The sequence below is a fragment of the Lipotes vexillifer genome, unplaced genomic scaffold, assembly GCF_000442215.2.
Source record: "Lipotes vexillifer unplaced genomic scaffold, Lipotes_vexillifer_v1.1 scaffold454, whole genome shotgun sequence".
Classification (NCBI taxonomy): domain Eukaryota; kingdom Metazoa; phylum Chordata; class Mammalia; order Artiodactyla; family Lipotidae; genus Lipotes; species Lipotes vexillifer.
The window spans coordinates 2,095,976-2,168,064 of record NW_006779481.1 but is presented as its reverse complement, the minus strand read 5'-3'; the positions used below and the strand labels follow the sequence as shown (position 1 = coordinate 2,168,064).

Sequence of the window (72,089 nt, the reverse complement as noted above, 5' to 3'; positions counted from 1 at the left end):
CATATAATCACCAAAGCCCATCATCCCCAAAAGTTGCTTCATATCCCTTTTATAGTCAAGCCCTCCCAAAGCCAGTCCCTGGCATCCACTGATCTGCATTCACTTCTGATAGTTTTGCCTTTTCAGAGTGTCATATACATGAAATTATACAATATGTAGCTTTTTGAGTTTGGCTTCTTTTACTTTTTTTAAAAGTTTTTATTTTATATTGGAGCATAGTTGATTAACAATGTTGTTTTAGTTTCAGGTGTACAGCAACGTGATTCATTTATACATATACATGTTATCCTTTTCCAAATTCTTTTCCCATTTAGGTTGTTACAGAGTATTGAGCAGAGTTCCTGTGCTATATAATAGGTATTTGTTGGTTTTCTGTTTTAAATATAGCAGTGTGTATATGTCAATCCTAAACTCCCAATCTATCCCTCCCTACCTCTCCCCCCCAGCACCGCCCCCCCGCCCCGCCCCATAACCATAAATTCATTCTCTAAGTCTGTGAGTCTGTTTCTGTTTTGTAAATATGTTCATTTGTATCATTTTGGCTTCTTTCACTGAATGTAATGCTTTTGAAATTCACCCACATTGTTGCATTTATCAGTAATTAATTTTCTTAACTGATGAGTAGTATTCTATGGTATGTATGGATGTACCACAAATTGTCCATTCAGGGATTTCCCTGGTGGTCCAGTGGCTAAGACTCTGCACTCCCAATGCAGGGGGCCCAGGTTCAATCCCTGGTCAGGGAACTAAATCCCACGTGCTGCAGCTAAGACCCAACACAGCCAAATAAATATTTTTGAAAATTTATCCCTTCACCAGTCGGTGAATATTTGGATTCATTTTTTTCCTTTTTTTTTTTTTTTTTTTTTTTTTTTTACTGTGTGTTTCTTTGGAGTTAAAATGGCTATGACAGCCTCATCAAAATCAGTCTTCAATCCCTTCTGGGTTAAAGCTAAACATTCCACAGAGCAGCACGCACCTATCTCTTTTGCTGAACCCGTGTCCCCTGCATTGGCAGGCGGACTCTCAACCACTGCGCCACCAGGGAAGCCCCCTTTTTTCCAATTTTGAATTAAGCTGTTATAAACATCTATATACAGGTGTCTATGTGAACATGTGTCTTCATTTCTCTGAGGTAAATACCCACAAGTGAAATTCTGAGTCATGATAAGTGTATGTTTAACTTTATAAGAAACTGCCAAACTATTTTCCAAGGAAGTCATTTTGCATTCCTATAAGCAATGTGTGAGAATTCCAGGTGCTCTTGTGTTTTCTCCAGCACTTGGTATTGTGAGTTTTCTCTTTTCCCTCCTATTTTATTTTAGCCACTGTAACAGATGGTGATAGTTGTTGCTAAACTTTTCAAAGATTTATCTTTGGTTTCCTCGAGTAAATTATTAACTGTCTAGTGGAAGGAGTTACACATTTATGTAGCTCCCAGTTACCATCAGAAAAGTGTCTATTACATAGAACCATTGGCAAATTTTACTATTCCATCAAATAAATTTTAAGTGAACAGGTCTCCTGTTGATGTGGGGAAAGTATTTGCTTGTTAAGTCTTGTGGTATCCATTTAAATTACTCTTTAATCCTCTTTATCAATGTCCTGTACAAATCAATCTTGCTCCTATACTTTTTTAAAGAGTCAGCAATAGAAAAGCAGCTTTCTTCTACATCTCAAGTTCTTGTCACCACTATGGAGAGTTCAACGTCTGTGCAGATAATATACCGGACATTGATCTTCTCCCTCTACTCCCCTGCAGCCACCCATTCTCATGGACTCACCCTCAGCTTTGTCATTTCTTAGAACTGATTCACATACTAATGTATTTTGTACCCACATTTTAGTGACTAACTTTTTTTAAACATTCAAATTATTTTAAGTAAATTTAAAGAAATGTGCAAACATCACCAAAATCCAGTTTTAGAACATTTTCATCATCTTAAAAAAGATCCCTCGGGCTTCCCTCATGGCTCAGTGGTTAAGAATCCACCTGCCAATGCAGGAGATACGGGTCAGAGTCCTAGTCCAGGAAGATCCCACATGCAGTGGAGGAACGAAGCCCGTGTGCCACAACTACTGAGCCTGTGCTCTAGAGCCCACAAGCCACAACTACTGAGCCCACTTGCCTAGAGCCTGTGCTCTACAACAAGAAAAGCCACCGCAATGAGAAGCACACACACCGCAACGAAGAGTAGCCCTTGCTCGCCACAACTAAAGAAAGCCTGTGCGCAGCAGCAAAGACCCAATGCAGCCAAAAATAAAATAAAATAAAAATAAAAAAGATCCCTCATGCTCTTTCCAGTCAATCACTGTTCCTGCCTCCAGCCCCATGTGCTATATACAAATATTAAACCTCAATATTCCCTTATTTGAACTCAACCTCTATTATTCTAGATCTCTTACTCTTTTTCTTCCATTAAAACTATTATTGGGCTTCTCTGGTGGCGCAGTGGTTGAGAGTCCGCCTGCCAATGCAGGGGACACAGGTTCGTGCCCCAGTCCGGGAAGACCCACATGCCATGGAGCGGCTGGGCCTGTGAGCCATGGCCACTGAGCCTGCACGTCCGGAGCCTGTGCTCTGCAATGGGAGAGGCCACAGCAGTGAGAGGCCCGCGTACTGCAAAAAAAACAAACAAAACAAAAACAAACAAAAACTATTATTAACTTGATTAAGTCCTTACCCCTATATTACTGTCTCCCTCAATTTCATCCCCTTCCTTGTCCCTTTTTTCTCCATCTAGCCACGTACTCCCTGGTCCATCACCACAAACATTGTCCTGCCACTTCCACCCACACTCACCCCTCATGCTTCTGTTGTCAAAACTACTGTCCTGAATCTGTTCAACTTTAAGGCCTCCCTTGCCCCTGCCTCAATATTTCACGAGAAAAAATATATAACTTTGCAGAATGATGCATTAGAGCTATTGCCTTTGAAGAAATTTCTTCAACCTGATAAAAGAGCATCTGTGAAAAACCCACAGCTAACACCATGCTTAATAGTGAAAGACTGAAAGTTTTCCCTCTAAGATCAAGAAAGCCTACTTTCACCACTGTTATTAATATTGTATTAGAGGTTCCACCCAGAGTAATTAGACAAGAGGGGAAAAAAATCAAGATTGAAAATAAAGAAGTAAAACTATTTCTATTTGCAGATGACAGGGCATTATATATAGAAAATACTAAGAAATACACATACACACAATTAGAGCTAATGAGTTCAGAAAAGTTGCAGGACCAATAACAAAAATCAATTGTATTTCTATACACTAGCAACAAATGATCTGAAAATAAAATTCAGAAAACAATTCAATTTACAATAGCATCAAAAAGAATAAAGTACTTAGTAATGAATTTAACAAAAAAGTGCAAGACATACACTTAAAACTATAAAATATGGTCAAAAGAAATTAAAGAAAGTCTTAAAGATTGAAAGGCATCCCATGTTTATAGATTGGAAGATTTAATAGTATTAAGATGGTAATACTCCCAAATTGATCTACAGATTCATTGCAACTCCTATCAGTGTCCCAGCTGTTTTATTTTGGGGGTGTTTTTGGCAGAAATTTACCAATTTGTCTTAATATTCATATGGAAATGCAAGCGACCCAGAGAGTTGAGACAATCTTGAAAAGGAAGAACAAAGTTGAAGGACTAATACTTCCCATTTCAAAACTCACTACAAAGCTATAGTAATAAAGACAATGTGGTATTGACATAAGGAGACACATATAGATCATAAAATAGAAGTGGGAGTCTAGAAATAAACTCATACATCTATGTTCAATTGATTTCTACAAGGATGCCAAGACCACTCAATGGGAGACAACATAGTCTTTTCAATAAGCTGTGTTTAGTTAACTGGATATCCACATACAAAAGAATAAATGTGTATCTCTACATCATACTATATTAAAAAATCTACTCAAGATCAAAGACCTAAACGAAAGAGCTAGAACTATAAAACTCTTAGAACACATAGGTGTAAATTTTCATACCTTGAATTGGGCAACAGTTTCTTAGAAATAACACTTAAAAATAGATTCGATATCATCAAAATTTTAAACTTTTCCATGTTAAGGGAAAGGGAAAACACAACCCACAGAGTGTGAGAAAATATTTGCAAACCATCTATCAGATAAGGATCTAGTATCCAGAATATGCAAAGAACTCTTACAACTCAACAATAAAAACACTAATAATACAATTTTTAAATGGGCAAAGGATTTGGATAGTCATTTATTTGAAAAAGATACACAAATTGCCAAGAAGGATATGAAAAAAAGCTCAATATCACCAGTCATCAGGAAAATGCAAATACCACTTCACACCTGCTAAGATGGCTATAATTTAACAAATAGAAAACATGTGTTGTTGACAATACAGAAAAAATTGGAATCCTCACACATTGCTCGTAGGAAGGTAATGCAGTGCAGCCACTGTGGAAAAGTTCGGTGTTCCTCAAAAAGTTAAACATAAAATTAACATATGACCCAGCAATTCCACTCCCAGATATATAGTTTAGAGAACTGAAGACATATTCATGCCAAAACTTGTGCATTAATGTTCATAGCAGTGTTATTCATAATAGCCAAAAAGTCAAAACAACCTAAATGTCTATCAACTGATGAATGGATACACAAAAGTGGTATATCTATACAATGAAATATTATGCAGACATAAAAAGGAGCAAAATTCTGATACATGCTACAACATAGATGGACCTTGAAGACATGCTAAATGATGAAGCCAGAAACAAAAGGATGCATATGACTTCATTTGCATGAAATGTTTGGAACAGGCAAATTCATAGAAACAGAAAGCAGATTAGTGATTGCCAGGTGCTAGGGGAAGAGGAGGAATAGGGCATATTACTAATGGGTGTGGTGCTTCTTTCTGGAATGATGAAAATGTTCTAGAATTAGTGCTGTTGGTAATACAACCTTGTAAATCTACTTAAAAATCACTGAATTTTATACTTTCAAGTGACAAATTTTATCTCAATTAAAAATACACATATATGGCCTATAATATTTCTGCTTCCAGGAAGAGAGAGTAGATGTACTTTTCTTTATTCACCCCTGAGTACAACTGAAAACCCTGGATATTATATATAAAACAAACATGAAAAAACTCTGACAGGGGAGAGAAAAAGGCAGACTGGCTAGGGCCCTAAGATCAAAGGAAGAACACAGTGGGTAAGTTCCCTGAGTTTTCTTTTGGTCTCATATAGTCCAGATTTGGAGCTGAAGAATCCAGCAATTCATAAACACCAATAGATGCAGACAAAAAGGGAAAGGGGCAGTCTATCAAGAAGGAAAACTTTCAGACAATAATCACTCTATTCCAGCCAAACACCACAGAAAACACTGTGGTCCCAGCCACATCCACACTAGTAAAGGCCAAGTGGGGAGGCTAGACTTCCACCTCACTCAGGCTGTGCCAAGGTCCCCATCCCCTGCTCCTCCCAACCCCATTTTTAGTGGAGACCACATAGGGAGACTACACTTCCATCCCCATTTGACAATAATAAGGAATATAACATGGGATATCACTATAGCTCATGAAGGATAATAAGGAAATATTAACAGACAACTTTACAAACATAGATTTCACAATTTAGATAAAATGAACCAATTCCTTGAAAAATAGAAATTACTACAACCTAATACGAAATAGATAATTTGAATAACGCTATAGCTAATAAGGAAATTAAATCCATAAGTTAACACTCCCTCATTTCCAGGCCCAGATAGTTTCACTTGAGAATTTTACCAAACAGTTAAAGAAGAATTAACACTAATTCTATGCAATCTCTTCCAGAAAAAGTAATAGAAGGGAACATATTCCATTCACTTTATGAAGCTAGTATTACCCTACTACTGAAACCAAACAAAGCCAGTACAAAAAATGAAAATTACAAATAGTAATCATAAATATAGATGCAAATATCTTTAATAAAATATTAGCAAATAGAATTCAACAATGTATAAAAAGAATTTTACATCCTGACCAAGTAGGATTTCATCCAGGAATGCAAGTCTGGTTCAATACTTGAAAATCAATCAATGTAATCCACCATATTAAAGGCTAAAGATGAAAAAAAATCACATGATCATATCAATTGATGTAGAAAAAGCCTTTCATAAAATTTAATACCTATTCATGATCAAAACTCTCAGAAAACAAGGAATAGAGGAGAACTTCCTCAGCTTGATGATATACATCTACAAAAAACCTACAGCTAATGCTATACTTAGTGGTGAAAGAATGAATGCTCTCCCCCCAAACTGGAAGTAAGGCAAAGATGTCCACTCTCACCACTCATATACAACATAACACTAGAAGTGCTAGTCAGTGCAGTAAGGCAAGCAAAGGAAATATAAGGCATGTAGATGAGAAAGGAAGAAATGAATTTGTCCCTAGTTAGAGATGACATGATTTTCTACATAGAAAATTACAAGGAACCTACCAAAAGCAAAACAAAACAAAACAAAAAGTTCCCAGAACAAGTGAGTATAGTAAGATTGCAGGATACAAGATAAACACAAAAATCTATTATATTGGGTCGGCCAAAAATTTCCTTTGGTTTTTAAGTAAAAATAAAACCCACGTTTTTCATTGTCACCAAGAACTTATTGAACAATGTTTTCACCGTTTTGTTCCACTACCTTCTGCCATTTTTCAGGCAACTTCATAACTCCATCTTCCCAAAACTTTTTATCTCTTTGAGCAAAGAACTGTTCCAGGTGCCTTTTACAATCTTCCAGGGAACTGAAATTTTTTCCGTTAAGAGAACTTTGTAAAGACCAAAATAAATGGAAATCCGAAGGTGCAATGTCTGGTGAAAACGGCGGATAGTGTTGTATGAAAGGAGAGAAGGTTAGCACTCCCCTTGACAAGGATGGAAGAGGCCTTCGGGCCTAACAACACGCATACAGTTAAGGCATTGCCATTTACTTCGTGGCATCTAACCACTGTTTTTACCCATTTATGATAAAAACTCTCCAGAAAGTGGGCATAGAGGGAACCTACCTCAACATAATAAAGGCCATATACGACAAACCCACAGCAAACATCATTCTCAATGGTGAAAAACTGAAAGCATTTCCTCTAAGATAAGGAACAAGACAAGGATGTCCACTCTTACCACTATCATTCAACATAGTTTTGGAAGTCCTAGCCACAGCAATCAGAGAAGAAAAAGAAATAAAAGGGGGCTTCCCTGGTGGCGCAGTGGTTGAGAATCTGCCTGCTGATGCAGGGGACACGGGTTTGTGCCCCAGTCCAGGAGGATCCCACATGCCACGGAGCAGCTAGGCCTGTGAGCCGTGGCCGCTGAGCCTGTGCGTCCGGAGCCTGTGCTCCGCAACGGGAGAGGCCACAACAGTGAGAGGCCCACGTACAGCAAAAAAAAAAAAAAAAAAGAAATAAAAGGAATACAAATTGGAAAAGAAGAAGTAAAACTGTCACTGTTTGCAGATGACATGATACTATACATAGAGAATCCTAAAAATGCCACCAGAAAACTACTAGAGCTAATCAATGAATTTGGTAAAGTTGCAGGATACAAAATTAATGCACAGAAATCTCTTGCATTCCTATATACTAATGATGAAAAATCTGAAAGAGAAATTATGGAAACACTCTCATTTACCATTGCAACAAAAAGAATAAAATACCTAGGAATAAACCTACCTAGGGAGACAAAAGACCTGTATGCAGAAAACTATAAGACACTGATGAAAGAAATTAAAGATGATACCAACAGATGGAGAGATATACCATGTTCTTGGATTGGAAGAATCAATATTGTGAAAATGACTATACTACCCAAAGCAATCTACAGATTCAATGCAATCCCTATCAAATTACCACTGGCATTTTTTACGGAACTAGAACAAATTATCTTAAAATTTGTATGGAAACACAAAGACCCCAAATAGCCAAAGCAGTCTTGAGAAAAAACAGAGCTGGAGGAATCAGACTCCCTGACTTCAGACTATACTACAAAGCTACAGTCATTAAGACAATATGGTACTGGCATAAAAACAGAAACATAGATCAATGGAACAAGATAGAAAGCCCAGAGATAAACCCATGCACCTATGGTCAACTACTCTATGACAAAAGACGCAAAGATATACAATGGAGAAAAGACAGTCTCTTCAATAAGTGGTGCTGGGAAAACTGGACAGCTACATGTAGAAGAATGAAATTAGAACACTCCCTAACACCATACACAAAAATAAACTCAAAATGGATTTGAGGCCTAAATGTAAGACCGGTCACTATAAAACTCTTAGAGGAAAACATAGGAAGAACACTCTTTGACATAAATAACAGCAAGATCTTTTTTTTTTTTTTTTTGCGATGCCTGGAAATAAAAACAAAAATAAACAAATGGGACCCAATGAAACTTCAAAGCTTTTGCACAGCAAAGGAAACCATAAACAAGACAAAAAGACAACCCTCAGAATGGGAGAAAATATTTGCAAATGAATCAACGGACAAAGGATTAATCTCCAAAATATATAAACAGCTCATGCAGCTCAATATTGAAAAAACAAACAACCCAATCCAAAAATGGGCAGAAGACCTAAACAGACATTTCTCCAAAGAAGACATACAGATGGCCAAGAAGCACATGAAAAGCTGCTCAACGTCACTAATTATTAGAGAAATGCAAATCAAAGTTACAATGAGGTATCACCTCACACCAGTTAGAATGGGCATCATCAGAAAATCTACAAACAACAAATGCTGGAGAGAGTGTGGAGAAAAGGGAACCCTCTTGCACTGTTGGTGGGAATGTAAATTGATACAGCCATGGAGAACAGCATGGAGGTTCCTTAAAAAACTAAAAATAGAATTACAATATGATCCAGCAATCCCACTACTGGGCATATACCCAGAGAAAACCATAATTCAAAAAGACACATGCACCCCAATGTTCATTGCAGCACTATTTACAATTGCCAGGTCATGGAAGCAACCTAAATGCCCATCAACAGACGAATGGATAAAGAAGTTGTGGTACATATATACAATGGAATATTACTCAGCCATAAAAAGGAACACAATTGAGTCATTTGTTGAGACATGGCTGGATCTAGAGACTGTCATACAGAGTGAAGTAAGTCAGAAAGAGAAAAACAAATATCGTATATTAACACATGTATGTGGAACCTAGAAAAATGGTACAGATGAACCGGTTTGCAGGGCAGAAGTTGAGACACAGATGTAGAGAACAAGCGTATGGACACCAAGGGGGGATAACCGTGGTGGGGTGGGGATGGTGGTGTGCTGAATTGGGCGATTGGGATTGACATGTATACACTGATGTGTATAAAATGGATGACTAATAAGAACCTGCAGTATAAAACAAAAACAAACAAACAAACAAAAGACAACTAATACTAAACTTTCTTTGGGTTATTTGTATGGAAATATGTTCATATAAATGTTTCAGACATTACATGAAATTTCTAAAGATCTTATATGTTCTGGTATAATGTTATAAGTCATAATTCTAGTTATTACTTTAAAATGTATATCTCAGAAATTTTTTAAAAAAAAAGAAAAAAGAAGGAAAAAAAGGAAAAAAAAGAAAAAGAAAAAGAAATAAAGAAAAAAAAAGAAAGAAAAAAAAAGAAAACGGCGGATGAATGAGAACTTCCCAGCCAAGCTGTAATAGTTTTTGCCTGGTCATCAAACAAACATGCGGTCTTGCATTATCCTGATGGAAGATTATGTGTTTTCTGTAATTCTGGATGTTTTTCGTCTAGTGCTGTTTCCAGTTGGTCTAACTGGGAGCAGTACTTGTTGGAATTAATCGTTTGGTTTTCCAGAAGGAGATCATAATAGAGGACTCCCTTCCAATCCCACCATATATACAACTTCACCTTCTTTGGATGAAGACCAGGCTTTGGTGTGGTTGCTGGTGGATTATTTTCCTTGCCCCATGATCTCTTCTGTTCCACATTATTGTACAGTATCTACTTTTCATCACCCGTCACAATTTGTTTTAAAAACGTAACATTTTCGTTACGTTTAAGTAGAGACTCGCATACGAAAATACGTAGGTTTTTTTGCTTAACTTATGTGGAAACCAAACATCAAAGCGATTAACATAACCAAGCTAGTGCAAATGATTCTCAACTCTTGATTTGGATATTTTGAGTATGTCGGCTATCTCCCGTGTGGTGTAACATTGATTGTTCTCAATTAATGTCTCGATTTGATCGCTATCAACTTCAACTAGTCCGACCATGTAGCATCATCCAGTGAGAAATCTCCAGCATGAAACTCGGCAAACCACTTTTGACACATTCAATCAGTCACAGCACCTTCTCCATACACTGCACAAATCTTTCTTTGTGTTTTAGTTGCGTTTTTACCTCTCTTGAATTAATAAAGCATAATATGCCGGAAATGTTGCTTTTTTTCTTCCATCTTCAACATTAAAATGGTTACACAAAAATTCACCAATTTTGATAAGTTTTTTAAAAAATGCATGATGATATGACAGCTGTCACAGTGCAATCTAACAAAATTCAAAAACAAAACTTTGAATGAAGTTAAAGACAACTAAGAGATACTAGAGCCATCTTATAGAAAAAACCGAACTCTTTGGCCAGCCCAATATTTCTATATATCAGCAATGAACACATGGACAACAAAATTTTAGATGCAATACCACTTATACTTGTGCAAAATAAAAATTAAATACTTAGGTGTAGGTCTAACAAAATATGTAGAACACATATGCAGAAAACTACAAAACACTGATGAAATAAATCAAAGGCTTATATAAATGAAGAGACTGTGTTCATGGACTGGAAGATTCAGTGTTGTTAACAAATCAGTCCTTCACAAACTGAAATGTAGATTTAACCTAATTCCTATTAAAATACCAAGAACATTTTCTGTAATATAGACACTACTACTCTAAAATCTATATGGAGGGACTTCCCTGGTGGCGCAGAGATTGGGATTCCACGGTCCCAGTGCAGGGGGTCTGGGTTCAATCCCTGGTCGGGGAACTAGATCCCACATGCATGCCACAACCGGAAGTTCACATGCCAGAGCTAAGGAGATGGCGTGCGCAACTAAGGAGCCCTGGAGCTGCAACTAAGGAGCCAGCAAGCTGGAACTAAGGAGCCCGTGAGCCACAACTAAGACCCGGAACAAACAATTAATTAATTAATTAACTATTAAAAAATAAAATAAAATCTATATGGAAAGGCAAAGGAATTAGAATAGCTAAAATAATTTATAAAAAGAAAAATAAGGACTTCTCTGGAAGTCCAGTGGTTGATACTTCGCCTTTCAATGCAGGGGGTGTGGGTTTGATCCCTGGTTAGCAAGCTAAAATCCCACATGCCTCACAGCCAAAAAAACAAAACATAAAACAGAAGCAATATTGTAACAAATTCAATAAAGACTTTTAAAAAATGGTCCACATCAAAAAAATCATTAAACATTTTTTTAAAAAAGAAGAAAGTGGGAAGAATCAGCCTACCCAATTTCAAGATGTATTATATAGCTTCAGTAATCAAGACTGTGTGGTATTCGAGGATGTACGAATACACAGAACAATGGAACAGACTAGAAAACCCGGAAATTGACCCCAAAAAATACACTGAAATGAATTTTCACAAAGGTGCAAAAACAATAATGGAGAAAGTATAGCCCTTTAAACAAATGGTGCTGAAGCAAATGGACATTCATAGGGAAGGGAACAAAATCCTCTACCTAAACATGACACTTTATACAAAAAAATACCTCAAAATGGATTAAATAAAAAATGGAAAACTATAAAACTTTTACCAAGAAAAAAAAACATAGGTGTAAATCTTTTTTAGTTCTAAGATTAGACCAAGAGTTCTTAGGCTTGACATCAAAAGCAGTATATGTGAGGGACTTCCCTGGTGGTGCAGTGGTTAAGAATCCACCTGACAATGCAGGGGACATGGATTTGATCCCTGGTCCAGAAAGATCCCACATGCTGCGGAGCAATTAAGCCCACAACTACTGAGCCTGCGCTCTAGAGCCTGTGAACCACAACTTCTGAGGCCCACGTGCCTAGAACCCATGCTCCGCAACAAGAGAAGCCACTGCAATGAGAAGCCCGCGCACCGCAATGAAGAGTAGCCCTTGCTCACTGCAACTAGAGAAAGCCCGCACGCAGCAACGAAGACCCAACGCAGCCAAAAATTAGTTAATTAATTTTCTAAAAAATCACTATACATGAAAAGAAAACTTGATAAATTGGACCTCACCAAAAGTTAAAACTTTTGTTTTCCAAAAGATTCTAAGAAGTTAAAAGACAAGCTGCAAACTGAGAGAAATACTTGGAAACCACATATCTGACAAAGGTCTAGTATCTAGAATATATAAAGAAATCCCAAAACATAACATTAAAAAACAAAACAAAACAAAAACACACCAAACAATTCAACTAGAAAATGAGCAAAAGAAATGAACAGACATTTCACCAAAATGGATATACAGATGGCAAAGTACATGAAAAAAATGTTCAACATTATTAGCCATTAAGGAAGTGGAAATTAAAACCACAATGAGATATCACCACATGTCTATCTGAATAGCTAAAATTAAAAATAGTAGTAACACCAAATGCTGGCTAGGATGCAGAGAAACTGGATCATTCATATATTACTGGTGGGAATGTAAAATGTTATAGCCACTCTGGAAAACAGTTTGACAGTTTCTTAAAAAACTAAACATGCAATTACCAAAGGGCAGGTGCACTGAGCAATTGCACTCCTAGGCATTTATCCCAGAGAAATGAAAACTTATGTTCACACAAAAATTCTACAGAAGTTTCCATAGCAACTTTATTTGTAATAGACAAAAAGCTGAGGCAACCCAGATATTCTTCAATGGGTGAAAATTTAAACAAACTGGTACATCCATACCATAGTAGTAAAAAGGAACAAACTATTGAAACACACAACTTGGATCTCCAGAAAATTATGTTGAGTAAAAAAAAAGCCAGTCCCAAAAGTTTATATACTGTATACTTCCATTTATATAAAATTCTTGAAATGACAAGATCCTAAAAATGGAGAACAGATTAGTAGTTGCTAGGAGTTAAACAGGGAGTGGGGGGGCTGGAGTGAAGTGGGTGTGGCTACAAAAGTGCAACATGAATGATCTTCAAGGTGATGGAAATGTTGTCTTGACTGTATTTGTCAATATACTGGTTGTGATACTGTACTACAGTTCTGCAAAATGTTATTGTTAGGGGAAATGGGGTAAAAGATACACAGGATCTCTGTGCTGTTTTTTACGATTATGTATAAATCTACAATTACCTCAAAAAAAAAAAAAGCCTTTGCCTCGGGTCAACTGTCCTTCCATATACTCGGCTAGTCTGGATCATCCATTTAGCTCAAACTGCTCACTCTAGCTCCTTCCTCTCAAAAGATACCACCACCACCAAACATTTACTGGGCATTTGTTATGTGACAAAGAACTTTATGTACTAACTTTATGCGCTAAGAACTTTACATGTACTAACTCATTTAATCCTCATAACAAATAACTTTGAATTCTGTTTTTCATAGGACGTAGCAGCCTCAGACACCACTCTACTTCATCCTCATCCATCCACTCCTTTTTTTCCCCTTCCTTTGATAATGAAAAGAAGGGTCCATTCCCCAAATTAAGGGCAATCCTTTCACTTAAGCACTGGATCATTCCTTCTCAGGGTCCTAACTCCATCCAATATCCTCTTTCTTGCGTTTTGAACCCCTGCCTTTCAACTACCTCTATTCTGTCTGAATTTAGGTATGTTCACAAATCCTTCTATCAGTTAAAAGATAAATAAATAAAAAACGTCCCCCAACCTTACTAAGCATCAGCCATTCTCACTCCTCTTAGCCACTTTTCTTAAGAATTGTTCCCATTTACTCTTTCTAATTCCTTAACTTCTATTTAGTTAACTTCCATTTAGTTCTCCAACCGCGACAACTCAGCTTCTGCTCCTACTCTATGAAAGCCTCTAACTTCTTTCCAGCATTTGACACCACTTCCCATTCCTTAATCTAAACTCTCTCTTGCTTGGGCTTCTCGGACATCACCACGCTGTAAGAGCTGAGGTAAGTGACACAGTTGACCTAAAAAGAGGGAAACAAAGTAGGGCATGCGAATGGCAAAGAAAGCAAAGGTGAGTGGAGGTTGCTACTCTTTGAGAGGGAGCTTGGGGGACAAGAGGCAGAAAGGACCACAGTGGGCATTAAAACAAATCGACCGTGACTTTCACCCTCACCTTCACCCTCTTTCTCCCCACTTCCTTCAAGGACCTGACGGTACTCAAGGAAAAACTAGACAGTAGTGGCCACGCGACAGGTGGCGGGAGCCGGCCCCTGCGGGGCGAGAAAAGCGGGCTTTCCTGCGGGTGCCGACCGCACCGCTGTGGAGGTGAAAGAAGCGCTCGGCGGCCATCGGAACCCGTTCGCGGGGCCGCGGTTGCAGCTCGGCGTGGGGCCGCTAGACGGCGGACGCGTGTGCGCGTGCGTGACGGCGCTTCCGGTCCCGAGCGAGGCGAGAGTATCCTGTGGAAGGGCGGAGACGCGGCATGAAGAGCCCTCGGCGACTCCAGTCCAGTATCAGCGCGGGGTACCCTGGAGGCGGACCGAAGGCTGGTCGAGGACTCTGCCCACCGCTGACGCGGGGAGGAGAGCGAGAACCGCCTGAGCCGGGTGTACCTTTCGCGCCCTGCGTTCCCAGCCTGGCTCTCAGCCCGCGGCCCTGAAAAGGAGGCGGGGGATCGGAGTTGGCGGGGAGATCCAGGTGAAGTAGGTTTCTCTGCAGATCCAGCGCCGTTAAACCCTGCGAACGCACACTTTTTAAAACATGAAGAAATTAAGGCTTAAGGAACTAGAGAGTCGCCTGCAACAAGTGGATGGATTCGAAAAGCCCAAGCTCCTTCTAGAACAGTATCCAACCAGGCCGCACATTGCAGGTAGGGCGGCAGCTGACCATGCCCATGTCTCGCAGGTTAGTCCTGTCTACTCACTCCATTGTGAAAATAGAAGTTATTTGGATACAGAGAAAGTCTAGAGGAATTCTGCTCTAAGATTTCATGTTGCGTTAGAGAGGACTTCCTTGACATTGCACCTGAAAACATCCCAAGCATGAGACACTCTATCGTTTTACTGTTTGTTTTTCTGCATACCCCTCAACACTGTCAGACACTTTTTAATGTGTTTGTTAATCTTATTACACTATTAACTCCTTGAGGGCAAAAATGTGCTGGTCTTGTTCACACAATTCCCAGAGCCTAGAAGAGTACCTGGTACCACTCAGGAGCTCAGTAAATACTTGCTAAATAAGGATGCATTTCCCGGTGTAACGAATTGCCAGTACGAGGATTCCTACGCTCTATACTCTGCCCTAGAAATGAATACTAGAGTTGGTAGTGGAAGGACTGAGTTTTAACAAATCCATAATAGGTGCTATATTAAATATGAGGATGCATTTCAATTTTAACAAATGATCAGAGAATCAGCAGTGTTGCTTGATGTGAGAGATTGATACTGGAAGTAAAAGAACACAGGAAAAACCATTTATATTTAATAAACATATTACCAAAGTCATTGAGGGAGTCTTAGGAAAATTAATTTTGTTGGGAACATCTGCAAGGAGGAGTCCCCCTAACTTCAACATAGTTCTGTTTCTAAGCTGCCAAAGTCAAGGAAAAAGTATACCTGCACTTACATATTGTCATAATTCTAACCAAAAATTGCACAAAATTGTGTCTGAAGTAAGACCAGTTATCTCAATTTAGATAATGATTTCTTTAATGTCTTCTTTAATGTCTTCTGGCTGCAGGGTTTCTTAGTGGAATCCTTTTTTTTTTTCCCAAATAACAATCAGTTGTTTCAAAGCTAGTGTGTATATGCTAATTCTTTGAGATACTAGCTTCAAAGTCACCAACACCTGCAGCAATAATCAGAACAGCACAGTCAGCCTGACACATCCCTGTAATTGTGTTTTTGATAAAACCTCTGGATCCTGGGGCATCAGTGATGGCCAGCAGCCCTTGGTGGGTTCAGATATCCACAGGGAGATATCAGTGAAGTTACTCATACTTAACCTTCAGTATAGCCCCAACCTTCGTGTATTTGAAAGATCCCTTTCTCATCTCAGCAGCTTCTGTTCTGCTCCTCAATAGTTCTCTTATCAGGTCTCATGAGTAGATACATGTGTCTGTAGATCATGAATATATGTGTGTGAATATATGCGTCTAAAGGCTATATTGTGGATGTAGGTCTTTTCCTTTCCCATTCTAGCTTGAACTTACAGTACCTGTGTTATGGTGACAAACTTGCTGCAAAAAAAGTTCTGTTTTAATGTTAATGCTTGTTCAGTATTAGTGGTTCCCAGACTTACAGATTTCAAAGATCAGTAAAATTTCACAACAATTTTGGAAACTGACATAGGGTTCCCAGATCTATATTTTGACAAGGAAAGATTTTCTTTTTTTTTTTTGCGGTACACAGGCCTCTCACTACTGTGGCCTCTCCCGTTGCGGAGCGCTCCGGATGCGCAGGCTCAGCAGCTGTGGCTCACGGGCCCAGCCGCTCCGTTGCATGTGGGATCTTCCTGGGCTGGGGCACGAACCCATGTCCCCTGCATCGGCAGGCGGACTCTCAACCACTGTGCCACCAGTCCAAGGAAGTCCAAGGAAAGATATTTTTTAAACCTATTTACTCTTACCATCCTTTCATAAAAGTGAAATTTCAACATCAAAGAAAAACTGATATATGTATATGTGTATGGCAATGTTTTGAACAGGTTGAGGAAAAATAAAACATTTTGACCTTATTTTTCTCATTTTACCACAAAGTTTTGTCATTCTTGGCATTGTCAGCAGAGACTAGTTTGGGGGAACCACTGGTATGTGTTATTATCCTTACTACATACCAAGTTATTATACCTTACTATTTTTTTAATAATCTGGAACACGATTTAGGGGAGGTCTAAATAATGAAAGATAAGAAATTGTTTTTCAAAGAGTCATTTGCACAAATTGGATTTTGTTCATCAACTTGCCTACTTATTCCTTAATATGTTTTTTTTGATCATTCAGCATGTATGCTCTATACAATTCATAACACATATGATGACATTGAAAATAAAGTGGTTGCAGATCTAGGATGTGGCTGTGGAGTGCTTAGCATCGGAACTGCAATGCTGGGAGCAGGGTATGTGATCCAGTACATACTATTTGGGTATGGGATGGTTTTAATAAGAAGAGTAAATAAAATCAACTGACTTATATTTATGGGACTCTATAGTGTGAGATGAGAGGAGCAAGAATCTAATACTGAGTACATTTAGAATGGGCAGAACATCAAAACAAACTAAAAAAAAAACAAAAAACAGTAACAGCAGAAGTCATATGCCCCTCTTTTATAATGAACCTAAGTTTCCAACCCCTGACAGTTTGGGAAATCATGCTGTTAAAAGACAACACTCACTGTCACTTGGTCAGTTGGGTTAAAAAGGTACATGGTTTTGGTTTTGTTGTTGTTTTGACTGGGGAGCTTTAAGTAGTAATCACTTTGTGTTTTATATTTATAGGTTGTGTGTTGGATTTGACATAGATGAAGATGCATTGGAAATATTTAATAGGAATGTAGAAGAGTTTGAGTTAACAAATGTTGACATGGTTCAGTGTGATGTGTGCTCATTATCTAACAGAATGTCCAAGTCATTTGATACAGTAATTATGAATCCTCCCTTTGGGACCAAAAATAATAAAGGTTAGTAATAAGAATCATGTGTACTGGTGTCTTTGTAGAAAAGCAAGTTTTAAAAACCATTTTCTCATTGATTGTTTGTGTTAAGTGATTTTATCACTGTTCATTAAATAAACCAATCTCTTACCTGTATAGTTATTACAGTTTGAATTTCAGTTTGTTTAATGCATGGCTAGGGAATTGAATTTTTCAATCTTTGTTTTCATAAGTTTGTGCTAAGTGAACAAATTTATCCTTATTACTTTTTCTTCATCTGCTTTCTAGAATGATTTACCTAACCCTTATGAATATGAATCCTATAAAGGCTTTTATATTTTTAGAACCTCTTTTTAATGTCTCAACATTTGAAGGTTTCAACATGTGTCCATCAGTAACAGTGATTCACTGTGGCTATTTATTTTATGTATTTTGGGGGCAAGGAGGGTAAGAAGTCAGTAAGAAGAGGAAAAGACATGCATAGTTTAAAAAGTCCTCCCTCCACCTGCCCCCACCATTCTGATTACTACTTTACTTGTTCGCTTCTGCCCTCTTTGAAAGTTGTTAATTTGGAATATAATATTAAAATTTTTACTTTAGCCTTATTTAAATGGGATAGTATAATTCTGGTTTTATTCCATCAACCTTAAAAAATATTTAGATATCTTGGTTATTTGTACTCTGTCTTGTTACAGAAAGAATTTGAAATGGCTATTTTGGAGTTTGGAAAAAATTTCTAAATACCTAGTATTCCTTTAATCTTCTATTTTGATAACAGGTATATAATGCAAATAGGGGCTTTTTCTACTCTTAACAGGGACAGATATGGCCTTTCTGAAGACTGCTTTGGAAATGGCAAGAACAGCAGTATATTCTTTACACAAATCCTCAACTAGAGAAGTAAGTTCAAATCATCATAATATTCTGTGTCATTTATTTTTAAATTCATGACAGTATTTTAAGGATTTACTGTGAATACTAAATACCAGGGTATCTAATTCTCCAGAACTTTTAAAACATCTGGCACTTAGAAAATAAATTTTCCCTTTAACTAGCTAGCATTTGTGATTAGCTTTGTCAAAGGTTTGTTCAGGCAGGAGCTGTTAACAGGAGAGTGATTATATAATTCAGGAATAGAGGAGTAGGTGTAACGGTGGTTCCAGTATGTCCTGGTTTGCCTGCGTAAGCCCTGGTTGGTGCGTCCCAGTGTCCTGGTGTGGCCTGGTGTGCATAAGGGAGGCAAGGGCGGCCTGGTTTTTCAGAACACTGAGCCTGGGAGGCTAAACTGATCTGAGTTCAGAACCCACTTCTTCCATTGTTCTTCACTGTCAGCACATAACACATAAGACTGTGTAGGATGTATTCCAGAAAATTGGGGGTGGGGCGGTACCTTTTTTTAGTGTCAGTTTAACATAGTGATCAAGAACACAGACTACAGAGCCAGCCTACCTAGATTCAAATCTGAATTCTGCTGCTTCCCAGCTGTCTTATCTTGGTCAAGGTACTTGAGTTCATTTTCATCACCTACCCTGTACTCACCTATACTCTTACAGCATAAGGAACTAAGAGCACCTTATACTTTGCAGGGTTGGTGTGAGGATTAAATGAGTTAATATTTATAAAGCACTTAAATAGTGTCTGGCAATTGTCATGTTAGCTTTTATTTTAAATCAGACACATATTAAGAGATTTTAAAGTAGTTTGTAGGAAAAATATTTTATTTGTATAAATGTAGTGTACTGGAATTCAGTTGGAAACAAATTATGAATATATGGTAATCTAATAACCTTTAAAAATATATAAAAATTACATAGCTAAAAATATATACAGGCATACCTTGTTTTATTGTCATTTGCTTTATTGCATTGTGTAGATAATGCATTTTTTACAAATTGAAGGTTTGTGGCAACCCTGCATCAAGTAAGTCTGTCAGCATCATCTTTCCAATAGCATTTGCTTACTTTGTGTCTGTGTGTCATGTTTTGGTAATTCTTGCAGTATTCCCAACTTTTTTATTATATTTGTTATGGTGATCTGTAATCTTTGATATTACTATTATAATTGTTTTGGCATTGTTTAGCAATAAAGTATTGCACACTTAATAGACTACAGTATAGTGTAAACAGAACGTTTATATGCACTGGGAAACAAAAAAATTCAGGTGACTCACTCTTGTGATATTCACTTTATTGCGGTGGTCTGGAACCAAACCTGTAATATCTCCGAGGTATGCCTGTATACTGTTAAACAGTTAGTAGTGGTACCTGCAGGTAAGCAGCAGAACACAACATGACTTTACTGGTAAATAAATCCCCATTCAGTAAGTGAAAACAAACACCAGGAATTATTGGTATCTAAAAAGCCTGTGCTGTCCCCAAGATCATCTTCAGGTTTGATGATTCACAAGGAAGTCTCATAGGACTGAGCATATCGTCATACTCTTGACTGGGATTTATTATAGCTAAAGGATACAGAGCAAAATTAGCAAAGGGAAAGGTGCATTGGTCACAGTCCAGAAGAAACCAGGTGCAAGCTTCCAGAGTTCTCTCCCAGTGAAGTCATACAGGATGCACTTAATTCTTCCAGCAAAGAAGTTTTGTGACAAGGCATGTGAAATGTTGTCACCCAGGGAAGGTCATTGGAATCTTGGTGCCAAGGGTTTTTATTGGGTACTCATCACATAGGCACCCGCTGCCTGGCACATACCCAAATTCCAGACTCCCAGTAACAAAACAGGTACTCACCATAAACATTTTAAGCACAGTGAGCCACTATTATTAAGGGATGGGGAGTGGAAACTCTCCCAAAATCTAAGTTCCCATACTCTAGCCAAAGGTCAAACTTAACATGTAGACCTTTCTAAGGATAAGCAGTCAGGCCTGCTATGAACTCTTCTGCAGTTTGGCATAACGTAAATTTTATATTACTGATATACAGTTCATGCAAACCAAGTAAAATATGCCAATAAAAAGTGCAGTTAAGCAGCAAAGTCTAATTAATTGAATGAATTCCTGTAGTCAAGGAACTCCCATCTTCGCTGTTTGGTATTGCCATGTTCCACCACCAGGAGGCAGCAGTATCAGCATTGTCTTGATCCACTTAATAGAATTTGAAGCAAATATTTACGTAAGTCCATTTTTATTTTGGCAATGTAGAAGTATTTCCATTAGCACAGCAACTAAATAATTTGAGGAATTAATCTGGTGTGTACTGTGCATACTGTGAAGGAGGTATGATAATGAACTTCTAATACTAAGACAGTCCTTAGTTTATGCTGTAGATATATCTGCTCTAAGCTTTGTGATAATTTTGCTTGTTTTAAGTATTCTATATAACTAGTAACATTGTTATTGAAGCTGACCTCAGACCCCTTAACTGTAGACCGTTGTCTTTTAAAAGTGCGTGGCCCTCTATTCATAATAGAGGTGCATTTCATAGAATTTTTTGATAGAAATACTTAGGTAAAATATAAATGTATCTTGGCAGATATGTTAATAATCTGGATGACTCTTACAGCTGTTGCCATATCTTCTTTCATTAGGCATCGTGAGAATTTAGTTCTTGGCTTATAGTTAAAGCAAAGTAGGTAGGCCAGGCACTGTTCTTTCAGTGTTTATCCCAAGCTTATCCCATTTATTCTTTGACATCTCTGCCAGAACCAACCACATTCCATTGTATAATCTAACATCTAAAACCTCTTTCACTAATCTTAGGGCTCAGATAGCAAAGAAATGTCATCATACTTTATTTCTCAAAAATTTACCAAGGATCCTAGGATTCCATTAAATTATAATATTATTTGTATTAAAGTCTATATCCTTATACAGAAGTTTTAGATCTCAAAGTAGGGGGAAAAATATGCCCAGAACTGGGATTATTTATTAAATTCAAGAACAGACTACAAGCACAAACATATTATCAGTATTGTTTATAATGGAAATATTTGAACCTCAAACATAGGGATAATTGAGTATTTTATCAATCAGGTTGAGTACTGTGAACACTACCAACATGAACAAAATGCTTATACCAAATATTGCTATCTCTACTACGGTAGTTCTAGAAAATTATGCATAAAATTTACTTAGGGGATTATGGGCAACCTTTTTTTCCATTTTTATTAATGTTGGAGTGTTATATATATATTTTAATTCATAAAGCAATTTTTATAACAAATTAGTAATCAAAAATTTTATGAAGTGGTTCAAAATTCTTAAGACCTATAAATAGCTAACATTTAGTACTTGCTCTGTATGCCATCACAGTTCAAAGCACTTTTCACATTCTGCAACAATCTGATGAGATATCATTATCATCCTCATTTAACGGATGAGGGAACTGAGGCACACAAAAAATGCGTAATCTGCTCGGGGTTACATAGCTAATAGAGCTTCAGTTCAAATGCAGGCTGTCTGGTTCCAGAAACCATGTCCTTAACCTCTGTACCATACTGCCACTGAATTGCTCATGGACATAGATCTCTGCTGAATGGTTTCTAGGATACCTGTATATATTGATGAAATAACGCTGCAGAAACCATGAGTATATTATTTACTTTGATGTACTTCTGAAATAATAGCTTTATTACTTGAATTTAATTATGTAATTTGGCTCAGATCATTAAATGGCTTGGTTTCATATTTTCAAAATATTATTCATCCAGTTGAAAAAATTTTAAGGGTCTAAATTCTAATGAAATTTTAAAAGCTTGAAAATCAAGTATTAGTAAAAAGCAATTTTTAAAAAACTTTAAAGATCAGCTCACATTAACATGTTATTTTATGTTCAGCATATTCAAAAGAAAGCTGCAGAATGGAAAATCAAGATAGATATTATTGCAGGTAAGACAATTATGTTTCTTGTAAACAAATCTCAACCCTAATTACCTAAGAAGGCCAACAGGCATTAGCCTAACCAGAATTTTTACATGTGCTGAGGAAAGATATTGTAGAACATATATTTTAGTGTAGAACATATATTTTAGTGTGGCAAAATGTGTGTGGTTTGTAGTGGGTTGGAAATGGAGTAAAGGCAGGGTATCAGTGTTTGCCCAAGAGTGTCCCAATTTATGCATTTTACTGAAAACTTTTAATGGCACCCAAGTATTTGTTCTTTCCAGGCTGACAGAACCTTATAATCATCACAGTGACTTAAGAGCTTGGGCTTAGAGTTTGTCAGGCCTTAGTTTGAAATTAATTCCTGGAAAATACCACCAGATTATGCCTGGATTACCCTTCTATTTCAACTTTCTAATTGTCCCTGGAGTCAAATAACATAAAGCTTTTAATTTTTTTAGTGGGGAACAGAATATCATCATCCACATGATATAAATGTTTGATACATTTTTATTAGTAAACTGGATAATATTCACAAACATCAAAATGGGAAAAGCATGTAACTAGAAGCTAACTATAATCCAAGTAATTCTGAAAAGCCTGAAATAAGAGTACAATAAGGGGGAAATTATTTTACACAATAATCAACTGACTGGATTAGTACTAATAGTGTTAACCACATAACTAGATCTATTGCCTTCGTAATAATTAGTAATGTAATGTGTAAAAGTCTGTCTTCCTAGTATATTCAGTATTGTCACTCCTTACCTAGTTTAAGGTATTATAATATGTAACATGCAGACCTTACAACAGTTCCAGTAGTAGCACACCAGGCCAGAGCCTTGCTACTCCAAGTGTGGTCCTCAAATGTGGACCATCAGCATTGACATCCCTTGGGAGCTTGTCAGACTTGAAGAATTTCAGGCTGCACCCAGACCTACTGAATTATAATCTGCATTTGAACAGGATTTGATTTGATTTGAAGGTGATTTGATTGCACATTATAAGTTGAAAGCTGTGATTTAGAGAGAATTTGTTGCAAAATATGAAGCATAGGTAGGTAGACTTACTGCCATCCCTCTAAAGTTGATCAGTGCTAAGTTTTGAGAACCTACATTATCCTTTAGAAGAAAAGAATATGCAAAGTGGTTTTTCATTTGAGAGCTCAGTAGGAAAATAATTAGCTACTTACTACCATTATTAAAATCCAAACCGGAAATTTTAAAAATAAGCATGGTTGTGCAATTGGTAGCTATAGATTATTTAGGAAATTAAAAATAGGAAGATACTATCATATTTTCATGGGATACACTTTGACCACTTGTTAACCTTCTATACTCTTCCCAATAATCTCAAATTTTGATATAAATGACCAAAACAAATGCCAGGCTGTTTGCCATGGCTTATTGTGGGGATATATCAAATCAGTCCTAGATAAATTAAGTGACACCTCTGAAATGTTTGGCTTATCAGCATTTAGTACTTCCTTAATTTTTTTCTTTTTTTTTTTTAAGTCAAGGGCGGTAAATGTTTGGAAGTATAATTTTTACCCTTAGGTGGCTTTTGTTTTGTAGAGCTACGATATGACCTGCCGGCATCATACAAGTTTCATAAAAGAAAATCAGTAAGTCTCTTGATTCTAGTTTATCTACATTCACTACTGAAAAACTTCACAGTAAGTAATTATTTCTAATGTTATCAAGTTGTTTGAGTGAATACAGAAAGCCAGCCTAGAAGATAAACACTTAACTCTGGAATGGGCCTATAACCACAACAGCCAATATACTGGTTTAAGATAAATTCTCAAATACTTTGGGCACAAAAATAAAAAATAAACCGATTTTATTTCTATGCAGTATACATTTTATTACTTTGTACTAATACATTCTCATATTACAAAGGCAATTTAGTGGAAGAATGTTTCTTTTGATACTTGAACAATTTGAAAGAACACAAACAGAATTATACATAAAAAAATACTCATTTTGATAACAATAACAAAAAAAGACAAGTTAAACAACAAAAAAATTTTCCTTTCTTACAGATGGACATTGAAGTGGACCTAATTCGGTTTTCTTTTTAAAAGCCTCCAGAGACAAAAGCAGCTTAAAATCTAATTAAAATGAATAAAAAATGTTTACTAAATTACTGGTCTCCGGCACCATTTTCTGTTTTCTGTTGTTTTGATGCAGGTTCTTCTATGTCTGTTTCTTCTCTTGCTCTTTTTACTGGTCCTATACAATGACAATTAATTTTCATTAAGTTCACTGTAAGCGTTACTCTATTTTAATACTAAGCATAACTACAAAAAATAATTGTTTAAACAGATTAGCAACAACTTTCCTACACCAATAAGAAAACGCTTTTCCTTTAGTACGGACCTGGCTCTCTAAACTTAGCTTCCCAACATCTTTGTTTTCCACATGTAAAATAGCATAACCAGGGTCAATTACAATCTGAGAACATCACTTACACAGAAGTTGTAAAACCACATTGCTGTTCTCTCCCACAAATAATTTCTCATCAAAGTACCAAGGGACTTGAAAAAACTTACTGGATGCACCATTTTCATCATGTTCATCATCACTGTCAAATTTAGTTTTCTTGCCCTGAAACTGTACTTTTCCTTTAGCAGACCCAATCTGGGCAGCTTTATTTCCCTTTCCTTTTCCTTTAAATCTGCGACCTGTAGAGACAAAATTGAGAAATCCATAATGTTTTAAACCTCTCATCAATGTCTTTTACCACCAATTAAAATTTTTACCCAAGCAAATGAGTTAAATACTCAAAGAAAACCAGAATTAATGACCTTTCGACTTCCATTTGTTTAGAGATTCTTGTTGATCTTCTATTATTTTTTTCAACGCTTCTTTTTCCACATCTCCTTCTAGTACTTCCCAGGTGACCTCTTTGTTCCTTAATTGTAGGTTACCATTATTTGCGTCTTTTGCTTTATCCAGTGCTTCCTTAGCTTTTTCTTTAAACAGAATTATTACCTACACCAAAGACAGAAAACAAAGGCCAGGGAATTTTACTGAACATCAGGAAGTTCTTAAAAAACTTGAAGTCACTAATTCCAACAGTTATTTATAGCACAATTCAGAAAATATCAGACATCACATCCAGTTACAGCAATAATAAAAGTAAATGACCAAGTAGAAACTATTTTCATAAACATACTAACAAAAAATTGCTTTCTTCTACTAATGTCATCTTCTAAAAGATAAGTTTCTATGAATTTTTAAACTGAGTGGTTAAAAGCATATGAATATTTTCAAACCTCTTTGGCTCCTCTGACAAAGTCTATCCATTTTATTTCACCATGATTTGAGAAAAGGATATGCAAATCTTCTCTACACGTCTGATCATCTAAGTCCCCCGAGAATCTCAGCAAGCAGCCAATCTTTTCTTCTAGAGATTTCTATAAAAATATATAAGGTGATAAAAGTTTCTTAAAAGCAACCACAAACCAGAAATGGCATATACCTCTCTCTCTCTCCTCTCTCTCTCTATATATATACATACAAGGAATAAGCTAGAAACTAAAATGCTATTTTCAAGTAGTATAAGTTTAAATAGTTTAAGTAGTTGGTGCATTTTCCTTTATCATCCTTTGTTCTACAATGGCTTCTGATTTTAACTTCTCCAGCAAATAACAGTTATTATATAAATCTTACTGTGCTGAATAAGTAATAATTTTAGGCAATATTTGGCTAGTAATTCAGTGCTATGACAACTGTAGACTTGCTTACATATGTTCTTTAAAAAGTCCCCAGGTTTTTTATTCTAAATTTGAATTACAGATTTCTTAGTAATATATACGTACCATTTCAGCATTTTCTGCTAACTTTTGTTTTTCTTCTTGCTCTCTACAAGTAAAAATATCATTAGAACGTTTCCATTTACTTCATGTATGAGAAAATTAAACCCTGATAAAGTTAACCTTAAGCATGATGACTAAACTACTTAATAACCAAAGCCAGTCCTTAGGCTTTCTGACTGATGCTAGAGTGCAACACAATGTGGCCCCAAGATTATCAAGGCAGCTTAAGACCTCAATGTTTCATTAGCAAAAGAAAGGCCTACTGTACTCATTTCAGAGCTCATCATCAGCCTCACTTCCCAGAACCAATAACTTTACCTGTCAAAGCTTTAAGGAACTAAAATGTTATGATTAGCTCAACATACTTACTGTTTAGCTCGTAATTTAGCTTCGATTTTATTTTGCTTTCTTTCTTCATTTTTTTTTGCAAAGTAATCTTCCCTGAAGGACACAAAATATAAAGGCAAAGTTCATGAGAACAAAGAGGACTGCAAATTATATTGAATGATTTAAGACATCGCACAAGAATTAATGTTACATTCTCTATCAACAAAATTACCTATAAATTCAAAATACATTAAGGAAGTCACTCATTTTTTAAAATAACAGCTTTACTAAGAAAGAATTCACATGCCATAAAATTCATTCTTTTAAAGCATATAATTCAATGACTTTTAGTATATTAAGAATTGTACAACAATCATCACTACTAATGAATTTCAGAACATTTTCATCACCACAAAAAAGAAACCCTATATTCGCTAAGAATCTCATGCTGATTTTCATTTTTCATGTATAGAAAACAGAAAGTATACCAAAAGTTATGCAACTACTTTGCTTCATAGTTTTTTAGTGTTAATTTCACAAAAGCAAAAATTCTGAAATCCCTGAGACCAAGAATAAGAGCAATTATGAAAATCACAAGTTAAAAAAATCTTTCTGAGAGTTTAACACTGACAGTTTGATTTATCACTGTGCATCTCTAAGTCCATCAGACTTAGTATACAGCATTTAGGAGACTGTGCAATGCAAAAGTAGGGGATTATGGCCCTACAACCATATCATGAAAATGTCCTGGTTTGTCCTAATTTTTAGACACACACACAGGTGCGCACACACACACACACCAAGAATGTGATTCAAATCTCTATTAAATAATCCTTTGTACTGTATAAAAATACAGGCATATATAGATTATGAGAATAGATAAAAAAATTGTACAGTGATTTATTCTCTAACCACACCAAAAGTTCAGATTTTAGCATCAAGCCTAACTATAAGTTTCACATGCAAAGTAAGTACTAAAGCTTAACTTCCCTTATTACGTGCTTGAAAAGGTCCTAACACTTCCTTACAGTCTCAAAGGACTAGTAGTTCCAGAGCAAACTTCAAGCATTTCTCAAAGGATGCCTAAGGATACTAAAAATACTGGTCTTACTGTAGGGAATGTTATGCTATACTCCTTACCCCAGTGTGTCAATTCCAGACAACTAAGTGGCCAAAAAAAAAAAAAAACATCAAGTTGACTTACTTGAAAAGTATTAGCAGGTCTGTGTCTTTGTACTTCTGGCCAGTGGTCTCAACAAACTTCTTAGCAGATTCAATGGTATCAAATACAGCAAATATTGATCCCTATTAGAAGTGGAAGAAAAGTTGGGTTTTTTTTTTTTTGTTACATCCCAAGTATTTTTCTACTAGAAAAAGTCTTTTACATCATACAACCATACCTTAAATGCTTTGTGCAATGTTCTTCTCATCTGAATATTTAGTACCTGACCTTTATCTTCCAACCATTCTTTTATGTCATCAAGGGTTGCATCAATTGGGAAGCCTTTCTGTGAAGAGTAGGAAGAAATGTACAAATGACAACTCAAGTAAACGATTTGTCAGAAATTCTGATTTATTGTGTCTTGAAATGAAGCGAGGATATATATATCTCTCTTTCTCTGTCTCTTAAATGTTTAATAGCTCTGGTTAAGAGCTACTGTTGACCAGTGCAAGAGAAGTGACTCGTTTATCTGGGATTCACTTCAAAATAATCCAGATAGGCCAAAGATAAAACAAGATTAATCACGTTAGTAACTGCTGAAGTTGGATAATAGTACATTATATATTCAATCTACTTCTGTATGTCTGAATTTTTGCAGAATAAAATAATCTACTTAAAAATTAATGTGCTAAAGAAAACAGCTAACAAGTTTAGCTGTTGATAAGTAAGAACAGTTGATGTGCACTGGGTACTTACAATATGTATGTCAAAGATTTTGCCCAATGTTATATGGGTTTTTTCATTTAATTCTCACAATAGTTCTATAAGGTAAAAAATATTATCCCCATTTATGAAGATAAAGCTTACAGAGGCTAAGAATATTGCCCAAGGATATACAGTAAGTGGTGAAGCTATGATTCCTGAGCCCTTATTCTTATCCACCCTATGTGCTTTCTAAATAAATTTAAGATATAATTAAATGCATTAAAGGCCCACTTACAATATAAACAGATCTGTTTTTTACATCATTTTTATACTCATCAGTCACTTCAGGGAGGGGTTTGCTTGGAGATCTTCTAATTTTAGTTTTATCTTCACTTATTTCCATAAGTTCCGCCTTTGATTTGCTCAATGCTTCTACTATTACATTAAAGTCTGTTGTTAGCCGGTTTAACCTGCAAAAATATATATATAAAAGCATTGTAAAACTTAGTAGTAGCACCTGCTGTTAGCAGAAAATCTTATAATTTAAAAAAGGTTTTTACCTATTAAATTTTATCATTATCTCCAAAGGTACCCAGCCTTCATCCAGTTTGATCTGTTCCTTTAAAAATTTGTCACGTGGCAAATTGAAGTCACCAAAATAATACTGCAAGATAATTACAGTATATTGCAGAGCACTGTATAATATTAAGTATAAAAAATTACCATTACATCACCAAGTTCTAGTCTTTAAAAATACATGTCAAAACTTAACTGGTGGGACTTCCCTGGTGGTCAGTGGGTAAGACTCCACGTTCCCCATGCAGGGGGCCCAGGTTCAATCCCTGGTCGGGGAACTAGATCCCACAGGCATGCCACAACTAAGAAGTCCCCATGCCACAACTAAGACCTGGGACAGCCAAAATAAATAAATATTAAAAAAAAAAAACAAAACTTAACTGGCAATAAACATTTTCTCTTAAATACACTGTAATATTTATAATACATATTAACAGAAAGATAAAACTAAAAATAATTATTGAAACAATATATTTAGCAGATGTGACAATAGATAAGAAAGCCTTAAAACAAAAACATATTTAAGGATTTGGTATATGAAAAGCCTCTTATTTCAAGTCAGTGAGGAAAGAACAGATTGTTAAATTTAAGAAACTAGAATAATCTGATTAATCACTCTAATTTTTAAAAAAATAGAAAAATTTAAAAGTTAAAAAATTAGGTAAGCTGGGACGAATTGAGAGTGGCATGGACATATATACACTACCAAACGTAAAATAGCTAGCTAGTGGGAAGCAGCTGCATAGCACAGGGAGATCAGCTCTGTGCTTTGTGACCACCTAGAGGGGTGGGATAGGGAGGGTGGGAGGGAGCTGCAAAAGGGAGGGGATATGGGGATATATGTATATGTATAGCTGATTCACTTTGTTATACAGTAGAAACTAACACACCATTGTAAAGCAATTATACTCCAATAAAGATGTTAAAAAAAAATTAGGTGAGTATTTACCTAATTTAAGCACAGAGGCACTCTTCCTTAGTATAAAAACAAAGAAAAAAGTATACATGAAAAGACCCAGGTGTGTGACTACTTGGAATGCCAAAAGTAGCATAAAAAGTAAAAGACAAACACAAAAGCTTATGAATACTTCTTATATATCAACGAAGCAGAAAAAAAAATCTGAAAACCCTAATAGAAAAATGAGTAAAGGACACTTTTGTTTTGGCCGCACCACACTGCATGCAGGATCTTAGTTCCCCAACCAGGGATGGAACCCGCGCCCCCTGCATTGGAAGCATGGAGTCTTAACCACTTGTCTTCCAGGGAAGTCCCAGTAAAGGACATTTTTTTTTAATTACTAAAAATAAAAATGTACTATAAACATTAAAAAGTTCAAGCTCACTATTAACCAAATAAATGCAATTTAAAGCAACGAAAAGCATTTAGCCAAAACTCTAAAGACAAGAATACCCAGTATTGGCCTGAACACAGAGAAATGGTCATGCAGGTAGATATGTTAATTGGCAGTAAGTATCAAAAATCAAAAGTTCTGGGGGCTTCCTTCCAGTGGTTGAGAGTCCACCTGCCCATGCAGGGGACAGGTTCATGCCCTGGTCTGGGAAGATCCCACCTGCCACGGAGCAGCTGGGTCCATGAGCCATGGCCGCTGAGCCTGTGCTCCGCAACAGGAGAGGCCACAACAGTGAGAGGCCCGCGTACCGCAAAAAAATAAAAAGTTCTAAAAAAACATGTATAACCCTTGAGGCAGTACATGTCCCTCTAGGAATTTTATCTTAGAGAAATCAATAAACATGTTTAGTAACATTTATATATAAAGATATTCATCGTAGAACTATTACAGCTAAAAAATTGGATATGTCCTACATTATCAAATAGGGGATGGTGTAAATTACTGATGATACAAAACTACTCCCCCATAATGCATCCTATGTTTGGTGGGGGGAAAAGGGAAAAAATTATATTTTTATATTTTATATTATTTTATATTATTATATATACTGACCAATTTGTGAAAAGGTATTTATCAGGCTTTTAACCTTGATTACCTCAAGAGGGTGAGATTTGAGAGGTGGCAGGTTGTGGGACATTATTAACTTTTTCTATATACAGTTTTCTTCACAATTATAAAGAAATTAATAAAAAAAAAAGCTGTAACACAGGAAATTTAAAATAACAGAGAAGTGCAACTTTGAAAAAGTTCTGAGAGTTGCAAAAAAACACCAAACAATATGATCTAAAGTTCCTCATTAAGAATATAAAACATAAATTAAGAGATAATTTCCCATGTAGCCATTACTGATACTGTAAAGCACCAACTTAAACACAATACCTAAATTCAAAAAAAACGTTAAGAGAAAACAGATACTCTTAAAAGTTACAATGGCTGAGACTTCCCTGGTAGTCCAGTGGTTAAGACTTCGTCTTTCAATGTAGGGGCTGCAGGTTCCAGCTAAGATCCCACATGCCTCACGACCATAAAACAGAATATTGTAACAAATTCAATAAAGACTTTAAAAATGGTCACATCAAAAAAAAAAAAAAAGCACCACCAAAAAAAGAAAAACCCAAAAAACAAACCAACCAAAAAACACCTTTAAAAAGTTACAATGGCTGAGAACACCTAATTGGGCAGGAAAAACTACTAGGACCTGCAAGAATAAAGTGCTATTTAACAGGGAAGGTATTTTACAAAGGATTTTAAAAGTTATTTTACTTTGTGCTAGGCACTACTCCAAATGTTTTACATTTTGTGAACTAATGTAATCCTCACAACCACCTTATGAGGAGGGTACACTATTTTCCTCGCTTTACAGACTAGCAGAAAAAAGTTAACTAATACTATAGTGTTACTCTTTGAAATGTCTTTGTTCTTGAGTTTCAGAAACAGGCTCCACCAATATAAAACTGTATACTACTGTATGTTTATCTAACTCCAAGAATCAAAGACAAACCAAAAGTTCAATAGGTCAATATACTGAAATTAAATGATCTATCTGTATTTTTTTTGAGGCCCTAAATTTCCTCTCAAAGAGCCTGGTTTTGCAGTGTAATACCACAGGAATCATACCTCGATTTGATGACAGATTTTGGCCTCCAGAGCAGCCATTTTTTCATTATCACCATTTTCTGCCATTCTGGCTATCTGTAAAATTTCCCAAATTGGCATAAAAAAGTTATTTACTTTTTACGTAAAACTCAAGACAATTAAAAGAATGTTCTAAAATTATCAATATCCCACTGTTTTCCTAAAAATCAGTAATTTTTAATTTCATGGGTTCAATTTCTCTACTCAATTCTCAAATTTCAACAAAACTTTGAAATTAGTGATGAAAAACTATGGATAATCCACACCCCTTCCAGTAAATCACTGTTCCATCTTCTATAACAAAGTGAGTGGTTATCTTCATTTAGCTGATCTAGAAAGCTTTGAGGGAAAAAACTCCATTCAACCACTTACCAATCATTACCAGGTTTAAGTAGATCATCATCTGTCGGTATATTACTGTGGATCTCAGTCTTTTTTGGTGTGGGCCGAATTTCGTTGAAAACTAGTCATAGCTGACTTACCAAAAATTTGTTATCAACAAGATTATGTATCAAAACATTAAGGTAAAAAAAATTCAAACACTTACATACAGTCAGGGATAGATTAAATAAATGCTAATGATAAGGAACATAGGAAAATGATAATTTGAGAAACTGAGGACACTAAAATAACATTAAACTGGGCGTATGCCTACTAATTTACTAATACATTGGTTAACCTTACAGCCAGTTTCTTCCTGTTTCACATCCCTGACAATAGCATTGTAGGAAAAAATGAAGCTGTGAAGTTGGTTTGCTAGGGATAACAAAGTCTCCTGACTTCAAATTACTTGCTTCTAGTGCTCCATTAAAACCATCCAAACACCGTGTAGAACAGTATATTTAAAAGAATTCATCAAGGATATCTGCCATTAATTAACTCTAGCGATGAACTATGACTGGTACACTTCTTGGAGGCATGGCTTTACAATTTGTAATTGCTATGCAATACAACCTGGATGCACACTGGAAGCTCTCCTATGGTGCAACATCTCACTACAAAATTTGGCCAATCTTACGCTTTGGCTGTCGATCATAATTCCTAAGTTATTACTGTAATCTAGGGCCCCCTATAAAACAAAAGGGTGAGATGATAAAAGACCTATTTAGTCTTTGTAAGACTTCTTTGGCCTACCCAATTTTGGAACTTCATGAGATACTTTCTCAGAATGTACATACAACTAGAAGTGAAATATTACCCTCACTTTCCAATTTCGCTCAGAAGCCTTGATGTGAGTGAATGAGGACCATTAAAACCCAAGAGAGTGACGCCAGGGGAACACCTGCGGCCCCGATTCCCCGGCCTCCAATCTGTCCCACACGATCCAAGGAACCCTTCAGCGTTTAACCCACGTCGACCTCTCCAGAAACTTACACAGTCGGACAGAAACATCCGCTTTCGGCGACACTGGAAAGCGGTGGACGTACGAAACCTTAAAGACGCAGTGGGGATGCGGGCAGCCTGGGTCCAAAGAACCCACCACAGCCCGTCCCAAAGCAACCCCTCGGTCGCCTGTGCCCCAACCACGTGCGGGGGAACCCTAGCTCCTGTGAGGAACGCAGAGGTCGGCTCCCCACTTCGCAGCTGCCCGCGCCCCTCACTCCCCAGCCCAGCGCGCCGCCTCCGGCTGCGGCCCACGAGGCGCTCGCCCCGAACGCGAGGAAGGCGAGAAGCGCACACAATCAGCGTGAGGCAGCAAGGAAAGGGAACGCGCCGTCGCGCACCACGCAAAGCAGACCCTTTTGTACCTTCTTTTTAGCCACCTGGAGTTGCTCACCTTTAAGTTCCCGGTCCCACAGAGACGCGCCACAGGGTCACTAACAGCGACAGCTACGACTCCTATCCCTAGCGCCGCCGGCTTGCCCAACGCGCCTAAAGAAGATGGGGGCTGTCCCGGCAGCCCTTGCGGCCAGGGTGGGCGGGGCTTCGGGCGAGCCCGAGCCGGCTCCGCGCTCTGAGCATGCGCCGCGGACGCGGGCTCCCAAGGCCGGAGAAGTCCCGCCCTCAGTTCGAGGAGTTTGGGTTAAAATGGCCAGCGGGACCTTGGAGGATGTTAGGTTAAATATTTAATTTTAAGTATTTCTGGACAGAACTTGTATTTCCAGCCCTTCCTTAGGCTGTCCATTCACATGAAGTGGTTGACTTTTTTTTCAGATTATACTTTAAAAAAAATTGTTTTAATTATCCGTAATAGTTCCCCCTCAAAAAAATGACCAGTAAAATTTTTAAAGAGTGAAAAATTCATGGAATCTTAGAGTTGAGAAAACAATACAGTAGATCGTTTAAGAGCTGGAACTCTGAGGACTTCCCTGGCGGCCCAGTGGTTAAGACCCTGCGCTCCCACTGCAGGGGGCACGCGGTTGGATCCCTGGTCCAGGTAAGATCCCGCACGATCGGCAGCCCCGCCAAAAAAAAAAAGCTGGAATTCTGAAAACAGAAATAACGGCTCTCCAGTTTACAGGCTGTGTGATCTTGGGCAAGTTACTCAACTTCTCTATCCCTCACATATAAAATTGGGCCAATGCTAAATATCTTATACCTCGTACCGTTGTCGTGAGCATTAAATGTGATACAATATATGTACCTTGCCTGGGAACTGTGCGTGGCATATAGGAAGAGGAGCAGCATATATTAATTTAAAACAAACAAAAAACGTCATTTTAAAAAACTGAAAGGCCATCTAGTGCAGAAGCCTGTCTGCTAGATGTTTGTTTTTTTTTTTTTTAATCTTAGTTCCCCCACCAGCGATTGAATCCCGGGCCAACGGCAGTGAAAGCGCGGAGTCCTAACCACTAGACCGCCAGGGAATTCCCAAGAGCCCTTTTCTATTAGTATACTTTTTGCACAATAGTTTTAGTCACTTAAAGGAGTTTTTTCTTGTGGTGAGGCAATCTTTTATTTTCCCCTGAGTTTTCTTGAAAATTTAAAATGGTATTGGTGAAATAGCCTATTAAGTGATTTCAGAGTTTTTTGGCAGTCCCAAAACAGATCAAATGAATTTGGAAAAAAATTCAGTTATAGGTTCAATCCAGACATAACGTTAAGCCAATGAGAAAAAATGAATAGAGTTATGCTGAGGTAGTTTAAATTCAAATGAATCATGTTCTCTTTTATCCACTCAACAAATATTTATCTAGTCTCTACTTTGTACCAGACAAAATAAAAACTTAATTCATTTTTTGATCAAGTCAGTGAGAATATAGGAATTTAACAGGGCAAATCATATGCATGTCAGCGTATGCCCACTCAGCTGTTCAGCATAGTATTTACTACATGCCTACTAATGTCCTGGTGTGGAGCTTGGCAGTGGGAATGAAAAGACCCAGACTCTGCCTAGAGACAGTGACACCTAAACAAATGACCCTGCTCCTTTTATGCCCGCACAATGTCTGGGTAGAACTGCAGATACAGTCTGTTACCAGAAACCACTTACTGCAAAACATTTAGTGTTCCTGTCAGGTCCCTGATCCTTTACTTTCTCTTTCTTTTCTTCTCCTTTTCTTTCTCTGTCTCTGTCTCTGTCTCTCTTCTAGGAGCCAAGCTCCATGCAGCTACCACCCTTTAGGGAAAATGGATTCCTGGCTGCATACAAGGAAGTTTCTTTTTTCAGATGAAGCATCAAGAAGACTCTCTCTCATGCTGATGTCCATCTCTTTAATAACATAACTTTGTAGGATAATATACTAAAAGACCTTCTCTTTGAGTGTAGATTTAGTACAACTATTTTAGAGAGCAACTTGGTAATATCTGCTAAAGTTTATGATATGCATAGCTGATGGCCCCAAGGTCTACTCCTAAAAGTATATTCTAGGGAAATTTTTACATCCGTGCATAAGAAGACATGTTCAAGAATATTCATAGCAGCATAGTATATAAATGCAAAGAATTGGAAACCCATTAAATGTCCATCAAAAAAGAATGGGTAACTAAACTGTGGTGTAATTGAACAATGAAATAATAAACTATACAATGATGAAAACAAATAAACCAAAACTGCATGCATTAATGCTGGTGAAATTCACAAACATGATGCTGAATAAAAAAAAAAAAAGTTTTAGAAGAAATATAAGTAGCACCCCTAGCCATTGTGGCAGTGAAAAATCCCCTTACATTTCTAAATACTAAGAGATGGTTATTGCTTTTCCCCTGCCCTTCCTCCAATATTAAGAACAATTAGTCAGGATAATGGCATTATTCTAGCTTAGTTAGACATTTAGTTTGAAATACTTGTTAGCCATCCAGGTAGAGATGTCAAGTGGACAGTTGGTAAATGAGTTTGTAACTTAGGGGAGAAGTCAGGGTTGGAGATACAAATTTTGGAGTTATTAGCATATAGAAGATATTTAAAGCCATAGCATTAGATGAGCTGTCCTAGAGAGAGTACAGACAGTGAAGATAAGAGGGCCCAAGACTGAACCCTCTAGCATTCCAACTTTTTGGATACTGGATAAAGGAAGAGAAGCATGTACAGGAACTAGAATAAGCACAGCCGGAGAGGTACTAGGAAAATATGGTGCCATAGAAACTAAAGGGGGAGCATGTTTCAAGGAAGAAATAATCAACTGAGTAAATTCTTCTGAGAAGAGTTGCAGCCTGACCAATTTTGTCATTATGGCAGAGACTGTTACTTATCCCCCAGTATTGGCTCTCCCCTTCCTCTATAATAATATCACCCCTGGGCTTCCCTGGTGGCGCAGTGGTTGGGAGTCTGCCTGCCAATGCAGGGGACGCAGGTTCGCGCCCTGGTCTGGGAAGATCCCACATGCCGCGGAGCAACTGGGCCCATGAGCCACAATTACTGAGCCTGCGCGTCTGGAGCCTGTGCTCCGCAACAATAGAGGCCGCAATAGTGAAAGGCCCGTGCACCGCAATGAAGAGCGGCCCCCCCTTGCCACAACTAGAGAAAGCCCTCGCACAGAAACGAAGACTCAACACAGCCATAAATAAATTAATTAATTAACTGATAATAATAATATCACCCCTGATTTTTAAGCAAACGTATGGCCAATCAGAGATTAAAACTGCATTTTTCCCAGCCTCCCTTTCCAGCCTCCAGCTAAATAAGAACATGTCTGGTCAATGAGATGGAAAAGTGATGTGTGCAATTTCTAGGTCGTTCTTAAAGAGAATGAGTTTGTTCTTTTCCCACTAGCTAGGTGTGGATGTGGTCATGAGCAAAATTGGATCAAGAAAATGAAGGCAACGCCATAGGTATGGCAAAGCAGCAATAGAAGGGAGCCAAGTCCCTGACAGCCTAGAGTGTCATACCAGCCCTGATGGCCTCCTAGAATGGACTTACCATTAAACGAGATTTAAAAATAAATAAATAAAAGCAATATTGCTAGATTTTTGGTCACAGTTAGGCAACAGATCTGTCACTAAGTGGCAGAATACTCAAATAAATCAAAGCCCCAGGCCGAAAGCACCACTCTGAGGCTGCTTGGCTTGTGCTAGACTTTTCTATTTTTTTGTGTGTGTAAGATGAATGTCAGAGTGCCTAAAAGCCAGAAATTCAGTGTCTCCCTAAGCTTTGGGAATGGGTTGTAGGACCGGTTTTTTGTCTTCCTGCTAATAGATATTCAAATGTATGACAGAATCTTGCCTGAGACCTGCCTTCATTGTAACAGATCACCTGAGCATGAGGTTCTTGGGGGGAAACTAGAGCCCAATCCTATATCTGACAACTGGAGTCCTCTAATATTCCCCCCAATTATCTAATAATTATGAATAACCAAATTTTCTTGGGTCAATTTGCCACATTTGACCCAGTGAACAGGTTGGTATATATGTAAATTATAAGCAGACATTTTATAGGCGACAACACGTGGAAATTCATAAAACAGCACAGGTTCTGTACTAAGACTTTGTCTAAAATAAAATATTTGTGACACATAAAGGGAAAAGAAGGAGTCTTTGGGGGGTAAACTTTTTTTTAAAAAAACTTAAAAAATTGAATTATAACATACAAACAGTGAAGTGCATGAATTTTAAGTGTATGGCTTAATGAAGTTTCACAAATGAACACTACTTTTTAACCACCACCCAGACTGAGAGAGAGAACATTTTCAGGACTCTAGAAAGTTTCCTCTTCCAGTCAATAGCCTCCTTAAAAGTAACCAGGATAGATTAGCTTTGCATGTTCTAGAAGGTCATGTAACTGGAATCATGTTGTAAATATATATGTCGTATATGTTTGAACCACAGTTGACTTACCTATTCTTCTGTTGATGGACATTTTGCTGTTATGAATAGGCTTCTCTGAACACTCTTGTGCATGTCTTTGGGTAGATACATTCTGTGTGAATGAAATGAAATACACTCATTTCTGTGAGGTGTATAGTTAAGAGTGAAATTACTGAGTCACAGGGCAGACATGTGTTTAGCTTTACTATGAACTGCCAAATAGCTTTCTAAAGTGGTCAGATCATTTTTCACTTGCACCAGCAATGTAACTGCTAAACATCCTAGACAACATCCTATCATTCTTTTTATTTTACTTTACTTTTTTGGCTGTGCCGCACAGCACGCAGGATCTTAATTCCCCGACCAGGGATTGAACCTGGGCCCTTGGCAATGAAATCTCAGAGTCCTAACCACTGGACCACCAGGGAATTCCCCTTGCATTCTTTTTAATTTTGACCATTCTAATGATGGTGTGGTGGTATCTCATTGTGCCTTTAATTTGCACCTCCTTGATGATTTCTGATATTGAGCACTTTTTATATGCTTATTTTCCATTTGGACATCCTCCTTTGTGAAGGGCCCATCAAGTGTTTTGCCTGTTTTTAAAATGGATTTTTAGGAGTTCTTTACATAATCTAGATACAAATCCTATGTCAGATATATGTATTGTGAATATCCTCCCCTAGGCCGTGGCTTGCTTTTTCACTCTCCTATTGGTGTCTTTGGATGATTATTGCTTTTTATATTCAAGAAATTATTGCCTACTCCAAAGTCAAGGGGAGACAATATTCTCCCCTGACTTCTTTTAGAAATTTATTGTATTATTTTCACGTTTAGTTCTGCCATTCATCTCAAGTTAATTTTGAAATATAGTATAAGGTACATGACCAAGTTCCTTTTTTTTCTATATGGATAGAAAGTTAATAGCTCTAGCATCATTTATTGAGAAGATTGTTACCATGACTAGTTCTAGAATGGCTATCCAAATGTATCCAACTTTTTTTAAAAAATCAAGACGTAAAATAGCCACTTAAAAAATCCAGATAGTACATTCATGTTAATAGCAGCATTATTCACAATAGTTAAAACAAGGAAGCAACCCAAGTTTCCACTCACTGATGAATGGATAGGCAAAATGTGTAATATACAGGCAACGGGATGGATTTCAATACGTACAATGGAATTCACATTGAAAAGGAAGGAGGGACTTCCCTGGTAGTCCAGTGGTAAAGCATCCGTCCTGCAATGCAGGGGACGCGGGTTCGATCCCTGGTCAGGGAACTAAGGTCCCACATGCCACGGGGCAGCTAAGCCCGTGCACCACAACTGCTGAGCCCGCACGCCTCAACTAGGGTCTGCGTGCTGCAAACTACAGAGCACACGTGCTCTGGAGCCTGCACTCCACAACTAGAGACCCATGCGCCACAACTAGAGAGAAGCCCACGTGCTGCAGCGAACCCAAGCACTGCAACAAAAGATCCCGCATGCTGCAACGAAGATCCCATGTGCCGCAACTAAGACCCCACGCAGCCCCCCAAAATAATAAACAAAAATTTTTTTTAATTAAAAGGGAAGGAGATTCTGCAATATACTATAGCATGGACGAACCCTGAGGACATTATGCTAAGTGAAACAAACCAGTCACAAAAATACAAATACTATGTGATTCCACCTATATTATAAAAACAGAAAGTGTAAATGTGGTGGCCAGGGGCTGGAGGCAGGGGAGAATAGGGAGTTACTGTTTAATGGGTGTAGAATTTCAGTTTCACCACACGAAAAGAGTTATGGGGATGGATGGTGGTGATGGTTTCACAACAGTGTGAATGTATTTAATACCACTGAACTGTACATAATTAGCTGGAATTATTCTACTTAAAAAGATTACCACATTCATGTTTTAGTTTCCTTGAGGTACAGCTCATAGAGGAAAGGCAGGATATACGCTTGATTTTTTTCTTCTCTTCAACAATTTTCAGCATAATGAGTTGGTTTCTTAATATTCTTCAAGAGTAACCAATCAGGGCTGCAAGTTTTGAGATTAGGTTCCCCAAAGCAAGTCCTACAGTGCTGGAGATGGCACTAAATGGCATCGTCTGAGAAGGTAATTGGCCCCTGACCCTACCCAACTGATAAATTCCACTAGGTAGACATGAACCACTCAGCCAGTGGAGTAGGGAGGGCAGCAGACAATTTCTCACACACTATCCAACAATTAATTGACTTTTTGAAAAACTGCCAAAAATAATCCTCATTAATAGACAATAGATTTCAAGTGGTGACTCTTCTGGGAAACCCAAAATTTTTAGAACAGCCAAGAAGATAGAAATCCAAGGTTTTAGTAACCTTCAGTGAAAAGTAAGGCAACACTGGAAATAGTCGGGGGCAAATCAGGGAATTTGGGGCGGCAATGGCCAGAACCTCAGAATGAATAATTGGAATCAATGTTTTGGGGCAAATTTTTTTTAATTGGGAGAAATAACAGTTCAAGATTTTATGGTTATAGGGGATGCTAAATAGTAGTTTGGTAGAATTCCCTCTGTAAAGTACCTAGCTCAGAATGAAGAGAGAACTGCAGCCCTCATTTACCTACTAGAGGCTACTGATATCTACAAAAGAACCTAATAATTGAGAAAGGTCAAATTTCACAAGACCTCCAGTAAAATGAGGAAAAAGAAGTGTTTATGGAATTTGGCAACATTAAAGTCATAGGTGACTTGATAACAATTTCAGTGATGTGATAGGTATGGAAGTCCTGGAGTGGGTTGTAACAGTGAATGGCAAGTGAGGATTTGGAAACAGAGAAGTACTGACAATTATTTTAAGAAGATTTGCTGTGAAGGGGAACAAAGATAAGGGCTGCTAGGAGGAGATCTAGAGTCTATCATAATAATAGAGGGAGAAATTGGTGATCCATGAGAGAACAATTATAAGAGTGATGTCCTCGAGAAAGCAAGAAAAGACAGGATCCAGAATATGAAGGGACTGGCCTTCGATAGAGCAATGGTGCTTGTCTTTTACCAAGTGGGAAGAGAGAAAATATTGGTAAAGATACTGGAAGAGTTGGTGGTTAGAGGAATAGAGTCCGTCTTTAGTTGCTAAGATTTTTCAGTAAAGCATATGGTAGGTCATTATCTGATAGTAAGGGAGGGTTGAAATTTTTAGGATTAAAAAAAAAAAAGAAAATATAGTTGACTCAGACAGTGAAATACTGACTTTACTAGGAAAACCTTTTGGGATTATGGAACAGATACTGAGTGTTCATTTCAACTCTGTGGTCATAAATTTAAGGCACTGGTTCAGTGTTCAGCTACTCTGTTGCAGGCCCAGAGAATATCTGGAGTTATACCCAGCAGGGCAGGCAAGTGTATAAGAGCTAGAGCTGCTTTTCATAATGATGGATCAAGGAATCAAAGATAGACAAGGGGAGGAAGAAGACAGGACAAACATAATGGGCAGTTTAAAAAAAGAAGTAGTGGGGTCAGTGGACTGGAGAACCCAGGGTGTTGGATAGGAAACTATTTGGATAAAAATGATAAGAGTAGGGCTTCCCTGGTAGTGCAGTGGTTGAGAGTCCGCCTGCTGATGCAGGGGACGCGGGTTCATGCCCCGGTTCGGGAAGATCCCACATGCCACGGAACAGCTCGGCCCGTGAGCCATGGCCGCTGAGCCTGCGCGTCCGGAGCCTGTGCTCCGCAACGGGAGAGACCACAGCAGTGAGAGGCCCGCGTACTGCAAAAAAAAATAAAAAATAAGAGTAGGGAATTCCCTGGCGGTCCAGTGGTTATGACTCGGAACTTTTACTGCCGAGGGCGAGGGTTCGATTCCTGGTCTGGGAACTAAGATCCTACAAGCTGCGCGGCACAGCCGGAAAAAAAAAGAAAAAAAAAAAAAAGATGAGTAGGGATGAAGAGGAAGACAATGAGCAGCTGTCAAATCTTCAGTGAATGATGGGGAGTGACTGGGAGATGGGAGATCATTAGATTGTAGAAACAAGGAGCTGGAACTTTTGAAGAAAGAGGAAGAATAGTTCGAGTGGAATGGGAAGCAAAAAGAAAAAACAAGCATCCTTCATTCAAGCCTGGAATTATATAGGATATGAGAGAAATACTTACTTCACTTGAAAAGGCTATAGAGGAGCCAGTGTCCTCAGGACATCAACAGTTCATGCACAGTAAGGTCAAGGAGTCAGAAGCAGCATTGATGAGGGAGGTTAAGGTTAGGGGGCAGAGTGTTTACCACACATCTGGAACTCCAGGGTTCTAGAAGGCACGTAGAAAGGTTTTGGAGGGCCTGGAAGGGTGGGGAGTTTGGTCAGACTGGGAGCTGTGCTGAGCAGAATGAGGGTGACCATACAGAGGAGGTGACCAGGGAGGCTTGGGCTTCCAGTGACTGTAGAAGAGAGGGAGGTGGGGTACAAGGGGATTGCTGGCTGGGTGGGAGAACAAGTCAAGTCAGTCATTTTCAGGTCATAGTCCAGACGTTAGTTCTTCTATGCTGCCACAGCGCCCACACTTCCCAATTGGGGCACTTCTTCCTGTTTCTGTACGTGAATTAAGAGTCTAAGTCCAAGTTTGATCCTTTGTACCTTATCAGAACCAACACGTAAGTGCTTCCTCATCTATTAAAGGACACTATGTCATATGCTAGGACAAACACAGCAGGGTTCACTCGGTATAAACCCCTGAGCTTTCCTAGCTTGATGACGCTTGTTCCCATGGGAGGGGTGCACGCTATCTCCCCACTCTCCTAACCCTGGAAACCGAGACTGGTTCTCATCTCCGTGAGACCTCTCATACCATATCCAGGCCACGGGGACAGCTTAGGTTGCCGCCTGGGAAAGAGAGAGAACCCACCCGTACAAGGTGACCAATGAGCCACTCACTGCAGGCACCAGGGCAAGGTTAAGTACAGTGGCCTTCTGCCCCGACCCCAAAGAAATATTGGAATCAGAGGTAGAAGTGTGTGGTATTGTCGTATGCTCACAGAGGTCTAGTTTAGATAGATTAAATAATTCCATACTGGATAATCTTATGTTTTAAAATTCTATTGAAAATAAGTAATTTGAGAAGGTAGGTTTACACACTGTTACATTCAATGGATTGAATGACCCATGGTTCATCATAGGTCTCAGCCCCCGCTTTCAATGGTAAAGGTTTTTATACTTTTTGTCTCCCTCACTGGAAAGTGAGCTCTTTCAGGGCATAAGCCTATTCCTCTAGCTTCTCTTAAAATAATACTCACTGTGCATAAATTGTCATCTTTTATTAAATACGTTTACTGTAAAAACAGAGCTGGATGATATAATTTAAGCTGAAAACTGGACCATGGAATCTGGTCTGGGTTCAGGGAATGGAGAGAATAAATACTTGGCCTCCACTCAAGTTGATATTACCTTGGTTTTGTTCTGGATAAGCTAACAAGCAGAGCGAAGGATATAAACAGGATATACATGCCGGACGGTGAACATGGCTCCCCATAGCCTCCCTTGAATCTTTCAGAGTGCACCCAAAGGTTGCCTTTCTTAGCAATCCTGTAGGGTGGGCTGTCCCTCAAGTCAAAGCCTCAGGAACAACTTAGGCTACCATAGAAGGTGATTATTCTGAGACTCAGCGAGCCATGCCAGCCAGGTCCCTCAGGTTCTGGGCCTTGAAATTCTTGTGATGCCCACAGTCAGGCAGTCTCCCATTTTCTCTGAGTACGAGGCAGGGCCTGGGAGTTCTCCATTTCATCCTCTTGAGTTTTTCGTGAGCAGGCCTTTTGAAAAACAATGAGAAACCCTTATATCAAATTGAACCCAAGTATCATCAGGCAGTGTAAAAGAATTATGGTTGCTATTGCTTAGTTTGACATTAATTATTAATTCCACAAATATACATGGTGTGCCTACCATGTGTTTGGGCCTGAAGATACAAAAGTAAAATAAAACAGGCTCTGCCTCCTGCCTCATGAAAGCTCAGAGTCTTGTTAAATTCGTCAGGCTTTTCTCTAATGACCATTTCTTTACTGAGGGTGGACAGGATAAAAACAGGATACACTGCTTTGAAACTTTTTAAAAAGTTTATTATCATTAATTCCAGGTTGTTTAATAATCCTTTGATCTCTTTTGGTTTTCCCCTATCCCTCTGTCCTCTGCTGTTTCCCTTAAAATACTACTCAGTGCAAGTACATGGTCTGTTTTGATTAAATGGATATGTTTACTCTAAAAACAGAGCTAAGAGTTACCAACTTGAAGGATTCTTCCTCCTTTGTCTCTGGATGAAACAAACTTTGGGAGACGCACAGGAAGATTCAGAGGTTTGTTCTGGTTCTGAGAGTCAGACAGCTAGAAAGGACCACAGATAAAAATAGTGAGAACTTCAACATTTTAGGATTTCAGGAGTTCATTGTGGGAGATCAAATGCAGACATGTGAGTCTGCCAGTATAGGCTTTGTACAATCTTTTTTTTTTTTAATTAGTTAATTAATTTATTATTTGGCCGCCACACTCAGCTTGCGGGATCTCAGTTTCCTGACCAGGGATCGAAACTGTGACTCCTGCAGTGGAAGCGCAGAGTCCTAACCACTGGACCACCAGGGAATTCCCAGCTTTGTACATTTTTTTTTTTTTCCTTGCGTTATGCGGGCCTCTCACTGTTGCGGCCTCTCCCATTTGCGGAGCACAGGCTCCGGACGCGCAGGCTCAGCGGCCATGGCTCATGGGCCCAGCCGCTCCGCGGCATGTGGGATCCTCCCGAAACGGGGCACGAACCCGCGTCTCCTGCATCGGCAGGCGGACTCTCAAGCACTGCGCCACCAGGGAAGCCCAGCTTTGTACATTTTTAAAAAATATTTATTTATTTGGCTGCACTGGCTCTTAGTTGCAGCATGAGGGATCTTCGTTGCCACATACGGGATCTTTAGTGGTGGCATGTGGGATCTAGTTCCCTGTCCAGGTATTAAACCTGGGCCCCCTGCCTTGGGAGCTTGGAGTTTTAGCCACTGGACCACCAGGCAAGTCCCAAAGCTTTGTATAATCTTAACTTTCAGATTCGTCTGAAGAAAATGAACTTGTTTTCATGAAAATTCACCCTTTGTATTTCTTATGAATTTACTGCTTAATGCGTGCATGTACTTATTAATATAATTGTTCCTGGTTTTTGGAGATGTAAAATATTCTAAAAGAAGTAACTAAGCCTACGAAAAATCCTTTTACATAATAAGTATACAGAAGATCTCACAGTTTACATGCCTCAGGGCCTTTGCACTTGCTGTTTCCAAAAGTCCTAATCCTTCTTCTTTCATTCCTGAGCACAAATGTCATCTTATCAGAGAGGCCTTTGCTGACCACCCTATAAAAATAGTACCTCTCTCACAATTATACCACTCCATCTTCTTCATCCTGATTTAGTTTTTTCATAACATTTATCACCACTATCTTTTTTTTCCAGTTTTATTGAGATATAATTGACATACAGCACTGTAAGTTTAAGGTGTACAGCATAATGATTTGACTTACATATATCATGAAATGATTACCACAATATGTTCAATTAACATCCATCATCTCATATAGATACAAAATAAAAGAAAAACAAAAAAAAGTTTCTTTCCTTGTGATGAGAACTCTTTGGATTTACTCTCTTAACTTTCTTATATATCACACATCAGTGTCAACTATAGTCATGTTGTACATTACATCCTTAGTGCTTATTTTGTAACTAGAAGTTTGTACCTTTTAACCACCTTCATCCAATTCCTCCTCCCATCACTCCCTGCCAATGGTAACCACAAATCTGATCTCCTTTTCTATGAACTTTTTTTTTTACATATAAATGAGATCATACAGTATCTGTCTTTCTCTGTCTGACTTGTGTCACTTAGCATAATGCCCTCAAGGTCCATCCATGTTGTTGCAAATGGCAGGATTTCCTGGTTTTTTTGTTTGTTTTGTTTTTTACAGCTGAATAATATTCCATCTTATATATATATATATATATATATACTTTTATATATATAATTTCTTTATCCATTCATACATCAATGGACACTTAACATTCCTTCCATGTCTTGGCTATTGTAAATAATGCTGCTATGAACATGGGGGTGCAGATATCTCTTTGATATAGTGTTTTTGTTTACTTCTGATATATTCCCAGAAGTGGGATTGCTAGATCTCATTTTTAATTTTTTGAGAAATCTCCAAAAAATTACTACTCTATTCTACGGTGGTTGTACCAATTTACGATCTTATCAGCAGTGCACAAGGGTTCCCTTTTCTCCACAACCTCACTAATATTTATCTTGTCTTTTTTCCCCCCTAGCAAAGGCTCCAACACCATGGGCACTCCAAGCCTTTTGTCCTTCTAAATTTTATAACTTATTTATTTATTTTTGGCTGTGCCGCACGGCCTGCGGGATCTTTGTTCCTTGAGCAGGGATTCAACCCAGGCCCCCTGCAGTGGAAGCGCACAGTCGCAACCACTGGACTGCCAGCGAATTCCCTTCTCCTTCTCATGTATGTTGCTTCATTGGTCTTTGGAGTCTCGTTACAAAACAACAAAATGAGCACAAGGCAAATAGGGTTGGACCAGGAGTACACCTAGAACATTCTACAACCCTCAGCAATTCCCAGCCTTCCCTGGGGCATCGTGGTAAATCTGACTCTGCATTTTACATACTGACTTGATTACTTATTGTCAGTCCGCCTCAATAGAATGTCATAAACTTTCTAAAAGCAGCAACAGTGTCTTCTGTTTACTGCTTTATGACCAGTGTCCTTGGCACAGAGGGGCATAATATACGTTTTTAATAAATTTTATCCACCACCCACAAATTACCTTGGGAAAAATAATACTTCTTCTCCCACTTTAGTCACTCTGTCCTCTTGGCTCTGCTTTATTTTCTTTTAGCACATGGCTTTTTAAAAATTATCTGCTTGTTTACTTGTTTATTGTCTGTGTGCCCTGTTAGGGGAGCTCTACTAAGAATAGGGATAGTGTCTTGCTCGCCTCTGTCTTCCCAGAGTTTAGAGCAAGCCTTGGCACAGAGGAAGCGCTCGATAAGTAGTTCCTGAATAAATGAAAATAAACAGATAAGTAACTTTTCATGATGAAACTTGCCAGATAGGACAACTCTTCATGTACCTATGTTTTTATTCTATTTACTTGAAAATTTCATTTAGGTTCTCAGTTACATGTTGATTTATTCAAAGGTAAATTAAGTTTTTTAAAAAAGTCAAATTGTAACAATTGCCTCAGTTTACATGATTAAATAAGTACAACTGCATTCTGACTGGCTGAATGACTGAGTGATTGATTTAAACCCATCTTCTAAACAAATAAGATTTGAAAGATGTATAGGTACTTAATACTACTTTGTGACGTATGATTTCTGCTTTCAATTTGTATTCACCCATTATTTCTATGACTTTAAGAAGCAACAAATATAAAATGCACCTCGCTACTGAGTCCCTTTCCCCTGAGGGAAAGTAAGTAAATAAAGTCACCAGTTTCTTGTATATCCTTCCTGAAGTATTCTGTGAATGCACTAGTAAACATTTGTGTATTTTTCCTTTTCTTACACAATTAATAACATATTATACTATAGTTCTATACGTTGTTTTTGTTTTGTAGCTTGTTTTTTTTTTTACTTTATATTGGAGCTTGCTCAAGTATTATGGCTGTATTATTTGCATTTCAAAATAATCATCACGTTAAGTCTAGTTATGATATGTCACCATACAAAGATATTGTATCTATTGACTATATTCCCCACACTGTACATTTCATACCTGTGACTCATTTATTTTGCAGCTGAAAGTTTGTCCCTCTTAATCTCGCTCACCTATTTCTTTCCTCCCCCCACTTTCCCACCCTCTGGCGACCACCTCTTTGTTCTCTATACTAGACTTAACGTGATGATTATTTTGAAATGTACAGAAATATGGAATCACTATGTTGTATAACAGGAAGTAACATAGTGTTGTAGGTCAATTATACTTCAAAAAGAAACAAACTCAGAAAAAGAGATCAAATTTGTAATTACTAGACGAGGGGCAGAGGAAGGGGGAATTAGATGAAGGCAGTCAAAAGGTACAAACTTCCAGTTATAAGATAAATAAGTACTAGGAATGTAATGTACAACATGATAAATATAATTAACATTGTTGTATGTTATATATGTAAGTTGTTAAGAGAGTAAATCCTAAGAGTTCTCATCACAAAGAAAAAAGTTTTTTTCTATTGCTTTAAATTTTTATCTGTTTGATGATGGATAGTCACTAAACTTACTGTAATAATCATTCTATGATGTATGCAGGTCAAATCATTATGCTGTACACCTTAGTCTTACAAAGTGCTGTATGTCACTTATATCTCAATAAAACTGGAAGAAAAAAATGAACAACAAAGAAAGGAAAGTCATCCCTCCTTCTCTAGGGAGAAGCAAGCGGGGGGTGGATGTTAAACTAGTAAAGCTACTTCCACGTAGAAGGACACATTAGGAGAGGGAGGAAGTGTTCCCACCCTAACAAAGGACTCTTCTGATTCAGAAGGATTTGCATTTATAGATCAATGGAACAGGACAGAAAGCCCAGAAAGAAACCCACACACTTATGGGCAACTAATCTAAAACTAAGCAGGCAAGAATATACAAAAGGAGAAAAGACAGTCTCTTCAATAAGTGGTGCTGGGAAACCTAGTCAGCTACATGGAAAAGAATGAAATTAGAACATTTTCTCACACCATACACAAAAATAAACTCAAAATGGATTAAAGAATTAAATGTAAAACCAGACGCTATAAAACTTCTAGAGGAAAACACAGGCAGAACACTCTTTAACATAAATCGTGGCAGTATTTTTTTGGATCTGTCTCCTAAAAGCAATGGAAATAAAAGCAAAATTAAACCAACGGGGCCTTATTAAACGTGAAAGCTTTTGCACAGCAAAGGAAACCATAAACAAAACGAAAACACAACCTATGGACTGAGAGAAAATATTTGCAAACGATGCTACTGACAAGGGATTAACTTCCAAAATATACAAACAGCTCATACAGCTTAATATCAAACAAACAAACAACCCAGTCAAAAAATGGGCAGAAGACCTAAATGGACAGTTCTCCAAAGAAGACATACAAATGGCCAACAGGCATATGAAAAAATGCTCAATATTGCTACTAGAGAAATACAAATCAAAACTACAATGAGGTATCACCTCACACCAGTTAGAATGGCCATGATTAAAAAGTCTACAAATAATAAATGCTGGCGAGGGTGTGGAGAAAAAGGAATCCTCCTACACTGTTGGTGAGAATGTAAACTGGTACAGCCACTGTGGAGAACAGTATGGAGGTTCCTTAAAAAACTAAAAAGAGAGTTACCATATGATCCAACAATCTGATCCTCAGGTTTTTAACCTTGCTTCTTTACTTTGAAATATAGCACACCAGATTTTTAATATATGCTCATGACTCCTGGGCATACATCTAGAGGAAACACGAATTTGAAAAGATACATGCACCCCAATGTTCATAGCAGCACTATTTACAATAGCCAAGACATGGAAACAACCTAAATGTCCATCAGCAGACGACTAGATAAAGAAGACGTGGTATATATACAATGAAGTATTACTCAGCCATAAAAAAGAATGAAATAATGCCATTTGCAGTAACATGGATGGACCTAGAGACAATCATATTAAGTGAAATCAGTCAGACAGAGAAAGACAAATAGCATGATATCACTTACATGTGGAATCTTAAAAAATGATGCAAATGAACTTATTTATAAAACAGAAATAGACTCATAGACATGGAACACAAACTTATGGTTATTAAAGGGGATAGCAGTGGGGGGGATAAATTAGGAGTTTGGGATTAACAGATACACACTACTACATATAAAATAGGTAAACAATAAGGACCTACTGTATAGCATAGGGAACTATACACAATATGTTGTAATAACTTATAATGGAAAAGAATCTGAAAAAGAACATAAAACTGAATCAATTTGCTGTACATTTGAAACTAACATACTGTAAATTAATTATATTTCAATTAAAAAAAGGTAAAAGAAGTATTTGCACTTGTAATTTTGATACATTTTTCCCGGTTGCCCTGATAAATGTACCAATTTAAACTTCTATACACCTGAAACTAACACAATATTGTAAATCAACTATACTCCAATAAAAAAAAAAAACTCCGTCCATGTGAGCATGAATATAGACCCAGACACATATGAAAATGTAATATAAGATAAAGGTTTTCTGATGATCTGTTTTTCTATTCACATCTCAGTACCTCAGGTTTTTAACCTTGCTTATTTTGAAATATAACACATCAGATTTTTAATTTTAGTGGCTTTATAGCATTTTAGTATCTGACAGAGACTGTTAATGGTCCCAGTAGCTGTTAACCCCTTCTTCTTGTTTTTAACAAGACTCTGAGCTTTTACCTCAGCATGTGGCTATCCATTTTTGTGTCCGTCTACAACAGCACACATGCATACTATTGGAAGGACTTGGACTTTAAATAAGATGGAGAGACATCACAAGGAACTGCACAGAGGAGTGACATGATCACAGTGTCTTGTAGACTATATTGTTTCTGTAGTCAGCAGGGATTTATCTGCTCATCAGCAAAGGCATTTCTCAGACAGAAATGAGTGCAAACTATCCTCCAAGACCAGAACTAAAGCTGCTCTACAAGTTGAAGAGAACAGGACACTGGAGAACTTAGTGGGCGGCTCTCCTTTCCCTTAACTTAAATTATTCTAAATGTTTAGTTTTTACAGAAAGGAAAGGGGAAAGAAAAGGGAAGGAGCCTGATGAGAGTTTCTGATCCTAGATTTATGAGATGGGATGCTGTGCCACTTCCACAGATGTTTTGTTACCTTTTCGCAGTTGTTTTCTCATAAAACTTTGAGTTTCCTCATTGAAAAAAGATTTCAAAGCTTCAGCTCATTCACTGCAATGGCCAAGAACATCTTTATTTATAACTTATGGAGTAAAAACACAGGTTCACAGAAGGCGGATGTCATTATGGAAAGAAGCCCAGTTAGAACTACTTTTCAAAATATTACAGGTGCACAGATGAAAAACACAAATAGGAAATACAAAGCCACAAAATGCACTGGAAGACTGAACTTGTGTCCAGCCAAGAGGATAATGATAATTTATATTGGGCACAATTTTGGTTTAAACTTTCTAACAATTTTGTGAACCAAGTGTGTGCTGTGATTTTGGTGGGGCTGAGGCAATGCATGGACACAATGGGGCTTCTGAACTGTGGGCAATTCCTGCCCCAAACCTTTTTAGAGAACTTTCTTCTTGATTAAGAGACAAAGGTTATGGACTCCATCACACTGCCTTCCTAACTTCTTTTAAAAGCAAAGATAAAAAAGACCACAAATACATTGTTAAACCAATAACTTTGGGTTTCCATTCCTACTTAACAACACTGGAAAATAACTGTATGTGTCTTTTGTGTCCACTGGGCCTGCTATTAGGTCAACAAGGGGGAAATGTTATCTGAAAAAGTCTTCTTATAAGCTCTTGGTTGAGCCTCCAAAAATAAATGCCTTTTGCTAGAAACTGTAGGATGCAAAAGCAGAAAGAAACTCTTAACAAGGATGGTATTTCAAAGACTTTCAAAAATTATGAAGAATAAAATGCTCTATAAGTTTATTTTTTATGTATGTTTAGAGTTCCTGGCTGGGATTCCTTACCATTGTTTCCTTCTGTCTGATGTAAAGTCTCAGGTGGTAGTTAGCCAGGTTCAACCTCACCTTCCCATCTACTTTCTATCTGGAATTTTGAAGAAGTCCAAAATTATTGAAAATTCATACCCAAACTGCTTGTTGGTATTGTTATTCTGAGAACGGTGTGTGTGTGTGTGTGTGTGTGTGTGTGTTGGGGGGAGATAGAGAGACAGACAAAGAGGGAGAGAGAGGAAAAGAGAAAAATGGAGAGAGAGATGTGGAATAAAACAAATGAGTTACAAAGTGATTTCTTAATTTTATTTTCCTAGGTAACTCTGAGAACCAGAATACTTTCTGTGGGAAAAGGGGCTACAGATATTGGGATAGAATAGATTAGGTGAATACCCTGTGGTGCTTTTACCACTTCCTGACGATGCTAGGACCTTAGAAAAATTTAACTCTAATTATCCCTCTTCTGTCTTTAGTATTTTTATTGTTATGTATTTTAATTTTATGCCTAGAAACAAGAAACAATCTAGTAGCAGTAAGCATCCCTAGCATCCAGACGATGGTCTTGAAATACCATTTTTCCCTAAAAGAAATCAGGGCTGCTTGGAGAAATGGCTGATTCCAGGTTTGAGGCGGGAAATGCACAAATGAGCCAGGAGTATCTGGTCATACCAGACAGCAAAGAAGCTCTCAAATACTGGAGCTGTGCCAAAAGGGAACAACTCTGGGAAGCACTCTGCAGAGCCTTTCACTGGCTCAAGATGATAAACGGAGCATCAGTAAGAGTAACTGCAATGGACTGAAAGACGCCAAGTACATTTAAATCCATGAGTTCAAAACAATTTAAAAGAAACAACAGGGACTTCCCTGGTGGCGCAGTGGTTAAGAATCCGCCTGCCAATGCAGGGGACACGGGTTCGAGCCCTGGTCCGGGAAGATCCCACATGTCTCGGAGCAATTAAGCCCGTGCGCCACAACTACTGAGCCTGCGCTCTAGAGCCCGCGAGCCACGACTGCTGAGCCCATGAGCCACAACTATTGAAGCCCATGCACCTAGAGCCCATGCTCTGCAACAAGAGAAGCCACTGCAGTGAGAAGCCCGTGCACCGCAATGAAGAGTAGCCCCCGCTCACCCCAACTAGAGAAAGCCCGTGCACAGCAACGAAGACCCAACGCAGCCAAAAATAAATAAATAAATGTTAAAAAAAATTAAAAACAATAATCTAATAAATCACCTTTGAAGGATGCTAACAACTATTCATTTTGCAAACTGGTGCATAAAGTTAGGAATCAAGCACTTCTTCTACCTTTCCTATACAAACTATACCTCTGGGTAAACAACTAGTAAATGAAGGAAGGGTTTTCTTTATAGAAGTATTTCTATACACCAAATACACCAAGAAGAGAGAGCACTGGAAATCACCATTTTGCAATCCCTAATGAATTAAGGATCTGGGTGTTGAGCATCTATGGCTGCCAACATCAGAAAGAGACAATTACGTCTTTTGATGAATGAACACACCACCACCTGTGAAGTAATTCTGACCAAAAAAAAAAAAAAAAATCAAACCTGAATCTGATTAAGCTTCTGGATCTAACTACCAACTTATAGGAAACACAGGGGACAGAGGAATGTGCTAAACTACACAATAGGAACACAATCAGTAAAATCTCAACTCTGGGAAAGCAGAATGAATGATCTACCTTCTTCAACAATTAAATTGCAAGGAGTTAAAAAAAGAAAAGATGGATGGGGAACTTACAGATTAAGAGACCTAAAAATTTTTTCTATGAATATGAAAATAAAGGCTAATGTGCCTTTAAGCAAGTACCCTAGATATTGATCCTGTTTCAGTTGTAGCTAAAAACTAAAAATAAGACTTGTGAGAAACAGCAACTTTCAAAATTTGGACACTTGGAGTCCTCTTAATTAAGTCATACTTAAAATCATCTCCACAACTTTAATTATTTTGTAAAATAGTGTTTGCCCTCCCAAAGCAATGGCCTGCATTTAATTATAGTAAAATATTTTTCATTCATACAACAGTGATTTGGAACTTGGAATAATTCTGACCGAAATGTTTACCTTTCTTAATTCTTTCTTGTGTGCATATATCAAGAACAAAAAAAGAATTTTATAGAAAATAGGAGCTGGAAATTAAATGCCTGAGATCACAAACTATTTTCAAGATCCTTAAGAATAAGACGGGATCCATGATCTCAAAATTAGCCAAGAGACATAACATGCACATATAAATGTTAAATTCTTTAAATGTGCCAATGGAAGTTTTACTGTGGCTGAAACAGTCAGGAAAGAATTTCCAGAGGCTGGACTTTTATAGGACCTAGATAAGCTGAAAGGAGGCAAAAGTGATTGCAGCTGTTCTCATCCATTCACAAAAGAGATCTCTAAAGCCCTACTGGATAACATATTACTGGTTCAGCATTAAATGCAAATGTTCTTGAGAGCAATAAAATATTCTGTAATTCAAGTACAGATTGAAATACTCTGTAATTCAGTTGCTTCACTAATTCAGAAACTCAATTGTCCTTCAATTCAAATGGCCCAAATTCAAGCAGCTTTACCATGTATGCAGTGATTTATTTATTTTTATTGAAAATACAAAGTAATATTAAAGGAAAACATTTAAATAATTTAAAAATCATTCCATATCCCCCTACACTAACACAATGAATTTCACTTCTGCATATTACTTTCCACATGCATAAAGATTTTACAGACACAATGATAGTGTTCATACCATTTTATATTGTGCGTATTTTACTTACCATATCACAGACATGCCCATGTTTCTACAGTCTTCCAAACAATTTTTTTAATGGCAGTATAAGGCTTCACTCTTTTTATTAGCCCACTTTCTTCTTTGCCATTTAGATTATTTCCAATTTTTCGCTATTGTAAATAATGCAGACATAAACAACCTCATGCATTTACCTTTTTGTTTGTTTATTTTGTTTGTATGTTATTCTTTAGGTTACAAATCAAGGAGTACAATTTATGAGGAAAAAATATGGTCATTTTTATGGCATTCTATGTAGTGCCATATTGTGTTCCTAAAGGGTTGTATCTGTTTAAAATGCCTTCTTAAACAAATGTATTAAACAGGTTCTTTCTAAAATTTAAAAATAACTCAGAAAAATTAGGTAGTTTTACACTTACATACTTAAAGTTAAAAATAATTATTGTCTCTTAAAAAATAAAGAGTGTGGGTAGATGATCTAACAGATTACTAAAAGTTTAGATGAGTTAACTTAAGCTATGCTTCTTAACTTTTCTCAAGTTATGGCACACATGGACAGTGATATGGTAGGCACACTGGAGAAAATGGACAAAGATGTTTCTGGCCCTGAAGCTTCAGCTACCCAGGCCACCTCTGGCTACTCCAAGAGCTGTGGGGATCCATATCTAGGCACATCTATCACCCAAAGAGCCAGTGTACATGGGAAGGGAAGTTCTAATTGAGGTTAGGTGACTCAATCCAAGTCACAAAATCTAGTTAGTGGAAAATGAATTCAAATTTCTTCTCATCAATGTATTTTCTACTGTATCACAATGTTCTACATGCTTTCTGGCTCTAAATTTCAATTTCACATGCAGACAAGTACCTATACTTATGAATAAAGAGGATTTTCTGATATGCTTAGAGACACGTAAACTAGCAATTTATATCAAAGCTGAAAATTAAAAATAGCTCTTAGGATCAACAAATATTCAACTCTTTCCTCTGTAATTTTTCAGATTTTCCATTCTTTTAAATTTAGTTTGTAAACTCTGAATAGTAATAATCTTTTGCACAACATCTTGTATATCTCTGGGAGTCAGTAAATAAAGAATCATAACTATAAATAATATACACTACAAAGGAAAAACACTAGACTTAAGTCCATTCTAAATAATTCTAAAGGTAAAAAAAAAATTTTAAGTATTGATTTTGTAGAGGTAGAGAATATTCCCTCTTTATATTTCAAATTCCTTGTTAGCTAAATGGAATTTTAATGCACACTATTACATTACATTAATGTACACTATTACACTGTCATAAGAAATATTTCACTCCACAGAATGATTTTGACCTACACCCAGTGTTGATGCTACCAGGAGATAAAAATTCACTGCAAAGACGTTTCACCTTTTACCAAGTGTCCAGTGTTCCAGATCACCTTTGATGAGCAGAGATTAAAGGTAGTAACCCCACTGATTCAACTGTAAATATACATAAGATGTTTCTTGACCATTAATCACAGGGTCGGGGTGTAGAGTGGGGTTAGGCATGAGAATTTACCTAACGTGCGCCAGGCTACAATAACAAGTAAGACACTCCAAACCCTACATTCTTTTTCACTACACCCTGAAACAGTGATTACTTGGTCATTTCTATGGACTTAATCAAACATTATACACACAAACACACCCGTGGGACCGCATGGCACTTGGAAGATTACCCACGATTTCCCACTTATTAAGATCTGGATCATATTTCTCAATGCTCTGAAGATATGTCCCCTTTGAGTAGGAATACCCCCCAGTGACATAAATACATCCATTCATGATGACGGCACCACACTCCATCCTCCTTTCCATCATGGGAGCGATCTCTCTCCATTCATTCTGTTCAGGGTCATAGCATTCTGTGATTGTAGTTTGTCCACCAACTAGATAGAGCTTATTTTCAAATGGAACTGAACACAATCCATATTCTATTAAAAAGAAAAAAGCATATTTCTATTAGGATAACAAGCAAAAGAGATACCTTAGGGTGGTGATATAATAATGCTTTACAATTTAGCATACAAAAATAGAGTAGTTGTGACATTTTGATTCCAGCACACACTACCACAACACGGAGCCTTAAAATCCACTCCCAATCACCAGACTCAGATTACCTATTCCTGCCGCTGTCTTTCAGGTTATCCCTAGACTGGCTTTGCAGGATGCTGGGAAGAACTCATCCTCCAACCACTATCCTTCTGGGAACTTCCCAGCACAGGCACCTTTTTCTCTACGCCTATGTGTAAAAGGTGGTAGCAGCAGAGTCCCTCTGCCATGTAATTGCCAGGTAATTGGTGTAGGGTCCTTCGGGTCTTAGCAGCTAACCCTGTACAGTATCTGCTGTCACAGGTGCTTGCCTCTCTCACACTGCCGGTCAAGTTAAAGACACAAGAAGTTAGAGAAATATAAGCCAGTTTAGTGGGGAACTACAGTCTGTGACCTTAAGAAGCTGTGGAAGGTGCTCAAAGGCTGAAGCCTGCCGTGTGAGGTCTGCGTCCTGGGGCTGGGAGTCCACCTCTTGGGGGTCAGCTTTCCAGGCCATTTTAAGTTTTTTCCATTGTATCTCCCCCTCCACATCCAAACCTGCTGGCTCTTCAAGGCACCAGGATCTTTGGCAACTTCACTTCCTCTCCCTTCTTCCCAGGGCTGTGACTAGGGTAAGGCAAGTGACGTGCCCAGAGCACAAAACAGGAGGAGACTCTTCCACTTCCGAGCAACTCCTTCGGTTCTGTGCCTCAAGGGCACAGATCACTTGCCTGACCCTAGTCCCAGCCCTGTTTTTTTCCACGCCCTCGGTTCTAATATCGCTCCCAGCCTGTGAGTTCTTTCTCTGGAAGTATCGACCATTAGAGTACACTTAAATACTTCTGGCTGCAGACCTGAAGAAAGGGCAGGAGTTGTCAGTGGCACTAATACTATGGCGAATAAATGAAGATTTAGCTTGCCATTGCTGAGCTGTTCCATGTGCCTGGAACACCTTCTTTTCCCAGGTCCTTGCACAGCTACCTTCTCCATGTCATTCAGGTCTCATCTTACTCTCACCTCCTCAGAGGGCCTTCCCAGATCATCCAACCTGAAGGAGCTGGTCAGGCATCTCTACCACATCACCCTACTTTAATTCTCTCTGTAGCTCTTCTCGTGATCTGATGTGGTTCCTGTTTACAGTCTCTCTCTTCCTTCTGACAGTGCAGGAACTGTGTCCTGCCCACCACTCCACTCCCAACTGAAGGATGGCAAGTGTCTGGCATCTTGTAAGGACTCAATAAAAGTTTGTTGAATCAATGAATGAATTGTACCTTGTACCCTCCGTGCCCAAATATGCGCTCCCATTACTTCGTGGAAGAAAAGCTTATAAAGCCTTCTTTAGAAAGAAAGAATGTACAATCAGAAATGTGATTTCCCCTTTAAGTAGGGAAGACAAATTCTTATCAGTAAAGTTCTTACTATTTAGGTTTCAAAGCCTAAGGAAAAGTCTGAGAAGACTGGTATTTCTGCTTTGAGTCCCCATATTGTTGTTCTCTGGTTTCTGACATCCAAGAAAAAAAGAATTCTCCTACCTCTGAAAACCCATTTATTACCTTTCAATTATACACATGCAGAATTTTTATAGGATTTAGTTGTTTTTGAGTACTTGTGACACATTGTTTATATAAATTATGAGTCATTCTGTCAAATGGTTATTGTGAAAATTAATGATTCAAAACTTTTATCAGTTGGTATAAATGATTCAACAATGAGCTTATTAAGCTTTTCTTAACTTACATAAATCTCACAAAAAATCCTCAATTTGCAACTCTTATGTTAAGTATCTCAATTTTTCTACAGCAGTAAAAATATTTAAAATAAAGTGACTCCTGGGCTCTCTATTCTGTTCCATTGATTTACGTGTCTGTTTTTGTGCCAGTACCATACTGTTTTGATTACAGTAGTTGTGTAGTATAGTCTAAAGTCAGCAATTCCTCCAGCTCTGTTCTTCTTTTTCAAGACTGTTTTGGCTATTCAGGGTCTTCTGTGCTTCCACACAAATTTTAAAATTATTTTTTCTAGTTCTGTGAAAAATACCCTTGGTATTTTTTTAATTAATTAATTAATTTTATTTTGGGCTGTGTTGGGTCTTCGTTGCTGAGCACAGGCTTTCTCTAGTTGTGGTGAGTGGGGGCTACTCTTCATTGTGGTGCGCAGGCTTCTTCTCGTAGTGGCTTCTCTTGTTGCAGAGCACAGGCTATAGGGCACTTCAGTAGTTGCGGCACACGAGCTCAGTAGTTGTGGCTTGCAGGCTCTAGAGTGCAGGCTCAGTAGCTGTGACACACAGGCTTAGCTGCTCCACGGCATGTGGGATCTTCCTGGACCAGGGCTCGAACCCGTGTCTCCTGCATTGGCAGGCAGATTCTTAACCACTGCGCCACCAGGGAAGCCCTACCCTTGGTATTTTGATAGGGATTGCACTGAATCTGTAGATTGCCTTAGAGTAGTGTGGTCATTTTAACAATATTAATTCTTCCAATCCATGAACACAGTATGTCTTTCCATCTGTTTATAACATCTTCAATTTCTTTCATCAGTGTCTTACAGTTTTCCGAGCACAGGTCTTTACCTCCTTAGGAAGGTTTAGTCCCAGGTATTTTATTCTTTTTGATGCAATGGTAAATGGGATTGTTTCTTTAATTTCTCTTTCTGATAGTTCATTGTTAGCATATAGAAATCCAACAGATTTCTGTATATTAATGCTGTATCCTCATGATCAATTAATCTATGACAAAGGAGGCAAAAATATACAATGGAGAAAAGACAGTCTCTTCAACAAGTAGTGCTGGGAAACCTAGACAGCTACATGGAAAAGAATGAAATTAGAACATTGCCTCATACCATATATAAAAATAAACTCAAAATGGATTAAAGACCTAAATGTAAGGCTGGATACTATAAAACTCTTAGAGGAAAAGACAGGCAGAACACTCTCTGACATAAACAGCAGCAAGATCTTTTTCGATCCACCACTTAAAGTAATGAGAATAAAAAACAAAAGTAAACAAATGGGACCTAATTAAACTTAAAAGAGTTTGTACAGCAAAGGAAACCATAAACAAGACTAAAAGACAACCCTCAGAATCGCAGAAGGTATTTGCAAATGAAGCAACTGACAAAGGATCAATCTCCAAAATATACAAACAGCTCATGCAGCTCAATACCAAAAAAAACCAACCCAATCAAAAAATGGGCAGAAGACCTAAATAGACATTTCTATAAAGAAGACATATAAATCGCCAACAAATACATGAAAAGATGCTCAAAATCACTAATTATTAGAGAAATGCAAATCAAAACTACAATGAGGTATCACCTCACACTGGTCAGAATGGCCATCATCAAAAAATCTAGAAACAATAAATGCTGGAGAGGGTGTGGAGAAAAGAGAACCCTCTTGCACTGTTGGTGGGAATGTAAATTGGTACAGCCACTATGGACAACAGTATGGAGGTTCCTTAGAAAACTAAAAATAGAACTACCATATGACACAGCAATCCCACTACTGGACATATACCCAGAGAACACCATAATTCAAAAAGACACATGCAACCCAATGTACACTGCAGCACTATTTACAATAGCCAGGACATGGAAGTAACCTAAATGTCCATCAACAGAGGAACGGATAAAGAATATATGGTATGAAACGTAAGGTAGGTAGATAGTGGGAAGCAGCCGGATAGCACAGGGAGATCAGCTCGGTGCTTTGTGACTGCCTGGAGGGGTGGGATAGGGAGGGTGGGAGGGAGGGAGACTCAAGAGCGAAGAGATATGGGAACATATGTATATGTATAACTGATTCACTTCGTTATAAAGCAGAAACTAACACACCATTGTAAAGCAATTATACCCCAATAAAGATATTTTAAAAAAAAAGAATATATGGTATGTATATACAATGGAATATTAGCCATAAAAAAGAACAAAATAATTCATTTGCAGCAACATGGATGGACCTAGAGATTGTCATACTGAGTGAAGTCAGAGAATGATGAATATTATATGATATTGCTTATATATGGAATCTTAAAAAAGGGTACAAATGAACTTATCTACAAAACAGAAATAGAGTTACAGAGTAGAAAACAAACTTATGGTTACCAGGGGGTAAGAGGGGGAGGGATACATTGGGATATTGGGATTAACATATACACACTACTATGTGTAAAACAGATAACTAATAAGACCTACTATATAGCATAGGGAACTCTACTCAATACTCTGTAATGGCCTATATGGGAAAAGAATCTAAAAAACAGTGGATATATGTATATGTATCTGATTCACTTTGCTATACACCTGAAACTAACACAACATTGTAAATCAACTATACTCCAACAAATAAATAATTTTTAAAAAAATGATAAAGCAAAAAACCCCCAGATGAACAGATAAAAAAGATGTGATATATATATAATACACACACACACACAATGGAATGCTACTCAGCCATAAAAAAGAAATTTTGCCATTTGCAACAACATGGATGGACTTGGAGGGTATTATGCTAAGTGAAATAAGTCAGACAGAGAAAGACAAATACTGCATGGTATCACTTATATGTGGAATCTAAAAAATAAAACAAGCTAGTTAATATAACAAAAACAAAATAGACTCACAGATATAGAGAACAAGCTAGTGGTTACCAGTGGGGAGAGGGAAGTGGGATAGGGGCAAGATAGGGGTAGGGGATTAAGAAGTACAAACTATTATGTATAAAATGAATAGGCTACAAGGATATATTGTACAACACAGGGAATATAGCCAATACTTTATAATAACTATAGAGTATAAAATATTTTAACTATAAAAAAATTTTAAAATTATAAATCACTATGCTGTACCCCTAAAACTTATATAATATTGTACATAAACTATATCTCAATTTTTAAAAAGTATAAAAATAAATAAAGTGGGCTTCTCTGGTGGCACAGGGGTTAAGAATCCGCCTGCCAATGCAGGGGACATGGGTTCCATCCCTGGTCCAGGAACATACCACATGCTGTGGGGCAACTAAGCCTGCAAGCCACAACTACTGAGCCCACGTGCCACAACTACTGAGCCCACATGCCTACAGCCCGTGCTCCACAGAAAGAGACGCCACTGCATGACAAGCCCGCGCACTGCAATGAAGAGCAGCCCCCACTCGCCGCAACTAGAGAAAGCCTATAAGCAGCAATGAAAAACCAACGCAGCCATAAACAAACAAACAAACAGATAAATAAATAAATTCCTGGTAGTTTTTCCCCTGTTATCCAAATGCAACATAATGTTCTGTTATAGTTGATGGAAACTTCCTCAGCTATAACTGCCTTTTTTCTTGTTGGTCATTCTATAAAGCTACTGATGCTAAGGGACTGTGTCTTGTTTATTGAGCTCCTAGCGCTGTACATAGCAAGCAGGAAGCACTCAGCAAATATCTGTTGGACAAATGAATGAATGAACAATTTCAAACCAAGTATGAGGAATAGCACCATCTGTCATGGCTCAAAAGAGTTTACACACAAATATGCACTATAAATACATGGCAGTCTGTATTCAGTGTTACATGAGTGATAGGAACAAAGCCATGCAGGGATTCAGAGACAACCACAATATTTTCAGGTATTCAATATCCATTGAAATACTTTAAGATTTTTACCTAAGATTTTTTTCTCACTGAAAAGACCTGTAAAGCTTATCTAATCTAACTTCCTTATTTTGCTGGAAAGTAAGGCCCAAGAGCTTAAGCTGCTGCCCAAGATTACACAAGTAAATAAATAGCAGAGCCAGGAGAGAACGTTATTCCCACTGGACACAGCTCTCCACGGATTTTCCCTCTCTATCACTTACTGCTTCTCCCGGGTTCTTCACGCACTCTTCTTCCTCAGCTCATCCTTTAACTAATGCTGTTTACCAAGATTTTGCTCACTACTGTGTTGTTGGTCCCAACCTCCCAAGGCATCTCATTCACCTCCACACATAGTCATCATCTCTGAGCAAACAACTCACAGGTCTCTGTATTTAGCTGCATTCTTCCTCCTGAGCTGCAGAACCACACTTTGCATCGCTTGCTGGACAGCTCTTCTGAGTTATCTAACTGGTCCTTGACATTTCACTACAAAACTGAGTTCATCATCTTTCCTCTTCTCCCTCCCACTGGTTGCTACTTCAATGCTCCTAGTCAATCAGACAGAGAGCCTGGAATGACTGTCAATTCCTTTCTCGTCCTCATTGCCAATGTCCAGTCACCCAAGGGAGCAATCACTACCATTCAATCAATGGTGAATCTGTAACATTCCTCGCACCTGCCTGTTTTCTACTCCTACCACTTCAGGCTTGCAGTATTTCTCACCTGGTTTATTACAATAGCTTTAGCAGATCTCCCTGCCATCTTTCTCCCAGTCTATTCTCAAAGGAGTTCTTTTCTTGAAGCTAGAACTGATCACGCATCATTCTCTTGCTCTGAAAACTTTAAGCTCTCTATTTTTAAAATTCTCCAGGCTGCCATTCAAAGCCCTCCATGACATGCTCTTCAAGTGAACTCGCCCATCCAGTCTCTCATCCTACCCTCTTGCATCTCATTATATACTCTTACTCCCAGGAACTGGAATGAACCTGGAAATTTCCCTTCAGCCTTCCTTCACTGGCTAACTTTCTGCCAGAGCGCTCTTCCCCAAAAACTACCTTCCTTAATTGTAGCTATTCCTTAAGGCCCAAATCATAACAGCCTATGCCTGGAAGTCTTCTAAGATTGTCAGGGTCCCCTTAATTAGACTGAAGCTCACTCTACCCTCAATTTCAGTAGCACTTATTTGTAAGACTGTCTTGTATTCCTGTTATGTATGTGTATTTACTACTAGATACTGAGTTCCTCTGGCAGTAAAATTAATCATCTTTGTGTCTTATGTAATAACTGTCGATAGAATGGTATCTTTCCCAAGGTAAGGTCTCAATAAATGTTATCTTGAATTTAATGGGATTATAGTCCCGTTTTTCAACTATACAAAGTAACCACCCTTAAAAGCATTAAGAAAAAAGATAACATTTAGATTACCTTTTAAAAATAACAGTAGTCATTTCTTTGTGGTCTAAGCTACATATCTATAAGGTAGACTCAAGACTGACATTTTACATTCTTCAGGAAGTGCTCCTAAACTGCATAAGAGGCATAACTTGCTATAATTCAGAGGATGTAGGTCCAAATGCCTTCCAGGGCCAAGGAGATAACAGACTAGCTGAATGAACCAGGCTAGGGGTAAGAAAAACAGCAGCACAGGCCTCCCAAGTCTATGATGTGATGAGAATGGAAGAGACCGTGGTGAAACGGAGCATATAAGCCTCATCTAAAGGGAACAGCCACTGCTTGGCACCAATAATTGTTGCCAGGAAGGAATATGATCCAAGGTTGCGAGATCCTGCAATTTTTCTAAAGGCCAGAAATCATGATTTTTATTTGAAATCTCCTGAATTTTAAATATTGGTAACAAGCCAGTTAAAAAATATTTTGAACACTGTAAGAGCCAAACAGAAGATACCACGTAGGCTGCTAATTTGATAACTTCGTTTCTCACAATATGTCAGGAAAATGTCCAATGTGAATCAAAATGCTCCATATGGAATTCTAATATTCATTTCTAATTGATTTTTTGATTTGCCATGGCTTTACATACTTTGGCTTAAGTCTCACTACCTTTTAAACTCTCTTTCAAGCAGTTAACAAGCTATACCCAATTTAAGTATGTTATGAGACCTTTATTTCTGTATTTATTTTTTAATTAATTAATTTACTTATTTTATTTTTGGCCACGTTGGGTCTTCATTGCTGTGCACGGGCTTTCTCTAGTTGCAGTGAGTGCGGGCTTCTCTTGTTGCAGAGCACGGGCTCTAAGCGCGTGGGCTTCAGTAGTTGTGGCTTGTGGGCTCTTGAGCACAGGCTCAGTAGTTGTGGCGCACGGGTTTAGTTGCTCTGCAGCATGTGGGATCTTCCCAGACCAGGGATCGAACCTGTGTCCCCTGCATTGGCAGGTGGATTCTTAACCACTGAGCCACCACAGAAGTCCCTTTAAAGGAATCTCTTTATGAAATGTAAATTAAGTTTGTAATGTAAACAACTGCCCTCTGATTTGTTAATCTGACTTTTCATATGTTAGATTTTCTTTGTAAAGATAAGTCAGAGAAGTATCTAACTCATAAGGTTAACGTGAGGATCAAATGAAGTAACAGTGTAGTTGTTAAGAGCATGAGCTCCCAGCCAGACTGCCTGGATTTGAATCTCACAACAAACCCTAGCTAGCTGACCTTGGGCAATACATTCACTCTCTGTGTGCCTCAGTGACTTATAAAATAGTAGCAGTACCTAGCTCACAGGATTGCTGTGAGGTTTCAAAGGATTAATACAGATAAAAGTATTGGAATAGTTAGTGCCTGGTACATACTTATTGAATAAATGTTAGCTATTACAGGCATACCTTGACGATATCGCAGGTTGGGTTCCAGAGCACAGTAATAAAGTGAATATCACAATAAAGCGTCACACAGTTTTTGGTTTTCCAGGGCATATAAAAGTTATGTTTATACTATACTGTAGTCTATTAAGTGTGCAATAGCATATTTTTTATGTCTAAAAAAACAATGAATATACCTTAATTTCAAAATATTTTATTGCTAAAAAATGCCAATTCAATTACAATAGAACATCAAAGATCACTGATCAAAGATTACAATAACAAATGTAATAATAATGAAAAAGTTTTAAACACTGCAAGAATAACCAAACTGTGACAAGACACAAAGTGAGCAAACGCTGTTGGAAAAATGGCACCGATAGAATTCTCAAGGCAGGGCTGCCACAAACCTTCAATTTGTAAAAAATGCAATATCTGCAAAGTACAGTAAAGCGAAGCACAATAAAACAAGGTATGCCTGTACTCAGTATGACAGTTATTATTATTTTCTATTATAATTTCATTAGTTATCACAGCAAGTTGTGGGGAGTCTGGGATAATACATCTAAACTACTAGGAGACGAAAGTCTACCTCCAATATGTCTTCAGAGCCAGGACAGCATATGGCTGAAGTCCCTCCTTGTGTAAGTCCTGTGGTATATGCAGACACAGCACCAGATTCAGGTGTGCTCCCCCTGAACTGTGAGATGACATATATGATGTATGGTGGAACTAGCTGCATTGGTCAAAAGTAGGAGAGCCTGTTCCCTTATGGACAGGCAGATTGCTTATCGGTCATAGCACAGGTCAATGCAATCAAACTGCCTGACTTTGAATCCTGATCCACCACTTCCAAACTGTGTGACCTTGGCAAAGCTACTTATCCTTTCTAAGCCTTTACAAATATGTAAAACAGGGGTAAACAATACTTACAGGATTGTAGTTAGAATTTAAGGTAATATTACATGCAAAGCACTCAGTCAGTACCTGACCTATGGAAAGTGCTCAAGAAGGTCAGCTATCATTATTATTCTCAGATGGTTCAAGCTCATGAATTCCAACTATGCTCTCCAGTGACTCACACAGAAGCCGGATGCTATATGGAAAATGATTCTAAGTAGTATGGTGACATGGTGATATGAATCTTTCCTAATGAAAAAAACCTTAATCAGATGGCTTAACCTTAACCAGGTAACTGTAACAGTTTATCCTCCCCCCTGAGCTCTAACCAAAGAGACAAGTCAAAGAACAAAGGACACCACAGAAGGCAGGCCATTCTTTGTGGGTAGACAACTGTTAAGGCCAACACAGGGCCCTGCACATCACAGGAGTATGTGCTTAATAGCTATTGAAACCCAGAAAGAACATGCTTCTAAAAAAAAAAAATCATTTCTTGCTGAACTGAATCAACAGGTATCCTTCCCAACTATTTCATAGACTAGTGGTTTTTAACTGTCAATAAAAATTGTGTTTTATATAATGCATGTAGTAAATGAAAGAAAGCATATAACTAAGGAATAGGAAACACAAAAAAAGAATCTCAGTAAAAAAAAGTTATGCAGAAACTAATTCTTTTAACCATACAGGCTTAAAATATGTGTCATGTAAAGACATTAGGGAAAGTATTTGTAGGTGTCATCTAGCTGGAATAAGCTAATTGTGATTATTGTTAGATGAACATGTGAATATTTTGAGCCTTTAATTATACCCATGTGTAGCCTACTACAAATTTAGCACTTTCTACTTCCAGCCCATTTTTAGCCATCTCTTATGCTGATAAGATGCATCACAACATGTACTATTTGAGACAGTAAGTTGTTACCTGGATGTGGACTGGAGGTGATGAGGCTCCATTCATTGATATCTGAATTGTAGCTCTGGACCTTGTCATAGGTGCAGCTTCCTCTGTATCCGCAGTGGCCGCCAATGACGTAGATAACTTCATGTAAGACACAGGCAGTAGCATTTCCCACGCCTGTGTGTTAATTAAAATCACATCTTCAGATTGCTCTTTCATTCGGTTTTGCAATGAATATTGGACTAAGATTACTATGGATTTTGTTATTATTGACAGTAGATGCAAGGCATTGTGCTACGAAGGATAGAAGAATTAAAAAAAAAAGGCTCCCTGCACCTTTTTTTAAAAGGGGTGAGACATTTACACAAATAATTAGAACACAGGGTAGAGAACTCCTATGAACGTTCAGAGCAAGGAGACACTGCTTTGACTAAGGGAATCATGGCAGGCAGTGGCAGAATTTGTCCTGGGCCTCAGTAGGTAGCCTTTGGCAGGCACAGGTGAGAGGAAGCCATCCTAGGCAGAGGGAAAGGTGAGTGCTTATTGGACAATGTCACGTAGCTGAGTTTTATTCCCAGCACTTGGGCAGGGCAGGTGGCACACCTGGGGCTGTCGTGTGGAAATTAAAGCTGACGTGGTAAACTGAAGCCACATGGCAAAGGATCCTGATGCCCAACTAAGAAACATGGACTTAATTTAGCAGGACTTTTAAGGTTTTTCAAGAGAGGAAGGGAGGGACTACAGGAGTAAAAGGTCAAGAGTCAGAAAGAGGTAGGTATTGGCCCAGGTGCTGAGGGCCTGACTTTAGACTGGGCCTTGAGTCGGAGGGAAGGATACCAAGGTAAGAGACACTGGCAGAACAGATGGGCCTTGATGACTGACTGCGTCCAAGACAAACAAGACTCATTCTGAGGTCCTGAGCTCGGAAAACTGGGAAACACTGATGCCACAGAAAAATAAGGAAGAAATGGATTCAGCAGGGGAAGAAGACATGAGGAAGAAAGATGAGGAGGCTCGTTTTCGTTGAAAATGTCAGTTTTAAGTCTTTCAACCAACTTTTTACTTAGCCTGTTAGATGGGCCGGTGCAGTTCAATCTCCCTGTGCATTTCTACTCCAAAACGAAAGTGAGTTTATAAGCAGGGCAGTTATGATGAGGGGGACAAAAAGTTAGGAGTTTCTAAACAGCCGGGTATTTATTTCTTCTCTGTATACCCGTAAACTAAAAAAGGAAATGAATTTGAAATTTGACTTTGCCCAATTTAGGTGCTCATTACCAGGGAAAGCTGCTAGTTCACTTTATGGCTACAAAATAAAACAAACTGGGGAACACAGTGTTATCCTTTCTAGAGACAAATGGGAAACTTAAAGTTCAGCATGAGTCCACCCATCAGAACCAGTACTAGCAAAAAGTGCACATAACTGACAAAAGTGTTACCCTTCCCTGGGATGGTCAGATATAATCAGGAATCAAAACTTAAGTTAAAAGTATAAAACTCTGGGGCTTCCCTGGTGGCGCAGTGGTTGAGAGTCCGCCTGCCGATGCAGGGGACACGGGTTCGTGCCCCAGTCCGGGAAGATCCCACATGCCGCGGAGCAGCTGGGCCCGTTGAGCCATGGCCGCTGAGCCTGTGCGTCCGGAGCCTGTGCTCCGCAACGGGAGAGACCACAACAGTGAGAGGCCCGCGTACCGCAAAAAAAAAAAAGTATAAAACTCTCGAATTTCAGACCCAGCTGGGGAGTAGGGGAAGACTTCAGCATACAAGGGTCTTCCATTCCACTCAAGGCTAAGGCAAGAACACGTGTGGCCTTCTTTACAGTGGATACACCATTGCAGCATTTTCTTTTCGGGAAGCACTGTTTCACACATGATTTAACAACATTTCAGTAAAGTAATACATTTCAATCCTCAAAGAAATATACTCTAAACTGCAGAACCACTGAAATTGTGATCTTATCATTAAGAAACAGAGGCAGAAATATATCCAGGTTTACAATAGCTGCTAAAATATTTGAACTTTCCTTGCTTCTTTTGTAGGAAAGGAGTCAGGACATTAAGAGCCACCCTGGGGAGAGGACTGGGAGAATTAGTAAATTGGGGGGGGTCAAGCTCAGGCAGAGTCAAAAACCAGAGCAGCTATCGCAGCAGGCACCTTCTCCCAACCTGCCAACCACTTCGCAATCTTCGGACGTGCAGGAGAGTGGCTGTAATTGAATATGAAAGATATTTCTGCGCTGTCAAAGCTGACATGTTCTTCTATAAGATGTTCATGACTATAATGCCTAACACTTACTGAGTGCTTACTCTGTGCCAGGCACGGTTCTAAGCACTTCACATGAATAAACTCAATGAATCCTTTCAGAACTAAGCTATGTAATATTGTGACCCCCATTGTACAGATGGCAAAACTGGGGCACAGGGAGATTAAACCATTTGCCCAAGCTCACCAGCAAGTGAGGTGAAAGTCAGGATTTGGATCCAGGCAGTGTGGCTTCAGAAGAAGCATGTCTGGTCACAAGGCCATTCTGCCTCTCAGGCTTCCTGTTCTCATCCAAGAATCACACCGGGTCAGATTCCCAGACCAGGTCAGATTCCCACACCCTCACTAGCATTAAAAAAGAAACAGAAAGGCCTGGGAAGAAACATCTGGAATAAAATGACTCAAATTTGGTAACAATGTACCAGTTTGTGTGCAACTCCCCAGCACCAATGAATAAATGTAATGAAATAAGTGAGATTCTAGCTTAACTTTTTTTTTACAGTGGGAGAGAAAGACAAGGCTAATCTAGTACCAAACACAGCAGAAAATACAGTGTTTATCAGACAGATGCTGAGATCCAATAGCCACTGTGTGGGCCACATGCGGGAGGTAGGGGACCTGCCCCTCTCCTTTTCCCTCTAAGACAAGACTGGAGAGCAGAGGTTGTTTGTCTCTAGTTTTTGAGAGAATGTAAGTTGTTACATCCTATAGGGACCAAAGCTCTCAAGGTTTTAATGAAAGACCTTTTAAAAGACAGATGATCAGATGATGAGAGGAAAAAAAGCTGAATATTTAAAAGCAGAATCAAAAAGGTTCAATGTCAAGAGCAAGCAAAAAAATAGAAAATTAAACATGAATAAAAGTACCCAGCTTTCTCTCTTCATTTAGCCTTTGATTTAAATATAAATTCTTAAGACTCAAAGCAAGATGTAGATTCAAAACAGGCTGTAGAATAAGAAAAATGAATTATACTGTTTTCTTATATAAATAATATTTCTTTTCTAGCCTGGGTAGCATACTCTGATCACAGAACTCTCAGTCAAGTTGGGGACTGCTATACTATATTTTCACTCGGAACATTCTGTGTAACATTATTTGTATAAGCCACTATAGTTCCTAGGTAGCATTCCAAAGTGATAAATTCTTTTTAACGTTATCTGTGAGAGAACTGAGAGACCCTTGGCCTAACCTCAAACACCTAAAAAATACAGAATAAACACAATCTGCACTTACCTTTAATCATGTTTGCAATAGGAATCCATCTCTCTTTTAATGGATCATAGAACTCGGCCTCTTCTGCTGGAGCCCCTTTTCTGTAACCACCTAAAGCATAGACACAGCCACCCAAGGTGACTGCACAGTGGTAATACCTGGCATTGATCATTGGCAAACCTTCTGTCCATTCATCACTTTCACTGTTATAGATCCACACTGTGTCAAGAGCTTCTATGTTATCCGTTCTGTAACCCCCAGTTACATAAATATTGGGTCCCAAACATGTAACACCATAGCTCTCCCTAGTGTAATCTGGTATTTCTGCTCCCTGGATCCAAACATTTGTCAAAGGATCCCATACGTGCACCTCTGATAAAGGATGCCAGTAATAGCCTCCAACGATATACATTGTGGCTGTGGACCTCTGAGAAATCTCTTTATGCATGGGATTCAAAGCATTGTATATGAGAGATCGGATCTTATTTTCGGTTAACAGGCAGCTTCTTTGAAGGCCCAAAGCTGTTTTTAAATACACTGGATCTATATCTATGTTGATATAGCTTAGTAGATTATACAGGCATTCAATTCGATTTTCTACATCATGAGCAGTCCACTTGATAACTGGCTCTATGACAGCTTCTTCTTTCCAAACACTGAGATTCTTTCTGGACAAGATAAAGAGAAATTTTTCAAGGCTTATTTCCAGAAATTCTTCTTGTTGCCATACTTCCTTAAACCTTGAGCATAGAATTCTTCGAGATTCCTTCTCTAGTTCTGGACACACGTGAAATTCTGCAAAGGAGTGCATTCCAATACAATTATCAATATCCAAGTGCCTTACCAAAAACTGCTCACATGCTTTCTTTACTGAAAGGAATTGTAGCAGATCTGCTGCTTCAAGCAGGCTTTGAACATTCCTTTTAGTTATCTCAATTTGGGACGTGTACGCATAATTTACAAGGCCTTCCAAGATATCATGTTGGATGCCAGAGATTTTTATTTTATTTTTAAATTTTTCTTTCATATCAGCTGTGAACATTGCTTTAAAATAATTGCTGCAAGCAGCTAAAACAGCTCGGTGACAATGGAATATTATGCCTGAAGGACACTGAAGGGTAATATCAGTAAATAATCCATCCAAGTAAAATGTTTTGAATGCATCCAGAAAATCCACTGGATGCGTCGAATCCTTGAAAAGGTAAATATAATCTTCTTGTCCTTTTAGAGCCATGGCTGCAATAAATATGAAACAATAAACGTGTTTTCAATTGTGCGCATTACCTCATAATCAATGCTAAATATTCCCGTCATTATAATGATTGATTAGCATCCAATATACAAAACTAGACTAAGTTCAGCACTCTGTCACAAATGCAAAATGTGGACACACTATTTCATAATTTATATGATGGTCAATTTCAATGCAGGGTAGCTCGGAGTCT

At 38.1% G+C, this 72,089-nt stretch overlaps 3 protein-coding genes and 1 non-coding gene across 5 annotated transcripts in view; 2 read left to right on the top strand and 2 right to left on the bottom strand.

The window, feature by feature from the left end:
- Positions 1-673: 673 nt before the first annotated feature.
- Positions 674-746, top strand: TRNAG-CCC (transfer RNA glycine (anticodon CCC)). Its single transcript has one exon. It is a non-coding gene; the product is annotated as a tRNA-Gly (tRNA).
- A 14,096-nt stretch (positions 747-14,842) lies between these two features.
- On the top strand, positions 14,843-24,751 carry METTL5 (methyltransferase 5, N6-adenosine). Its single transcript, XM_007452628.1, has 7 exons — positions 14,843-14,995; positions 17,126-17,240; positions 17,620-17,801; positions 18,592-18,674; positions 22,564-22,615; positions 24,184-24,233; positions 24,654-24,751. Exons 1-7 carry the CDS (start codon positions 14,887-14,889, stop codon positions 24,690-24,692), a joined length of 630 nt encoding a protein of 209 aa, XP_007452690.1. The 5' UTR covers positions 14,843-14,886; the 3' UTR covers positions 24,693-24,751.
- SSB (small RNA binding exonuclease protection factor La) lies at positions 24,455-34,185 on the bottom strand. The gene is made up of 12 exons (XM_007452629.1): positions 34,027-34,185; positions 32,232-32,306; positions 29,187-29,290; positions 28,922-29,096; positions 28,160-28,267; positions 27,964-28,064; positions 26,802-26,873; positions 26,436-26,478; positions 25,890-26,030; positions 25,419-25,605; positions 25,164-25,295; positions 24,455-24,843 (listed from the first exon to the last, which is right to left on the bottom strand). The coding sequence occupies exons 2-12, from the start codon at positions 32,295-32,297 to the stop codon at positions 24,755-24,757; spliced, it is 1,218 nt and encodes a 405-aa protein (XP_007452691.1). The 5' UTR covers positions 32,298-32,306; positions 34,027-34,185; the 3' UTR covers positions 24,455-24,754.
- A 20,539-nt stretch (positions 34,186-54,724) lies between these two features.
- The window catches only part of KLHL23 (kelch like family member 23), a 23,430-nt gene continuing 6,065 nt past the window's right edge, over positions 54,725-72,089 (bottom strand). Inside the window, exons 2-4 of one of the 2 annotated variants that reach the window (XM_007452627.1) lie at positions 70,666-71,880; positions 67,198-67,350; positions 54,725-56,849 (exon numbers count right to left, since the gene is read on the bottom strand). In XM_007452627.1, the coding sequence (XP_007452689.1) occupies positions 56,539-56,849; positions 67,198-67,350; positions 70,666-71,878 (1,677 nt within the window). In that variant the 5' untranslated portion in view covers positions 71,879-71,880 and the 3' untranslated portion in view covers positions 54,725-56,538. The remainder of the gene's footprint in view (positions 56,850-67,197; positions 67,351-70,665; positions 71,881-72,089) is intronic. The other variant, XM_007452626.1, reaches the window with a different exon arrangement.

Coding starts and splice junctions, on each gene's coding strand:
- SSB (XM_007452629.1), bottom strand. CDS start 32,297: ATGGCAGAAAATGGTGATAATGAAAAAATGGCTGCTCTGGAGGCCAAA. Junction 28,268..28,921: donor AAAACAGATCTGTTTATATT/GTAAGTGGGCCT, acceptor TACTCTTCACAG/AAAGGCTTCCCAATTGATGC. Junction 26,031..26,435: donor TAGCAGAAAATGCTGAAATG/GTACGTATATAT, acceptor ATATTTTTATAG/AAATCTCTAGAAGAAAAGAT.
- METTL5 (XM_007452628.1), top strand. CDS start 14,887: ATGAAGAAATTAAGGCTTAAGGAACTAGAGAGTCGCCTGCAACAAGTG. Junction 14,996..17,125: donor AACCAGGCCGCACATTGCAG/GTAGGGCGGCAG, acceptor TTGATCATTCAG/CATGTATGCTCTATACAATT. Junction 22,616..24,183: donor CAAGATAGATATTATTGCAG/GTAAGACAATTA, acceptor TTTGTTTTGTAG/AGCTACGATATGACCTGCCG.